Source organism: Pezoporus occidentalis, unplaced genomic scaffold, assembly GCF_034315485.1.
Source record: "Pezoporus occidentalis ecotype Australia unplaced genomic scaffold, CSIRO_AGI_Poc_V1 ctg150, whole genome shotgun sequence".
NCBI classification, from domain to species: Eukaryota; Metazoa; Chordata; class Aves; order Psittaciformes; family Psittacidae; genus Pezoporus; species Pezoporus occidentalis.
The window spans coordinates 85,440-157,528 of NW_026913317.1; positions in this window are offsets into that span (position 1 = coordinate 85,440).

A 72,089-nucleotide genomic window follows, 5' to 3' on the forward strand; every position below is an offset into this window, starting at 1 on the left:
CAAAAGCATCTGTATCTCATTAGACCTTGCTGATGTCTGCCACTATTCTGCTTGCTCTGTGCTTCCCAAGGTAAAGCTGAAAACAAAGCTACTGAGGAATTTTTTTTTATTATTTTTTGTTATTATTATTTTTTTTAATGTTCCAAATTGCATCTACTTCTTTAGCATTTGGATACCTCTGACATGGATTTGCCTGTGATTTAAGATCAAAAATTGTGCAAGCTTGTCCTCATCGTATCACTGCTAAGGTACTAAATACCTGGTGTGAAATGCAGGCACAGTAATCTGAAATGGACGGTAATGTATTTGATGCAGAATATCACAGGTATGTTCTTTGTTTGCTAGTAGCTATATGGAGGAAAACTGGTACTGCTCTATACATTATGTATTGGAGCACACTCTGTTAAGGGTCTGGGATTTTCCTTCATGGTATATTTTGAAAGTAGTATTGACATTACATCCTGGGGTGTTACTAGTTAATGATGTGCCAATGTTCGTCTTTAATTATTCTTAATCTGCCATTGCATTGTGCTGAGATGCACCTCTGCTGGTTTATACACACCATAGATAACATTCCTGTGCTTTGGGAGGAGGTGAAAAGAACAGTCTTGAGCAAGAACTGAGTGGAAGAAAGAGAACCTGGAATAGACAGGAGAGTGTTTATAAATACTGCAATGCCTGTGGACTATGCTTCTGACATAGTCTGTAGGGATTTAACACTGATATTACCATTTGGTTAGAGAAACCGCACAATGTGGTGGTAAAAAGAGCATAGTTCTGACTCATTGCAATGGGAAGTTTGTTCTTCGACATCTTTGCAGTATATTTTGGAAATTTACCTGTGCTTTTCAGGATAAGCAATGCAGGTGGCAATTATCTCACTGAAGAAAATATACCAAAAAATTCATGCAAGCAATGTCTTTGCCAAAGAAACTACTTTTCAATATACAGGATGAAAAGATAATTTTCATGTTGATTGGAGCTCTGCTCCCCTGTGGCAGTAATGAACTTCTGATGGTCCTGTATCATTTTACAAAGTATGGGAATGACAACACAATACAGACAGTTCCAGAAAGTTGGTACACTTTAATCGTAAAGCTTTGTAATAAACATTTCATATTTTCTAGTGCTGCCTATAGAATTACAACTGGGACCTGAAGTGTTTTTGGTAGTCTCAACAGGAAGGCCAAAGAATTACTTTTCTTCTGCACACCTTCAGCCTTTTGGATTGTATTTAAAATGTTATCTTAAAACTGGTTCTCCTTCCTTACTGTCTAAGATGACTTGAATGTAACAGGCCCATTTACTTCCTTTCATGAGGCTGTGAGGCTTTCTTAAGGAGGAAGATGACAGTCTTCAAATTCATCCCAGACATAATTCTGTATTAATATAGGTAGGAAGCCAGCACTGAATACCAAAAGGGGAAAATAGCCCTGCATCTAGGAAAAAAATTTTCCACGTATCACGTGGGATATGATTTGTAACACAAACAACATGCATATACATTTGCTTTTTTTACCCAAATTCAATTGAAATTCATTGGAAAAATATTGTGTTCTGTCTATGACAGTTTGGACTGAAAATTTTAATTAGTTTGTAGGGGTTTTATTATTTTACCTTTTTTTCAGTATTTTTTTTTTTGCTTAGTTTTGTGGATGTGCTGTATTTGCATTGTCAAATAACTTGCTGGATATATTTGTCAAACAAGAACCCTGAAGTCATCACACTGGAGTGCTGAGCCTGTCTTCCCATTCTGTCAACAGGATGAAAGTGAATCTCAAGCTTTTTTAATTACAAGGATAACAAGTTCGCTCATCTAATAATGAAGATGGCTAGCAATTTTAAATTTTAATAATCAATTACTGAAAGTAATTCTCCATTAAACCACAAGAGAGCCATTAAATCTCAAAAGATGGAACATGCTGTATGTAACAGTAGCAAAATTTCTATTTTTAAATATCATTAGGGAATATCTGATTTTCATTTCTCTGCTTTCCTTTTACCTTTTTCCTCATACAGACCATCTCATTTTCCTCAGGAAGACAGCACATGAACTTATAAATAATAAAAGAAAACCCTTGCAAGACTTGATCCAATGTGTGAAATATGTGCTAAAAATCTAATTTGTTTCAATCCAGCATATTTTGACTGAATAATAAGGAAAGTGACTAATTAATATCTTAATACGCTGAGGGCTAGGTGTCATGGTGGGCTTCATACACTTTCCTTTCACCTCAGGAGACTTGAGTTCAGATCTTACTGATATTGTAGGTGCTGAACAAAGTTTAGTGGTTTCTCTCTTGCTGCTGGTATAGCTGCCATCTAAGACCATAAAACTCAGTCCTATTGGCAGCTTCAATTATAAGCGTGTTGGCAGCTGGAAAGCAGGGGTACTGCAGTTCTCAAATGGCTTGAAGTGCTTACATGAGGATGCCTATTCAGTGACAAGCAAGTTGGCAAACATAAATTGATATTTGTTGCTAGCAGAAAGAAAATAATCCCAAAGCATTGAGAAGGAGGGAAACAATAGCTTACTATTGCCTCAGCTGCAAAATAGCTGTTTTTTTCTTTTCAGGGTATTTAAAATTGAAAGTTGCAGAAAGGATTTGGAGTGGTTTGTTGATAATGTTGGACTATTAAAATATATAGTGGTTAAGTTTATAACAGTGAAATATGACAAATGTGTAACTTGAATCACTTTGTGTGGGGAAAGGACCTGAAACATCAGTGCTGCTTTAAAAGAAAAATAAAGCTCCAAAATGAAAAACTGATACAATGATTCACTTCCAAATTATACTTAATCTTCAGACAAGGATACACTGATATTACAGGGCACATGCGTCTTTCCAGCAGATACTGTTGTATATTAGGACTTGCAAAGTTCAGCTTGGTTCTTTGAACCCCATCACTGAATTATCCTGACTCGGGGTTCCTGATGGCCCAACATTAGAACAATATGCAGTTGAGGGACACTTACCATTACTTGGCATCAATTCCCTGTACTCAGAAGGGAAGGTCTGTGTCTCTGATGGCTTGGCTTCAAGAAGAGTCTGATAACATCAACAGAAACCTTATCAGTCTTTTCAAAGGATCTGAGATACCTGAGGAGCCCAAGGCTTGTTGGAAATAAGGTGAAAAAAGGCTTAAGATTCTGCTGTGTACCACTGATACTTTTTTCCCTTGGCATATAGCCTGCTGCTGCAGTCATGATTGGTTTGGAGACTGAGGTGGAGGAAAACACGGGACAGAGTCAATGTGGGACTCTGCATCAATCTTAAGGTTACTATCATTGCATTAGATACATCTGGTTCTTAGCTTTTGTTTTTATTGCTCTAGAAAAAATAACTGAAGAAAATTATGTGGTGCTCTCCTTTCTCTTCTTCCAGAAGTTCAGGTTACAGATATAAATTGACTGTTTAGGTAAAGTTTCCGCATATCTGAAGGCCTAAGAAAGGTAATAACAGCAGGCTTTCAGCTTTTTGGTTAATTTGAACAAGTTTATGCCTTATCTCAAGCTGTTTGAGAAGACTGATATGAAAACAACTGATAGAGCTGCAGGGTTGGAGGGGAGGGACAAACGAGTTTTTGAAAACAAAGCCATTCGTAGGTCTGAAATAGAAGCAAAAAAAAAAAGGCCCCTTCAGAATTAAATATAGGTTGAGAACAATTGCTCTGAGCTTAACTTGATTATGTTCATCAATTAGGCAATTTGAAAGAAAAGGTGACTGGACCTGTGGAGCAAAGGGGAAGTATTAACAAGGAAAGGGGTGACAAGGTCAGTAACCTCTGTGGCACAGAGAAAGAGAAAGATAATTATCATTTGTGGAATATTAAGAAAATATTTGGGTGTAGAAGGTTGGTGAATAAACTCTAATATTCCAAAGCAACATTGTCACTGTGTTGTCACTGCAGTTGTAGCTATGTATGTATAGCTTTGGATTTAGTTCTAGTCCAGTCTCTTAAGTGTTTCTTCAGCTCTCCCTCACTTCAGGGCTGAGAAGTTAGATATTGAATGGTTCTTTGGTGGAAAATATTCTGCAGTAATTATTAGTATATCTGTCCCTTTTATCACTTTTCTATTCACATTTAGGTTCACAGTGGCTGTCAGGAATTATGTTAGCTGAAACCATAGGTGGCTTTAGTAAGAGGCAAAAATTATTTTAGCACTGTGTAGTTATGGCAGTTAACGGTCATCTTCTCTCTTGGCTGCTCTGTGTTTGCCTGCTTGTGTTAGGTAATGGATGGCTCATGAGGTGCTTGATTCCAGTGATGTGTTTTGCATTAGACTTTATGGGGTTTGCAGAGTAGAAGCAGGATCTTCCACTGTCAGTGAACTTCTTGAGATGTGATTTTCTCCTAATATAAATTGTAATGGCTTAATGACGCTTCAAGAAGGGCTGGTAGATGGCAATCTAGAATATGGATGCACTGGGTGCTTCTTTATCTTGAGTATGTACATAATACATCTTTGAAGGAGGCTGATGTTGACTAAAGGAGTTAGGAAAGTCCCAAGAGTCTGAGTTGAAGGAGTATCTGCAAGGTGTTCTGAGACCAAGTGTGGCAGTGTTGAAGAGCCTGTCTTTTCTCTCTGGCAGTTTTTAATGTGTTTGGAGGCTTGAGGCTTTTGTGGAGTAGGTCTGTGGCTGGTTTTGCAGCTTGGGTAGACTGTGCTTTTGATGTTACTGTTTAAAAACCTGTTTTTGAAAAGAAACTGTTAGGGGGATTACATCACCTCTTCTAAATTAATCAAATGAAGCTTGCAGTGACAGCTCTCAATTTCAAACCAAGTTGGAACACCTGAAGAGCTTCTGTGCTTGGCAACTTGTCTGGCTTCTCACCATGTTTAAAAGTCCAATTTTGCATAGTTTCAATAAAGCTAAATTTCCAAGGAAATGTTATCTCTTGTACTTAGACCTGTAGAATACCATGAGTACAACAGCAGAGCTGTTAGTGAGCAGAAATGCATAAGGATATTTGGAAACTCAGATCTTCCCCTGAGTGTTTAGTCTTGTGCATGAACTAGGGGAAATTTTGCATCTGGACATCCTATAATAATAATATAGTAATACTGTCATACTATTAGTGTGCCTGGAGAAATGCTGCGTTCTGTTCTTTATTTGTTCACCACAACCTTTATGGTTTAACTTTTCTTGTTTTCTTCTGAAATACTTGCTCCTCTTCTCTGTGGTATAGTTGTGTGGTGGTGATTTTTTTTTCTCTTTTTCTCCAACTGTACTATTTCTGTCTGATTTTGAATTTTTATAGCAGTTGTCAAAATTTGAAATACATTACATCTAATGTCCTCTATCCTCTGTGCAGCTTCCCTGCTGGCTCTGCTAACCTGGCTGGTGACACAACTGTTCCTCCTTTGATGTCCCCAACCTTGTCCTACTGTGCTTTCAGTGCTTTCAGCTGTTTCCTCCTCATTGTAGAGTGAATATGATTTTTCAGAGTACAGAGAGAGCTTTTAAGTGTAGGCTTACACACAGCAATGGCAAGAACCCTAGAAATACTTTGATATCGCACAGATAAGCAGAAACACCACAAAGTTTAGCAGTTTCACATCAGTAAGTGTTGCCCAGCCCTTGGCAGTACAATCTTAACATCTCCTCAGAGTTATTGGTTGTGAAAGCTATCTTGTGACAGGCTGCAGTAGGGAATGATTAAATGCTTGTTTAATGGTGTCTGAAGGGAGATGTAACTATTGGCCAAACAAATCAGCTGCTCTCCAGGACTGCACATGAACTGTGGTGTAGTGAGGTTTTTCTCATGCCATAGGTAAGCGGTACAAATGCATTTTTATTACAGCTATATGTAGCAGTGTCAAAATGCAGGAAGAAAATCTGAATCTACAAATGCAACAGCATAGCCTGTTTCTATCAGCTAAATTGGGACAATTTTTTGTTTAGATGTGACTAGAAAGTCTTCCATTATGAAGAGATAAACTTTCCTTTCCTGATTTCCTCCTATGATGTTCAGAGATGGGATTATGTTCTGCATAATAAGCCTGCTGGCTGTTAAGAAAAATAATATGATCAGAAATCATCAGAAAGAGAAGTAGTTATCCTCAAGAACCTAGGATTCATCTAATTACTGAGGTGAAAGTAGTGGTATAATCTACTTAAGTGATTTTGGCAATACTATGGACAAGTTTTGAGGGAGAGTGGGGGAGAAGGGCTGCTTTTGAGGTTCTGAGATGGGTGCAGTTGATGGGAGAACAGGTTTCTTCTCTTTGTACCCCCCCAGAATATCTGAATCTATCCCTCATCATGTCCTCAGAATGTGTATTAATTATTTTTCAGCCAGACACCTGCTTACCTCCACTCCTACATTCACTTTTAAACACAAGTTCTGGCACCTTCCTGTACTGCCAAGATGGACAGACAGCACTAGCTTTTCTTACAGGGAGAGGAAGGGTTGATGCCAAAAGGAGCTGTGGGGTAGAAAACTTTCTTGTCCCTGCTGCTGCCAGAGTTTGGGGCAGGAATTGTTTTGGTGTGTGACAACTGCTTCTTGAGGTGAGCACTCCAGGGCATGTTGTCCCCACTCTTTGGGACCAAAAGGACTGTTGCAGAGTGATATGGAATTGCTGACTGTTGTCTCCTCCAGCACAAGAAAGTTGAGGGTGACTTGTGGTGACAGACTTCTTTTATACCTCTAATGCTTTCAAGGGGTTCTGGTGTGACAGATCCCTTGTTAAACTCTGAATGCTAGTTACTGATCTATTGGCCTTTTTGGGCTCAGGACTGTAGTGTATTAGAAAATGTTAAATTTTGCTGAATAGGTCTTCCAGGTGAGTCACGAAAAAAAGACTGAGGATCAGGATTGCTCTTGTTCAAAATCTGGTTTGAAGAGTTTGAGTCCTTTCTAGCTCTGAGGCTGGGTTGGTTTATCATTTAGAGGTTGCCTGGGTATTGCAATGGTGTGTTATGCTCAGTTATACCTTCTGATTTGTTGAATAAAGCAACTGAAAAAAACCCACAGCTTCTTCCTCCCCTTTGCCTTCAGATGAATGGTTCTGAATATAAAAGTTAACTTTTTTGGCATGATCAGCTGTCTTCATTTTTGGCCTGATTAGTATATGCTCAAGTGCTAGTGGTATGTCAACCTCCACACCCCTGGCCTCTCTCCCTGTCATTCCTCCCACCTCCCAAGATAAGGTCCAGTCTGCAGTGAAGGCATGTCAACTTTCTGAGGCAAAAAATTAAAACCTCTAAAATTTGGTTTTGTTTATTCTTTTTACATATGACAAGGGAAAGCGTTTGCTGAGTTTAGGGGCTCAGGGATCAGATTGTGTTAGGTTTTTATTTTAAATCTTTCTTGACATTTGAATTTAACCAGAAAACTGCCCTTCTGCCAGCTCAAGACTTTACTTGCCCATACATGCTTGTACAACACGTTTTGGGTCTTTCAGACGATGCAAATTTGAGGTCCTGACCGCCTGTGGTAATTAAAACTTAATGGAACTTTTTTGTTTTCCCAAGAGGAGGAAATTTAATGCCAATAACTTGGCCAAGCTCCAGCTTTGGTAATTGCATTCTGCCTTCATGAAAGTATCTTTGGTGTTTTCAAATGGGAAAACCTACTCTTCGTTCCCTTCCCCAAAATATTGTCTGGTCATGCTGAGTGCTGTAAAGAACCTTCAGTGTGGATCAGACAGGTTTAAGCATAGACTCAGATCATTTGCTTAACTCTCCATAGAGCTGTGGACCTTGTGCTAAACGCTTGCACACACACAACTAGCTAAAGAGTTCTGTGTAATTCATAGTTGAAGTTTGAATCTCAGCGTGTAATAGATGCTTTCATGATGAAAGCATTTGTACCTCAGAGGGTTTTTACTATTTGTCTCATGTTTCTCTATGAACTGTTCAAAGCACTTTTAAGAATGTTTGCTACTCTTTCTGTAAAGTTTCTTCTCCTTTTATTAATTTATATATTTCTTTTCAGTTCATTCTTATGGCCAGAAAAAAAGAAAAGAATATTCAGGAAATATTTACGATCTAATACTACTACTTGGTCTGTCTTTTCCAGTTCTGTCTTTGTTATGTGAACAACCATCAAAATATAATCACAGAGCACCAAATGCTATTCTTGTATTGACCAACACAAAAATAAAAAATGTTGTTCCTCAGTGTTTCTCACCATTATACTGCCTTCAATCAGCCCGTTGCTATTTAGTATACGTGTATTTCAATAAGGCGTTTTCTGGAGGTTTACTTTTGTGGGTAAGGAAAGGATAAGAATGTAAGGGAGATGATAAAATTAAGTCATTCAGTTCAGCTTTGCATTTAAAGGCAGGCTTAAGTAAACAGCAGATTATATTAATTTAATTAATGTATTGAATATCTTTCGAGCTATGTAGCTAATGATTAGGCACTGAAACTTTTGTACAGGAGTATAGCTGTGCAGTTCTTGTGAGCAGAGGCTTGAGGAGAATTCCACATAGTGTGCTGGGGTGTGCCAGGAAGAGTACAGTTCACCTGAAGAACTTAATAAAATGTTTTAGAACTTCTCTAACCCTCTTGGTCTAGTTAGTTTTTGCATTTTGCTAATGAATTCCCTGTACACAACAGCTTTATAAATAAAGCCAATTTCACCATAAATTAAAAATAACACTCTTCTTAAAACCACAATAAAAATTGAAAGTAATACACTGGGAATAATCTTGGTTTGCACCCTATATATGTAATCAGTGGAACCCACTGAAATGTTTTAAGACTGCATCTGTTTCAATGTAAAAAAAAAAAAAAAAAAAAGAAAAAAAGTCTAAAAATAAGAAAAGAAAAAGCAAATTGTCAAATTCTGCAGTGCTGGTATAATGATTGCTGGATATATGTATTCAAAAATACATTTGCCATTTCTCAGCATGATCCTTGGAAGACATAATTTCTTACTGCCATGACTGCAGTTTTGTTAAGTAAAACTTGCAAAATGCAACACCACAAACTTTGGAAATGCAGCTTTAGCACTGTTCTGTGTTCAATAATTAAATACAAAATGCAAGAAGTTGCCTTCTTGACTTTCAAATCATACTTTTGCCACATCCAAAATAAAACACAACTGTAGGGTACTAATAAAAGTAGGCATGACCAGGCAAGGTAATTTCCTTCTGCATTAATCTTAAATTCTTGAAGAGTCATCAGAGTTTTATTTCACTGGTTCTGGTTTAAATGGTCGAGTTTAACAACACATTAAAACTTGCACTGGGGAGATCAATTTCAAACAAATGCTCCATTTGCAGTCATGCCCATATGGAAAACCAATCTTCTGTTGATCAGAAATTCAGTGTACTTCAAATAGCACTTGAAGGTGCCAAGTGACTCTTGTGTATGTTTTAATAAGGCTGGATGCTTGATGTCTCCTTGTTTTGTTATGAGCAGTTTAATTTTAACAGCAAGTGCTCAGGACAGTGTTTCCTTCTGCTCTGAGACTTACTGGGCACAGAATGGATGTGTAGCTGTCAGGGAGCAGGTTGCAAGTAACCACAACCAAAGTCCTGCTGTGCAGTAGATCACTCACAAGCAATTTTTTTTCCTACTAAGTGACAGTGTCTAGCTCAGATCCCGAAGAAATCAAACATGCTTTTAATCTGATTTGCAAATTTACTAATCTTCCCTTCTGGGCTCCCTTTTTCTGGAGAGTGGTGGGATAAAGGGCCCCAATTTAATTTCCTGAATTAAGGAGAACTCTCGGACAGGTCTTCTTCCTGTCCAGTCTCTGTGGTACAGAGGAGATAACCTTATCTATGCTACATTTGAAAAAATAAGGCAAAGTAATATTGTCATGCAACCCTTGTTCATTTCTGTTATCTTGGTATGGGTAAACATATTCTAGTCAATGGAAAGGAGGGCAAGACAGCCCTGTTGTATGACTGTGTAGGTGTTGTCTTGTGCCTTGGTACTTGGCAATTATTTAGATAATGAAAGAAATAGATAAGAATAAATTACTGTCATAGCAAACACACTTCTGTTTAAATAGACTTAGTAAAATCTTTGCAACTATTTACATGGGGTAAATATCACAATCCAAACCTCCTGATTTCTGAATTATGTTATCTGATGTTTGAAAGCAATATTTGAACCAAGCAGCCAAACATAATTAAAACTTGACTTCTGTTGTTTAGTAACATGTGTATAATTTCACATTTATGTTTAATTTCTCAGTGTTACTTTAGCTGACACCAGTGCAGAAGTATTCTGTGGGGAGACTAATTTAAGTCTTGCTAGTTTTTATGTTGCCTTTTGGCCTTGACCACGTGAATTTGGTGGCTGATGGTGCCTATGTGGCAGATACCTCTCTGTGACAGCAATGTAGATACACCATCATTAGAGCCATTTTTCATCAAAAGGCATGGGATAAAATTTATACAGCTTTCCTCCCAGTCTGGTCTGTGAGGCTTCCCCCCACTTCAGGGGAAGTTTGGGTTAGATATAAGGAACAAGTTCTTTACTGTGAGGGTGGCGAGGCACTCAAACAGGTTGCCCAATGCAGTAGTAAATGCTACATCTCTCACAGTGTTCAAGGCAGGTTGGACAGAGCCTTGGGTGACATGGTCTAGTGTAAAGAGCCCCTGAACATGGCAGAGAGGTTGGAAGTAGATGATCTTAAGGTCCTGTCCAGCCCTAACTATTCTATGACTGTTTGTCCACTATCTGCGCTAGACACCTTAGTGATAATGAATACTACCTTACCAAATGTGTTTACATTCCCACCAGCTTCTCCCTTTGTTCTGACAGCAGCAAGCGCTGTGTCTGTCAGCCTCTAGCGTCATCATCAGTTGGAGCTGGTAATTTTTCAGTAACTACAATAAGTGGTCAGTGGTTATTTTCAGACAGCTTTCAAATATGCATATTAGGTAATTAAATTTGCAGTAAGTGTCACTCTGTTATGCTAATGTTAAACACGCAGCCCTTTCCCTGTCCTTCTGTATTAAGCCTTTTCTAAAGTGATGTCAATAACTAATTTTTCCAGCTGTTCTAGATCAACACTTTTTACATCACAACTCAGGAAGTAAAAAGCACTTGCCTCATTTATACTCTATACAAAAGAAATGTAGCACCTTCAGAAGTCAATTATATTCAGGTGTAGGAGTCTAGTTTCTAAATCACTTTTCTCCTTTAGTAGCACATGACACTTATATGTTTGTATTGCTTCTACTTTAGGCCTTTTGAATCCATCAAGGTGTAAGACCAACAAACCTTTAATGTAGAAAAGAGTCTCAAATTATTAAGAGACTATCTTGTACTCAGAAAACTTTACTAATTACAAGCAATAAAGTTTCAAAAACATAGAACTCTCTTCCCTTTAACTGCTACATTTTTTCTTCTTCAAATAGTTTCCTAAGAAGGAAATTGTTCTTATTGGGGTTGGGGTGGATCAAAATATAATCCTTTCAGAAAGCTGTTTATGAGATGTTTTGCTCTTCAGATTTCCTGGTATAGGCCTCTGAGATTATTTAGTCTTACTTTTACTTAATTCTTGGGTCTTTAAGTCATCCAGTACTTTAAGTCATCCATGCAGAGAATCAGGCTCTTCAAATATCACCATGTTTAATGGTGGACTTGGTAGCATTACGTTAACAGTTGAACTCAATTATCTCAAGGGTCTTTTCCAACCTGGGTGAGTCTTTGATTCACCAAGATTCTGGCAAGCTGCCTGCCAGATTTGTGCCTACTTCTGCTATTCCCCTAGTAGAAGCAGTAACAACACTGTCATTTTAAGAACTTGTTCCTTCAGCCTTCCTTATTACAGGTACTTACAGAATAGATAAAATACTGAGTTGTCATAATTAGAACTGAAGATGGTTTCCTTGATGAGAATAGAAGGTGGGGATAAATTCCATACTGGGGAGTCAAGCTGGACCTCTTCTAAGTAATCTTCTAAGAATTTTTCTATGTATTGTGCACTCTTGTCCCAACAAAAGAAAGAAAAATAATAACAGTTATCCCTCTTGACTGTCACCATTTGAAAAGCAAACTTAATCTGACCTCATAGTTCTTAAAACAGTGCCTACTGACACATGCTTGGTAAAACCTGGGATGATCCTAGTAACATATTATTAGCAGTGGCAGTGGTATGCCCTGAAGATATGTCTTTCTCTCCTGTGGAAAACTTAGGGACTTAAGCAGCAGCTGTGGTACAAATTTCTTTTCAGCTGTCACTGAGGACTCTCTTAGGCACAACAAAAAAGGTAGGAGCAGGTAACCAGGCATTTGGCAGAATGTGAACATAAACCAGTTTTTTCTGCTTGGTTTGCTATATTCTAGCATGATATTCCTTATTGTATGTGTACATTGTGGATGTTCTAGGAGACTTTCCCTGCCTGGAATATGTAACATATGATGCTACATGTGTTTACCTATAGAAAGTATATATTATGACAGAAACCAGAAGTGACCATATATTTCAAGACTAATGTAGTGCATGTGCATCAGAGAGCAAAGTTTGTGTGGTGTGTGCAGTCTCAAGCCTTGTCACTTCCTGATTGTAAGGTCTTTCCAGCACAGCCTGAATGGAAGGCATCCCTGCATCCCTGCTGGACTTCAACTTGCTCACCCAAATGGGCTCAGGCTTCTTTCATGTGGCCCTTTTGATGTAATCACACATAAGGTGATCCCTATGTTTAAAACAAAACAACTTCGAAAAGAACACTGCAGCAGAGCCAATTTCTTTCAACAAATCAACAAACCTGACTTGGGGAGTGAAATATCTGCCCTCAAATGACTAAGCCCCACTTCTGGGAGTTCTGACCCAGACAAGTTCTGACCACACTTAAACTGGAACAGTGACAAGGTGATTACATGCAGGCTTGGTGTCTTCCTCAGGATGGGAAAGAAAACATAGATTTTTGTGCAGAAAAGTGATGAATGCCCTAGTTTTTCCATGTTAATATAATTTAAAGATAGGTATGTGCATGCAACTGTCCCAAAGGAAAAATTCTTTATGAAGATAGTTTGCTTTGTTGTACATGTTTATTATGCAGAGCAAGAAAGTCCTTTTTCTCTTCTTTACCTACCAGTAAAAATACAAGAATACAAAACTCTAGAGTGACTTCTTAATACTTCTGTTATTAGGTTTACCCAACCTTACAAGATAAGCTTATAAAGAAAGCACAGTTACCAGTGCCATGTAACTTTATGAGAAAACCGCAACCACCCCCCACCACTCGCAACTTTTCTCCTTGTTCTGTCTGGTTTGTGATTGTGCTGCTTCGACAAATTATGAAGATTCCCATGATGACATAAGCCCCCTTTTCCAAAGGAAGCTCTATGTTGTAACAGAATTAATATTGAGATAGCCAGCCATGAGATTCAAGGTGAGGTTTAAAGTGCTTCCAAGTCCTCTGTAGAGCCTACAGATTTAGTTGTGTTTTTGAGCCTGCAGGTATAAATGCCCTTAAGAGTCACAGTACAGCTGTTACGCCACTGAATGCAGCAGTGCCTGACATATAGGGGCCTCATTTGCAATATGAAGCCTCTATTTTGACTTCTCTGACTGATAGAGAGTTACAGATAGCATAAACCATCAGATTTACTGATCTCTTCTATACAAAGACACTTACAAGGTAACCATCTAAATTAGTCAATAAGAAATTATGATTACAAGTGGTACTGAAGCACTGCATTAATTTTTCAGAGCTTGGACATCTACCTTTATGTGATATTTATAACCTTAAGTTGCCTCCTGGTGTTTGATCCTTGAAGCTGTTTCTTTACAGAAAAGCAAACCAGGATATTCCTTTCCTGAACAGGATTTCTGTCCACTGTTATGAAGTGTTCAGCCGAAGGACCTTTGTTCAGACTGGGAGACTTAAACCTTCATCAGGTTTAAACCCATCTTCTTTTCTGTGTGAGGCCTTGCTATCTTATATCTAGATTGCTCTCCCCTTCCGTTTCAGGAAAGATGTGTTGGCCTGAAGGGAACAAGAAGGATTCTTGGCTGGGAAGTAGTCTGCTAGGAATGGAAAATCTGTGCTCTGCTGTTTGTTCCAGTGACTGTGTTTTACCAGTTAACTATTTCATACAATATACAGCCTACCAGTGGGCTATATGAATAAATGTTTTTTCAGTGTTCAAGAATAAGATGATTCTTATTCTAGGTATATTTAGAGTCAGAACAAAAAAGTAAGTTTCCATAGTAAAATGAGTGTTGTGAACAGGTGCCTGAACTACAGGCTAAAAAAAACCCCACCAAAACCCAAACTGTATTAGCTGTGGCTACCCCAGTTATGCTAATCCTCACATCTCAAGACAGCTAATATGGTTAGACTGCTCCTGGTATCTGAGATGCCCTGGGAAACTTATAGGCTATTGCTGTGTCAAAATGTAGATACTTTGTGTGCTGCTTCAGACAGTCTTAGAGCAGTCAATGTACCTGTGCGTGGCCAGAAGATACAATATGGGAAACCTGCATGTTTCTGAAGTAGCAGCTGGAGAACAGACAAACTATTCTAGGGTTCCTGCAAGTGTAATGGGATGTAACTGAATCCCATTCTTGGGCAGAACTTTGGACATCTATGGAATTAAGCAAGCATCTAGAGGCTAGTGCTGTTATATTTCTGAATATGAATCTGCCCAGTACCACACTAGTCTGTCAACTATGTACCTGTGGTTCCACAAAGGTGGAAGAAAAAGCATAGTCTGGGGTTCCTGGCAGATGGCTGAGCTGCCCCCTGGGGAAGTAGGAGGTAGGGATTTGAACCTTGTCAGACAGCAGAGGAAATTGATACCTTACCATAATTTAATAAAACACTTGAGTGTCCGCTCAAAAGCACCTACTGGGAGTGTCTAAGTTGCAGAACAGATGCTATCATAGTGCAACTTGCAGTCTTACTCCCTGGCAGTCTAAACTGAATCCTTCTAGTTTGACTGTGAACTTAAGGCTCTCTCTGACAGCGCACTGCTCCAAGGGGACCCTACTGAAGACCTCACTCAAATCTGCAGTCTGAACACAGCCACACGTGTCCTTGTGCCAGCAGGCACAGGGGAGCTTTGTCTTGAATTATGATACCTGTGCAGTCCTGATGTGCTGAACCCTAATATTTTTCTTGTCTGTAAATACGCATACCTAGGTTGCGTATAGATAGATCAGATACTTTTTGCCTAGTCTATCCTCAACTTACACTGCAGTGTCTTCATGTGCAGAGCATGCAGGTTCTTCAGTACTTTAGTATAACAGGATCATAATGTATTTTGAAGTTTGGCTCATTGAGCAAAAAAGTTACTTTCAACATACTATGTGTTTTGCTCCAAGCTACTCAGCTTTGAGCTCTTTGGAGCCCAGTTGAATCTTTGCTAGATATATAGAAAGAGCTTCCCATGACAAAGACTCCTATATCCCTGGCATATGGGTACTATTTTAAAACAGAAAGTATTGCCATTGTAGTTACAGTTCTTCAATGAAAACAGGAGGGAATAAAAAAACTTAAAAATTTAACTACAAAAGATGTAAACTTTTATTGTTTACAAAATTGTGCTTTCGCAATGATGCATAAAAATGCAGTTTTCTCAAGCTGAAGACATATAATTTATATATATTCTTAGGATGACCCCTTTTCTTACTTTTTGTTAAATCAAAGGTGGAAATTAGGAAGAAGTAAGCTTCAAATGTCTTATTTGGTGTTGTTTTTCTTTAAAGCTCCCTAGTACTGTATGAACTACTTGTTCAGGCAACAGCTATAAATACATAGTGACAGACAAACTGTGCAAATGAACTGTGAGCTATATATATAAAAGAGAAAGAAAGGTTTTTGCACTGGTTAAAATGGAAAAAGGAACGTTTTTCTCTGATACCAAAATACAGCTTGATTGAAGGTATGCACAGACGTCCAAGCATGCACAGTTACTGCTTCAGCTTATGAAAATGTGGCTCTTAATATCTGTTCTAACCTCCATTAGGAATATTATAGAGCTGCAGTCTGCATCTATATTGGTTATTTAACAGTGATAGTGCATATTGTAATTGATCTGGATAAAGATGTTAGCATAAAGTATGGCAGATGTTCTTAAACTTGATGTCCCTATGTAGTCATATTGGCTGATGTTGGCTTAATTTTTCTTTGAGATAAAATGTGCAGCTCCACGTTGCAGCTTGGTGTATGTTTTAAAAGCAAAATTCTGGTACATCTTTATTTAAAGTGGTATGGCTTTTATCAAAGAGTGCAGATAATGAAGTGCTGAAACTGAAAACCTTCTCTGTGTGAAGAATTTTGCTGATTTTGTGTGTGTGATTGTTTACAGATTTCATTCTTCATTTGCTCCCAAAGAATACACTTAAACACTCAATCAATGAATAACCTACAGCAGTTTGTTGTAGATTCAATAATGGGGAATGGTGCATTGTACCAGGATAGTCAGATATACCCATAGGGAGTGTCAGTGGTCAAAATGCTTCCATTGCCAGAAGGTAGTCTGAAAATGGTCTAGAAATTCAATACAGCATTGACCCTACATTGTATACATGATCTGCAGTCAGTTTCTCAAGCTCACTTGAAGTTTATAAAACAGCCATTTTAATTCTAGGAATAAAAAAAAAAAAAAAAGTTTTGGATTAAACTATTTTTCCTTCTCTAAAGTTGTAAGTTTAAGAGGTGCTCCTCCCCTCCCACCTTCTATATATGTACCTTCTTGTTTCGTTTTTAGCACAAAAAGATTTTATGACAAGGAGGTTTCTGAAAATACAGTCTTAGAAAATTGACACACAGTTGAGTTGTGTGTGTTGTCCATTCCCCCTCCCCTCCCTATTGTCAGAATATTTCTACCTGGTGAGTCGCTGACACCAAATGTTTTTTGAAATGCATAGAGATACCAAACCACAGACAATAGGTATGTTGCTAGACTTAACAGGAGCTAAAGCTATTCAGGAAGCTGTCCTGAGGTGTGAAGTTCATAAATTTTGTCCTTTAAAATAGAAAGTTATTTAAATATTTCAGATTGAAACAATAACATTTTTTAATATTGGTTGAAGTTTATATTTTTAATTGGTTTAGCACAGCACACAGAATTATAAATATCTTTTATTGTATAAAAGAAAACTTAAACCCAATTACATCTATTCATATTTTGATTCTCTGGTTTTGTTTTTAATTTATTTTATAGACTAGGAGTAATATGTTTCTGCTTACTCCTAATGCCCAAATGGTTCCTATGTTGTGAACTTCTTGGATGGAACAAAACCATCTTCACTTGCTCTAGTCTACTGACTGTTCTAGGTAAGTCAGACACTTTTATTCTGTGTTGTTTCTTAGTTTCTAAATTGCCATTGAAGGTCTTGCCTAAACTAAATCAAAAATGTATATTGCATTGTCCTGTGCTTCAGTGTGATGCATATTAAATTGAGTGTTACTACTAAATACTTAAAAAAATGGTTATTAGACTTAGCGCCTTGAGTCACGCACATATCCATAAAGTGAGATTACACCACTTGCAATTCTTAATGTCAGAATTTGGACAGTGTCACAAGTTGGTTTTCAGAAGAGAGCACACAACTCTAGAGTTTGGTAGTCCAATTGTTCTATTAAAATAGCAGACATCAATTTTTTTGTTTAATTCAGATTTTTAAAGAGACTTTCTTCCTTGAGATTTTTTGTCACGAGATATTTTAATGGATGCAAATGTTTTGTAAAAGCAAGAGAGCAAAATAATCTTTCAGCTTTTTCTAAAGTCTAGAAGTGTTTTGTTTTGCCAGCTGTCTATGAAAGTTCAGTGCATAAAATGTTAGGAGCCTGACTTTTTCTTGTCTTGTATATCTTTGAAAAATTGGTTTATGGCGAGTCATACATCATGTAGCTAAGACGTATGGGAATAGTTAAAGATTAAGGTAAATAGACAAATTGAACTGCTTTAAATCATTTTTCCCTGTTTCACTTTTATGAAGGAGCTTATGAACAAAAGTTGACATTAAGCAATCACAATAGGCTATTCTATATATTTTAGACAGTGGTAAAGACTTTAGTGTCAGAAAGTGTTGCATCACTGATGCTTATATCAATTTGATTGGTGTCCAAGTTTTAAAAATGTTACTTTGTCAAGTCATAACCTTTTCTGAGTCTTTCATTTGTCATAGTTTTGAAGATTATATCTTGAGGGGAAAAAAAAGTGTTCTGTGCTTCAGGAATTGTACTGTGTGTATCTCATAAGGCTTTTCTTATCAATTGTTTGTATAAAATTGCATTTCTGTTATTATGTAATATGATTTGCTTAGAAGTTTTGGTGTAAACGTTTCATTTTAAACACAAAGATTAGCAATTTCACTTGAGATGTAGAAATTAATTTTCATGAAATGTCAGAATACAGTTTGGCTGGCAAAGTCATAAATGAGAAGATTTTAGTACCACATAGTCACCGGACTCTGGTTGTTATTGATAATAGTATTGCCATGAACTGGGGCCTTCCAGACCAAAACCGAAAGTGTCAGCTGACCAAGCAAGGTAACTCAGAGAATGAACTTGACATAGACAGTTATTTCTGTTTTTATCTTAACTGACCAAATAAAATATATCTCTACTGTAAACAATAAATAACTAAGAGGGAATGGATCCGTTTTTACCTATTCATGTTCTTTGGGTCTTTGGCAGAAACTTGGAAAATCAGAAATAATAGGAGTTTGCACTAAAAATATCATCCGTTATTCAAAATGTTGTTTCCTTTACTTTGTGATTTCAGAGCAATTATTTGTATTGTCATTCTGAAGGCCTGGAAGCTGGGGTGGGTGTTCAAGTTGTTGCTAAGATGAATTGACCATGCCTAAATATTTCTGTGTACTATAGGAAACTTCAGGGAGAAAGCAGCCACGCTATCAGTAGGAATTTTTTTCAGATCCTTGAGGGAAGCTTAGCCAAGTGACTTAAAATTAAAACACCAGTTTCTTCCAAAATGGAGGCTAAATATAATGATTGTTGTCATGCTTTTACAGCTGTTGTGGATAATGTGTCTATATAGCTACATGAAGTTTTACTTCTGTACAATATTTTCTTGTTACTTGATTAAAGGGATATTATTGTTTTAAGTATTTTTTGTAGTCTTTGTATTTTTTTGTATTCCTTATATTTTTTGTCTAGTACTAGTCATGTAATGAATAGCTAATACCTTTTATTTTTTTTTTTTTTTGCTGTATGAAGTAATACTAAATACACTAGCAGTTTCTCTGCTCATATTAGAAATTGGTGGTTTATATCAATATGTCTGCATATAGACCCCAGAAGTTCTGAATGTCAGCTCCTTTATAAAAGGTAATTTTATTTCCAACACAGATAAGGGAGAAAAACATAAAAGGAAAATAAGAGGTAATCCTGGGAATATTTTTCTGTATAATAAGATAATACTGCTTTGTAGCTACATTTAATAGGTCACATTATTTTGAATTAGAGGATGTATTTGGACTGTTTCTGTGCACTATGTGAAAAACAGGCACTGATTATTTTCAGTACCTTTGGTATCAGTGCAGCTTTTGGCCTTTCTGGTAACAAAGTGCTTGTTTCCTGAAATCTATTGCCATCTTCCCTGTCACATCAGCTAAAGGGAAGGCAACTGAACCATACTGTGTATTTTATATATATATCTAAAAATACGAGAATATATATATTTATATATTTTTATGTATGTGTATATATATAAAAAATCTTAGGTGAGTAACATTGCTTAAATTACTGGAGAAATTACTCTTTTTTACTTTTCTAGATTAAATTTGGATATGAACCTTGATTATTGAATTGCATAGCAGTTTTTTAAGTTAAAAAGCTATATTAACATGGTCTTCTTGTAAGGCATCTTTCTTCTCCCTCCTTTTCTTAATACAGGTTATGAAAAGAGCGCTGGTAAGCTTAGCATGACATGTAAACGTAGCAGTTCAGGCCTGGGAGCTTTGACATTTCAATCACAAGAGGGAGCTGTTGGAGCTAAAACTACCAGAAAAGCTCACTTACGCATTGCCGTTTTAATCAATACTGCTCAGTTCTAAATATTTAATGAAATACATTAACAATTATTAGTTTCCGCCATCACACCCTATGACTACCACTGACATGCATTTTCTAAGAGAAGAATGAAAACAATAATTAAAGTGAATAAACCTATACATTGGCAGTAATATATTTGGCGTGTGTGTGGGAACAGCCAATCTTTCCTCCTTATGTTGGTGACAAGCTTAAATCTGCTTCAAAGCAAACAGTTTTGTCAAGCAGTGAAACATTACTTTCTTTTTAGAAACCTTTGTTACTCATTTATGTTGTTATGTATGAAAAGTCTGTGGGTCCAACTTTTCTAGTGGCTCTGGTAGGAAATTGAGCACACACATTGAATGTCATATGGTAAAGAATGTCAGTTTATATGAAAATTGAAGAATTATCTGTTTTCCCCCTGCAGTTATGCACAAAGGCATCATTGTCAGTTGCCTTTCTTAGGCCTTCCCTGCAGGCATGATCAGACTCAAGCAGACAGCTATTTTCCTTTAATTTTCCACAGCAAGCCAGTAATGCTTATGATTATTGTTAAGTCAGGAAGTTTAGTTTCATCAAGTGACATGTAGTGTTGCAATTAGTTACTTAAGCACTTCTTATGAAATTTTCTACTGTGGTATCTAGCTTGTCAGATGCAGCTAAATATTAGCATCTTGTATTAAACAAGAGGGTAAAAACTCCTAGCAGAAAGCACAGCTGACAGCTCTCAACATGAGCTGAATGATCACTCACAATTGTAATCGATTCTGTAAGTACTGAACACAAACCCCCAGGCAATTGAGGAAAATAGGATGATGAAGGACTGCAAACTAATACGTTACACATCTTCATTGATTAGTCATTGATTAACCATTATTTTTCTGAATGACAAACAGCTAGTGGTAAAGTAACTGAAGCTGATGATTTATTTACATGTTAGACAGAAGATGACTTCTTTATTCAGCTGATTGTGAGCTAATGCAAAATCAGAAGACAGCAACAGTTTAAAAGTAAAGGCAGGTTTATAATCTTTTCTGACAGCATTCCTCCATTCTGAATGATTTTACTGGAAAGAAATTTAACTAGACTTTCAAGCGACACGTGAAATTCAGATGCGGACCATCTACATGGTACCTGTAGTATAACTACATTTAAAGAGAAGATCATTTTATAGACTTGGTATTTACAAGAATATTGATCAGTGTATATTGAACTTTTAATTTAATTCTCTGTTTTGTTCAGTGCCTTATTGGCAATTAAACACAGCTGCAGAAATGGCAGAATAAGGGTTTGCAATATACCTACTATCTTTATTATTCTGAAAATACCTCCAAACCCTAGCTTTGAACATTCCATGGAATTAAGAAACACATAATTAGGAAGCAGTCTATGCATTTGGTGATCATTTTTTTCTTTAATACATATCAAACATCTAATTATAATCAGCTCCTACCAATACAGTATGAAGTAAAACTGATTGCAGTGTGGATGGGGGGGAGGGGGGATTTGGAATGAGGTTTCTGCCACTCCAGTGTACTTGAGAGTCCAGTTGACCTTTCCCCCTTCTGTTTTGTTTTGTACCCTTCCCCCACCCCGATCCCCCTTCCATAAAAAAAAAAAAAAAAAGAATATGGTGCTTGAATCAGTTCAATTAAGGAAAGAGGCCTCTGGTACTGTGTGAGAGATTCCTTTACAGCCTCCTTCAGCTATGAAAAGTGTTGTGGACAATGCCTCTTATTTGTTAGTGATGAATCATTACAATTCTTCACTTTTCTTTATTGTGGTATTCCAATGAGCTTTTTGCAAGCATGTGGATATGCTTCTTCACAGGAATTCTGTTTTAAATTAACAGTAATGAATGTGTACTTAATATAGAGTGCTAGTGGTCTGTGATGTGCATTAACTAGTTATCAGAGAGAGTTTCAGTGAAAGATGTGTGCTTTCAGGAAATATGAATGTATATATGAATAACTATTTAAGGGGAATTCATCACCATTGCTGGATTTAAAGGTTAATTATCGCATCACATAAATTAAGAAATAGAAAGACGGCAGTATACCGTAGAACTGCAGTTGAAGTCTAAATGTGCTTGACACTACCTCTAATAACTGTTCCGTTGTTAGACATACAATTGTGCAATTCTGTTGTCTTCTGGTTTTCATACTTTTCTAAATCTGTAAATTAACACATTAAAATATCATTATGCAATTGGCCAACTCTATACATCAAATTGCTTCTCTGCATTTTATGGCAATTTATCATACACATTTTCTATTCTGTATGTGCTTCTGAGAGGCCTACTTACAAGTGAATAGCAACTGATACTCAGCTGGTATCTTCTGAACATATTCAGTATGAAACTGCTAAACTGTTAGCTTTAATGTTAAAACATTTGCCAACCAGCACTAAGCATGATCTTATTTCAGGTTTTGAGGATTTTTTACATTAAAAACAATAAAGCCTCATGCTCTTTGCATTCAGATTTGTATTTGCTTGCAAAAGAGCTCTGGGACAGCAGTCAATTTACATGACTTTTATTTTTGCCTTTCTGCCCACAAAGTTGATCTACTTTGTCCCTTGGAACATGTAGCTGTCCTCCCCTAGTTTCAGGAGTGGGTTGGACTGGGCAGTAGAAGCATTTTACCAAGCACCAAGTTGCTGCTTGCTAAGGGATTCCATGTTATGAGACCTGAAATGATGGTACTTATCAGTTTGACAACTCTTAATTAAAAAACTCTACTTCCTCATGGCTAATCAGCCCTGTGCGTTTCTGAGGACCCTGCAGCACTCCTGCCCTCCCAAGTGCTGCCTCATGCTGCATGCCGCGCATTCACAACTGGACAGCACTGATTGTTTTAACAAGTCTGAAAAATAACAAAAGAAAAACTGCTCTTGCAGTAAAACCGCAAGGAAAACCTCTAGGACAAGGCATGAAAATACCCAGTGTCATTCCTGTTACACCTGCAGTTGTAATGTTTATTTCTGATTCTCTGTGTAAAAGCAAATAAGAAACCCTGTGAATCCTTATATAATTTTGTGTCATATTCTGTGTTACCTATTTAAATTGTCAATTAAGGAGACTATTCGCATGAGCAAGATTGCGAGTGGCCTACTATGTAATGCTGGTACATACTTCGTAATTGAAGAAAAGAGAGAATCATTTTGGATTTTCCTTCTCATTCTTTTGAGACCAGATACATTATCACAACTACAGATGGGGTGGAATATGCCGCAGTGTCTTCAAGCATATTTAATATCTTTAAATTTTTAAACAAAAATGTAGCTGTCAATTTTAAACTAATTTGGATGGACAGCAATAAAATGCAAACCTCACTTCAAATTAGAATTTTCAGTGAGGATTTCTAATGGAAAGTAATTGCTGACAATAGGAAATGACAAATTACTAATTACTTAGTTCAATTAGACTTTTGTGCCTTTGGTCCTAAGTGGCAAGCATACAGCAAATCTTGCACTTTTACAACAATTAATGACACTAAAACTATTTAAACTGCCAACAGATGTGAGTAAGAAGACATGAATTGAAACTTACTTAATTTACATACTATCTCAATTTTATTTCAAGTAAATGGTGTTTAATTTTTATGTCACAATTAAATATCACTGGCATAGTGTAATTTCTGCAGAACTCTTCAGAGTAAAATAGTTTTGCTGAACTGCTAGTGCTAATGCTTTTTTTCCTTTTTTTCCTCCCTCTTATCACAGCACTATTTATCTTAAAGTGACTCTAAAATATATAGGGGCAGTGGGTGGAATATAATTTTTTTTAGAGCTTGTACTAACAGTTTTCCTGAAGTGGGATGTAGAATTGCATCAACTAGACTTACTGTAGTGCAAGATTTTGAATTCTGTTTCTAATTTATGGGTGAAGACAAAACTTCATCTGGTGTATAGCATTCACAGTTAGTCAAACATTCTATGTACTTGCTCTCAGTCTTTATTAAAGTCCTTCCAGATTTTGTATGTAAGATATTGTTGCTTTATTAACACTTATGACATCTTTTAGTAAGGCTGGATTCTTCATTCTTTGTCACATTTTGCAGTTTAGGTCTTTTGAATTACTTTTAAATATGTTTCTACTGAATATGAAGATTGGCAGCCCATAAATAGACTATAAATTTTTCTGTCCGTTCTTTAATATATTTATGCACAAGTATGTTTTCCTGGTTATGTTTACCATAATTTCTACATCCCAAACCATCTAATATCAGATGCCTAAAGTTAGATGCCCAAATAAACCTTTTATACTTTTGGAAGTGCTAGCCGCTTTTCAATGTATTCCATGTGATTGTTGAGATTTCTCTAGGTGTTTAATAGACCTAAGAACTGCCACTTGTTTGAATATACGAATACCTATCTTTTGAAATACTGCCATGGTATATTTTTAGTCAAGAAAGAAAAGATCCTAAATTCTGAAGCTATTAATCCAATAAAATTCCATTTGAATTTACAGATTATTTTTCAAAGCCTTTTTTTGACTTTTCCCATTTGGAAAAAAAAAAAAATATCTAAAAGCAACATTTAAAAACATCCATTAATCTAATAGTAATATATGATTATTTAGTTTTCCAGAAGAATCTTTTATTTTGTAGCAAGATACAAGGCAGTAGAAGGTGGTGTAGCAATGAGTGTTCCTGCTGAAAAGATGTATAGATAGAAGATAATACTCTCAATATGGGAGTAGAAATAGGAATGTCTTTGTAAAATATAAGTGAGAAGGCTACAAGAAAATTAAAGTGGAGGACCCAAATCAGGAAAGATTTATAGAAGTGCCTACATTTAATTTAAAGAGTTTTCTTGAAGAGCATGTTTTGTAAGGAGCATTGTGCAGGTGTGTAATTTTGGTTTACAAAAGAATGTAAGTACTGGTAATGTTACAATAGCCTTAATGCAGTATGCTTCAAGACAGGCTAAGTATGAGGCTGAATATACAATTATGGCATTTCTTCCTTCATGTGCTTTTATCTAAGGTCTTGACAAATGTCTGCCAATTGATCATCACTTTCCTCAGTCTTCTTACACTTTATGTACTACCACTAACAAAATAATAAAGTTCTTCTTGATTTGAAATATTAGGTGTCAGAAAAGCTGAACTGAATAGATGTAGAAGGTGTATATTACACAAGGGTTATAACCATACAACTATATACTTTAAGAACTAGCTATTCACCTGGATTATGTTAGTGAAGTTTTGTTGTTAGTAGAGATGCTTCAATCTACATCACTTGAGTCTAGCAATTTCTGTTGTGCTTTACTATGTTATAATCCTCTAAAAAGCAGCCACACACCTTAGGCTGCCTGTGAAAATCCTGGCAAAAGGATTTCTTCAAGTGCATTTCTCAGAGAGGTTTGTCTTGGTGTTGTTTTTATTTATTTAATTTAATTTCTAAATGTAGGCAATAAAAGCTGAACAAATAAAGCTGATAACTGAATTGAATTGCCAGCAGTAGTTTTGGACAAACCTATGTTGTTTCACCTCAGCTGTAGTTTTCTCTTCCCAAAAGCTCAGTGAACTTTAGAGCTAGAAATACGAGAGAGACCTTACCTCATAATAGAGGAGAAAGGAAAAGCTTAGGCAGGGGGTAGGAAGCCTGGGCAAGGACAGAGGAAAGAAAGACTTTCACAAATCCGAAAGAGGTAAAAAATGTGGTATTGGTATTGTGCTTAGAAAGACATAGTGTGGAAAAAAGGTGAGAGCAGGGACAGAAGTATACCTGGAGCAAGGAGGACAGAAAAATAACAGAAGTGGCCTAATTAGAAGAAAAAAAGACAGATGATGGGGGAGAAGCAAAAAAAGGGTCAAAGATAACAAGTAAAAAAAAAAAAAAAATAAGCTAAGAAAAATTAGCAGGACAGACATAAGGCAAAACTATGGTGTCTTCATTCATACCACGATGAATCATGAGACTAGAATGTTTTATCTGATTTTAATCATCCACGGAGTGTGTCACTTCCTTTATAGCTCCATCATAATTATTGAGGTGCTGGAAACAGATGAAACATACAATTCCTTGATTGTTTGGACAACTGAGGAAAGTGAGGATGGAAAGGACAAAAGGCAGGAATACAAGTATTTATGTTTAGTCGTAGTTTGAATGAAATATATGTATATAAGTGTACCTACAACTTATATGAAGAGATACCTGTATCTCTAGTGATAAATTTTTTGAAGCTAGATTTCTAATGACAGTTTCTCGACAACTAAAAAGAGCTGAGAAAATAATAATTTGCCTCAGCGGCAGTATGTTGGTGTTGTGTTTTGTTTTTGTTTTTTTTTTTTTAGTAATAAAACATACTGGGTTATGTTAAATTCCTATAAAACAGAATACTACCATTATTGCTGTAAACTTTTCCTTTAGCAAAATATTGTTTTAATGATAAAAGGGTACTTCCATAGGAATTAGGAAATACAAACATCAACAGTCCTTTAGGATTTAATGAGAAAACAAAGGTTATTCAAAATTGCCATACTTTCTTAGCTTCCGTGGTCCAGAATATTTCAAAATGACCAAAACTTGTTTGTCTGATGTGATTATTCTGATGCACTTTTCTCCAAAGTGAAAAACAATATGAATGAATTTGTACCGTGCCTTCTTGCAGATAATTTCCTGTTATCATAGCAGTGAAAACAGTACAGGATGATGCTGTAAATTTTTTCTAGCATATGGAAGTAACAATGCCACTAATCCAATAGCTGGCTTTTTCAGCATGGAGATTATTTATTTTTTAAGACTAATGATTTTTAACTAGAGTAAGTTTACTGGAGATCTCTAATAAAAACATTTAATTCCTCTCAAAAAAAAAAAAGAAAATCACCAGCAGAGGTTCTGCTATTCCAGTGTTTCTGTATAGTAAACAAGCTTCCTCCCCCTGCCCACCCTTATCTAAAAAAAAGAGAGGAAATCTGAAGTGTGAAAAGAAAAATTGGTTTCATTTAGAACTAAGACCCTGATTCAGCAAAAATCAGCTTGTCTCCTGCACTGAGCAAGGCCACTGAAGTCCTGAAAAATTGTTTTTATGTACCTACATATGCAACGGAAGACAGATGGCTATTTTGTTAAATGAGGTTCAGCTATCTTAAATATGCTTAAATAAAATGTTTGTTTAAAAATTTTCACTTAATAGCATTAAACAGTTGTTCATTATTAGGAAGACTTTTTTTTTCAGATTGACGGTTGTCTTGTACCTGTGTTGATGGGATATATCTGTCAGTTATGTTTGTTAATGAGCTAAAAGTTTGTTAGATTGCATACACTTGTTTAAAAAAACATTCTATGAAGGGTGACACTTTTCAGAAAAAAGAGCAGCTACAAAATAAAAATGTAAAAATAGGGCAAGATGTGGTATATTCTACAGCTATATTAAGGATAAAACACTGTCGTAAGTGTTGGCTTTAAAAATCCATATAAAATGTAGAAGAAAGCAACTGCTCTTTTTAAGGTACAACTGCATAAGAGAAGAATAGTGCAATAAAGAGAACAGCAGTCTGTTGGAAAAAACATGATAAGGAAGAAATGTTTTTGGAATCAATAAATAGGTTTTGTGGGGGGGAACAACACTTTTTTCTTTTCTAACTAAGGTAGAGGAAAAGAAAGAAAGTGGTGAACTCAATTACTGCTAATGGCTGGAAGCTGGTGTACCAATACAATCGGAGAAAATGCAGATTATGGGTATGGATTTTGTTGTCACTTTTGTAGTGGGTCTGCTGCTGGTATAGACAAAGTGAAGCAGAATTTTCAGGAAAAAAAACCCAGTCTGTTTCAAGAGCTTAATGCTAGGAGCACTGGACATAGCAATGCTGAAAGTCTTTGCCTCTTGATGTGGCACATACTGCAATTCATCATGAGGAAGTAAGAGTGAGTAAAGCTTCTTAAGTCTGGGCTGTGCTTTTCTAAAGAGCATTGCCTATTGACATCCCAGAGAGGTGGAATCAGCTGTCAAGACTGTCTCAGACCCTTATGGCTCTACCAGAAAAATGGATTTGTGTGGCATTAAGCTGTTCTTGCCCCCATTAGGTTGCATCAGTACTGCAGCCAAAACCTGCTTTTAAACTTCTGTTGTGTTTGATCCCCTGACTTACATCCCTCTCACTGTTGTAAATTGCTTCTCTGGGGGAACGAGAGGGGCTAGCCATGTCTGTGTTGCAGCTCTTAGTAACAGGTGTGTTCCACTTCCTTCAGTGATGACTTTATTATTTTTTATTTTTTTTTTCTTAAAAAGAAATCTTGTAGATCAACTTTTTTTCTTTGGTTTTTTTTTGGTTGTCTACCAATTGGTAGGTTTGGAAATGGCTGATCACTTAAACTGCAGAGAATAGGTAAGATTTTGTTTTAAACTTGCAAAAATCTAATCTAATATCATCAGCAATGGGAATTAGTTAATCTGTATTTGCTACAGCTAGATGCCAGGTTCTCCTCCCTGTTATGCTAGAGTAAGTCTGATGTGAATTTTCTGACATTCATCATCCCTCGGGATTTACCAGGGAATGACATGTGAGAGCTGAGGAAGAATTAAGCTCTTACCCTGAGATAGTCTGAGCATGGTATCTGGATCCGTCCTGCTACTTGTGAGAAGTCTGATGGGCCTTGGTAGAAAGAAGCAGCTTCTGGCTCCTCGGTTTCCTCTTCTTCCTTCTCTTTCCTCCTTCATCCCCCCTTCCAAAACCACCACATTCTTTCAGTACATATACTTCTAATTTAGAAGTAATCCTTAATTGCTTTTTGTCACATATTATGTTCCCTGGATGTACACAACTGTTTTGTTTTGATGGAAAGGGTTGGCTCATGAAGGGTCTTTTCCAACCTAAGTGATTCTATGAAAATAGAAAGCAGAGAGATAACAAACCTTTTATATTAGCTTGCAAATAGAAGGATCTGTTACATTACCACACTGATAAGTATAAGTTTGTAAAATATTTTTTCCTCTTAAAGATGAGAGGAAAAAACTTTAAGACCTGCAGCTTGTCACTGAAATCTGCCTTTTGTACCAGAGGTGTGTGAGTGCTGAGACACCCTGAACCTGGTGGAGAGTAAGCTCTGTAACCCGGTGTGGTACGAGTAGTCTTTTCAGTTTTTCTAAATTCTTGATTAGTCATGAAAGGTAATTTAACTCTAACCGTAGTAAGATCCACAGGGTTTTGGCAGTAGTCTATTGATTTTTTTTGTGTGTGTGTTTTATTTTTTATTTACCTCTCTGAATTCCATATGGCTTTCGATTTAGTTGTGCTGGAAAAGGACAAAGAAAAATCCCACTCTGGTATGTCAAAAACTACACTTTGACTCAATAGGGAATGATAAGGGGTGAAAGACATTTTTCTGTGGGCTTACAGAATGCTGTAGTTGTTTCAATAATTCACAAAACCAGCAATGTTTATAAACTGTTGTCTTATACCAGGATATGGAGTGTGTACAACTGCAAGGAAAAGACAGATCCTGCCCCCATGAACTTGCTGTCTCTCCATTTACCTCCTACAGTTAGAGAGTTCCTTAACTTTCATTTATTGATTGGTTCGTTCATTCTAGCTTGTATTAATGTTAACACCGGAAAAGAGAGGGTTTTTTGGTTTCTTGGTTTGTTTTTTTTTTTTCCCCCCCCCCCCCCCCCTCTTTCCCGAACAAGCTCATTTTCTTTTAGGACTTGTTGTCCTTCCTCTGTTACTGAAACAGCTTTCAGTTTCCAGGCTAGCTAGCTGAAAGACTGTTTGTGGCTATAAAAGAGCCAACCCAGGGCTCAGTACATGGATCTGAGGAGGATTACTAAGGATTCTAGGGCATTTTGCTTCTGTCCAAAATTACTTTAAGGCATAGGTGTCAGATAGCTTGGCTATGTCTGATGGATCAAGGGGACGGAGTGAGAGTGAGAAAGAGAGGTGAAAGGGATAAGGAATGGATTGAGGACAAAAGGAAGATCAGAAAGCAGTCTGGGTAGTGAAGGGAAAGACAGGAACAATATCTTACTTGTGAACTTCTATTTCTAACTCTTTGAATACCAAAGGTGAACGAGAGAATTTCTTCAGACGTATTGACACAAACTGGAGACAGGTGGCTGACTTTAAAATTCATCACTGATTGTGAATTATCTACATAATTTTAAAATCACCTTATTTGTCAGACTTTAAAAGTAGCAAGGTATATTCTTATTTTGAGTCATAAATAAAAAATCAAGTGTGGTTTTCACTGTGGGTCTATTTTTCATTTAATTCATTTTGATAATTCTGGCAGTAGCTGTTCAAGAAACATTCAAAACCACAATAAGCAATGTTGGAGGTCAGGACTGCGGTGCGTTTGCAGAGCTGTGTGTGAAAAGGAACATCCTGACCGTGCTCTGTGTGGCCATGGGCACTGAACAGGCTGGCTGCCATGAGCCCCAGTACCTGGCATGCTCTCTGCCTGGCACTGGGCACTTGGGTAAGCTCATTTGGGAAACTGCTACCAGGACATCTGCACTGTGATGCTGATGTTTCTGGATCTTCCTAGCTTTGATTACCCGTATCTAGTACCATCTATTTCTCCGGGTTTTCTGCAGAAGTAGTACTTGAGTAATTTTGCAAAAGCACAAGTAGGAAGCATAGGGTTACAAAGTCTCCCCCAGCCCCTCCTTTCTTGAATAAAACTGAGATACGCTTGTTCTAATATAAGTCTACGTGCACTAGTTTACAATTAAATGACCAAATGTGTGAAGTATGACTGGTTTCACTATCTCACTGCCTGTCTAGGGATATACAGCTAGAAGAGAGGGCTAAGTTTTTGCCTGAGCACAAGAATGACCTCCTATGCATCACAGGTGCTCTTAATCTCTGGTTCACCTGGGATAGAGAATGATCTGTTAATCATGGGGGTGGCAATAGAAAATCCATGCCTACATCTATTTTTAGTACTTAGATACCAGGGTGACTTAGAAGTACCTAAAATGTAGAGATAGTGAGTCAACAAGAACAGTATTCTAGGTATGAGTGTTTATGGCACACTGGGGAGAGGAATGTGAACTTTGATATAGTGGGCCGAAATTTGTCCTTGTGTCTTTTAGATTTGGACTGTGTATTTATTATTCTCTGTATTTTACCAGTTGAACTCAGACATGTGCCTTCCCCTTCCACTCCCCTTCTCTCTCCCACCGCAATCCCCCCCTTCAGTCTATAATCATATACCTTTCCTAATCTTCTAACCTAAAAATTATGGCGGAGAAATTGTTATGGTAAAGTTTTTCTGCATCCTGCCACTCCCAGCATTTTGTCTGAAATGTATGACATTATTGCGCAGTCCTGAAGTTTTGCTTGTAGAAGAAAGTGATAAAACATATCAGAAGTTTTGAAGAACAGCTTTTAGTTTTAGCAGGGAAAATAACACTGGGGGAGCCAGCAAACCATTCAAAACAACTGACTGTAAGTATGCTATCTGAATTTATAAGAACGTATAAAGTGATAAAAAGTCCTGGTGGAAAATAATGAAGATACCAGTAAACCTATTTTCAGAAGTAAACGGTCTTTTCCAGTGAAGGCCTGTGTGATTCTGCATGATCCCAATTTTGTCAAGTTTGTCTCACAGCTGCAGAAAATGCATATGAATTTACATCAGAACTAGACATAGAACTGGCTTTTGGGGGACAGGGGGGAAAACTCCAAATCAGTCTGAAACCTGGTAAAACTCTCTGCTGAGATGGTTGTGTATATGTAATTAATATACACATGTAATTATCTCTTCTTGTATTTGGTTCGGTTTTGGGTTTGTCTTTTTTTTTTTTTTCTTTAGTCCCGCGTATTTGGTCAAACTGCAGTTTCATTGCTGGATAATATAGTAAAAACATTCATTGTAAGGATTACCTAACAACACTGGTGGTGTTGATGAATAGTTGCAATTAATACATTCCCTTAATTAGTCTGATACCCAGAAGATGCACCTGGCAGGTCATTTTAATACTACAATTGATTTATTGCTGCTAGAAATGATTTTACCAGCTATCTTCAGAGAGCACAATTAGAGAGGATTTCAAGTTTTTTTAATACATTTTCACCGAGGAATAAACAGAAAAGGTCTGTGTAATTCAGAACAAAGCAGCTATAATGTACTAATGCTTTATGGATTTTATTAATATTCACCTAACATTAGAGGCAATTTTAGAGAATAGCAACCTATTTTCTATATGAAGTATTCCATTTTTAGTATCTGAGTGCTTTATTTAAAAAACAAAATCAAACCATCATATTTTAGATGAGTTGCTATTATCACGTATGGGAAATCTTATAAACGGTGTAACAGTAAGAATATACAGATAAATGTGTGTTTGTCTATGCTTTGTTGCAGTGTGTGATATATGTCAGATGCACAGAGATTCAGGGGAAAAAATGTACATTATGTACAGTTTTTGAATCATGATGAAGTCCCTCTAAACAAAAAAATGTTTTTCTGAGGTTATTGTAACAATGTAACTAAATCAGTGTCAGCTTAGTGTGTCATTAAAGTATCAACTTCTATTTTCATATTTTTAAATCTGTTTTTGAACTTGATCTTGAAATTAGCTTGTTCTACTCTCTTCCCCCCTTACTGTATTTTGCTCCAGTTCTAGTGCTGCAGCAGACAGCATGGCTGCCTTTTGTTAGCTTCTCTGTGCACTAATATCACTGACACTATTGTGGAATCATCCAGCAGACTTCCTTTTCACATCTGAGAACAAAAGGTTGTTTCTTCAGTAGCAACCTCTTAAGTGCTTAAAAATTACTTTTTTCATTTCTTTTTCCAAGTGATGAAATGTTTTCCCTTGGTAGAGAGGGGAAAAACTGTTCAGGGTTTGGTCAAGAAACCTAGCTGCATATTGCTTGCATACTCAAAGTTTTAAATCATGGGGAATTTGCTCATGCAGCAAATGCAAGATTGCTCTTTACATTTTAGGCTTATTTGGATTCACCTAAGTTTTACCTGTCCTCTGAACACCTTTGTCTCTCCCTGGGAACCAAAGGGCCAATATTTGCAGAGGACATCTTCATGATCCTTAATGCAGGGGTATGATGTGTGGACGCACACTGTTCTCTCTGCCTTAACATCTTGAATTGAGGGATTTGGATTTGGAAGTAAGGTTCTGTTTTTTTTTAAGATTAATGCACTAGTTGAATAACTTTTGACCTTGCAATGAACGTGTGAGAAAATAATTATAGTGCAGTATTTATGGGTGGTATTTTACATCTCTCCAGAGTGCATACAAGGTACCACGTAGAACAAGTAAGAAAACATTCCCCTTCATCTTTGAATCTTCTGGTTATTTTAAGTGTGAGCCAAAATATGGTGTAGAGCTCAAAAATGAAGTAGGAAATTGCTGCTAAATAAGGACATGACTTACAATACAGTTAAGATCTATCTTAAGTCTCCCTGAAATCAAGGTCTGAATCTGAGATCTCTGCTCTGAGAAGACGCAGCCCAGTATGCTGGAATTTCTCGTTTCTGACTAAAATGTTCTGGGCATATACCTACATTGTTTTTTACTAGAGTTGCTCGTGAAGAATGCTTGACTGAGAATCTGTTAGCAGCTTTGCAGACAACCTGTCTGAGGACCAGACAAATACAGTGGGTGAAATGAGGAGACTTCTTGGTAGCAATGTGGATTTGAGCATCTCATAGGTGAAGTAAGAAGGCAGTTTGAGGATGGCAATATAAATGCGACAGCAAGAGATTGTCTGCAAGGCGTGATGCAAGTAATGTCAAGACTCAGGTGCTGCATCTTGGGATGGGGGACCTGAGGGCAATTCAAAGTTATACCTGTCATGGCCAGATTACCAGGATTGTCCACAGTCTGTGTTTTTCTTGGCACTCAGGAGAAGGGGAATGCTCTGTACTGATCAGAGTAGATGAAGATGCAGTGATCACTGATTGTGAGTGACTTCAAGGAGTTTCTGCTAAACAGAGTCCCTTCCTGTCTGTTTAGATCATAAAGATGCTGACAGATACTAGAAATACTCTGGAATATTAACTTCAGGATATGGATGCTGCACAGAGGAGGCATAGGTTAAAGTTGAAAGAGAATTAAAAAATGAGTTGGGTTACAAGCTGAAGTAGCAGAGAGATAATACCTCTGGACGGCTTCCCCACTCTCTCTCCCCTCCTTCCCCCCCCCACCTTCCCCACCCCCCAAAAAAAATCTGTTGGGTCTTTGTTTTTGTTTTCTTTATCTTTTTTTTTTTTTTCCTCTTGCTTGAATTCTCATTAGATTTGATACCTAAGGAGTGAAGATTTACAATTATCATAGGACTCTGTGCAGTTTGTTTGCTCCCCACAATAGCAGAGATGATTTTTATTGACCAATCTTTGATCCAAGAGATTAAAGAAAGTACTGTAAGAGCAGTGAAAAGGATAACACCATGGGGGTCAATAGGCTTACTGCTACTTGGAAATGAAAGTGAAGCATTCCATTGGGAGAGGGGGTAATCCAACATTCTTACTGGGAACTTGAGAGTTGGTGTTTTTGCGTTTTTTTTTTCCTTCTTTTTTTCAGGGAAAAAAATATTCATCTTACTTACAGTTTTCTCCATGACTTAATACCATGGCCATAATATGAGGTCATTTAGAGGGCACTAGATTTGCCCAACATAATTCTGCACAATGCTTTTTAGCCCAAATAGCCTGGCTGTCACATACTCGCACTCTTGATTGAAATGTTTCTGGTAGACTTTTGGAATGCAGTCTGAGGGCTTAGTGACTCAATATTTTCAACATGAATACATTTCCTATCTCATACAAAGTTTCTATGAACTACTGTGGAGTTAATGGGTCTTTCTGTTGTTTCTTGAAATGCTGTGAACTTTGCACAAATCCATGGCTGCTGGAAAGCAAAATTTGTCTTCTTGAAATACACACTAATATCCCACTTGTTGTGTGTTGTTTTGCCTTTTTTTCTTTCTTTTTCTTTTTTCCTTTCTTTTGCAGGCAGTATGATTTTTGTCTTCTGTTTCACTGCAGAGAATAACTGCAGGAGGAACAACAGTTGGTGTGACTTTGATTGGGGATGCGCTGAATGCTTTTGTTTACAGAATATTCACAGAGACACATGAGGCCTGGCAGAATACTTGTGTCATGCTTCTTCCTGCCTTGGAAAAGTTGCCAAAGAAATCTGATTGAAATTGGCCAGTTGTATTTATTTTGCTGTTTGCCAGAGACAGGTTCGGAGGCTTAGATTGTTTTTAATATTTTATTTCCTGCAGGTAACAGTAAATTAACTATTTTTGAGAGCGAAGTGGGCTCAAAAAGTTCTCAGGTTTTTGTGTCCTATGAATCTGTGCCAGATATTACTTAAAGAGCGCACCCAATCATTTCACCCAGGAGGCTGATTTCCTTTGTCATAAGGAGAAAAAATCATAGTTGATTTATCTGTTCACAGCTTGTGAAATTTGGCTTTTCTGCTGGTGCAATGAGGGTAAAGGTAAAGGTAAACTTTCCTTTCTTCCAAAATCAGAAGACACATATCTCTGCTTCCAAAAGCCTCTCAGAATACTAATGACAAGGTAATTCTACTGAGAACAATGGCAGAATGCCCATGGGCTTAACAGGAGCTATGATGCTCTTATTTATATCTCTATCTATCTATCTATCTATCTATCTATCTATCTATCTATCTATCTATCTATCTATCTATCTTTTTTTTTCCCTTAAGAATTTTCAGAGGACTAATGACTTTTGGTACTTCGGTTGTAACATGAGAATTAGACTTAAACTGATTATAAAAATTCATCAAGTATCTATCTAAAACAGCTATTCACAGTCAGATGATGTGGTTTGTTTTACGCTAAATTTTCTATTTGCAAGTGGTTGTCATCAACAATGCTAGATACTTTAAACTCTGTGCTCTGTTTTTATGTACGCAGATCATGCTAGCTTTTGTAGAAAATCATCACCAGCCTTGCAGTTATTCACTACTTGGTCATGGGTGTGTTTTCTAGGGTTTTGTTTGTGTCCCTTGCCTAGTCAGGAAATTGTAATTCTTAGTTTTGTTAATAATTGTTTTCAATTAGAGCCCAATGGGAAATTCGACCTTTCTGAAAGTTTGCAAGACATATTTATTCCCTTCTCCATTATTATTTTTTTTTAAGATTTGGTGCTCTAAAATGACACCTTTCTCCTGACCCTTTTGCTTTAGGGTAACTTGCATGTTTTCCATCTCTTAGCTGTAGAAATGGAAATGGGCTGCTATACTGCTGTTCATAGATGATGTGGCTGACTTCCATCCTTTCTTCTGATCTGTTTGTTTCACAGGTCTCACAATATTTGAGTTCTGGTTCTTTGTTTTTTTTTTTTTTTTTGGGAGGTGGGGAAAGACAGAGGAGGACTTTATTTTTTCCTCAATTTCTATAATAATGGGTTTATATGCAAACAATCAGTTTTTTTTTTCTTTTTTTTTTTTTAATTTTAATGATAAGAGATTAAAACCTGAAAATATAGACTTGACTGAATTCTAAAGCTTTGAAAACTAGAAAACAAATAAAATGAATCCTGAATATGCTATGGAAAAACAAAGCCCTTGATACGGAAGGACCTACCTTTTTGAATGCTGCTCCCTTGGGATGATGTTCAGTGAATCCAGCACCCTTGCACGGTAGTATATTCAGGAACAGGATATAGGCAAAATCCCCTAGTGCAGCAACAAAGATTAAGGGGTTTGCTGGTAATGACTTGAAAAAACTTTTGTGCTCAGTGCTGCTTTTGGGTATAGTGGACAAAAACTGATATTAACTTTTGTGTTCCCCTGAAATCATAATATTTTCTCTAAAAGCTATGGATATTTTTAGAAAGCTGTTTGTTGTTTGTTTTTTTTTTGTTGTTGTGCCTTTTCTTTAATTGGAGAAAAAATCTGTATAAAAGTTTGTAAAACATCTAAGCAAAATTTCTGCTGTGTTTACAATTAAATGGCATGTTTTTATAATCCCTTTTTACTTGCAGTGGTTGCTAGCGTTATGCATGTTCCTGAAATTCTATTGTGATCTACAGACATTTAAAAAAGGGGAGGAAGAGAAGGAGAGAGAAGGAAAATAAGCAGCACAGATTTTTGAGTAACATAACTGGGTTTTAATTTTGCATAGAGAAACTTCATTGCTAATCTCAGGCTGGTGCAAAAATAAGCAAGTTTTTTTTGTTGCATTCTGTAATTAAGGCACATAGATTTTTCTTGTCAGCAATGTGTAGGGTTTTGGCTACAATAAACTGAAGGATACACCCCATTTTATCAAAAACTTCATTTCTTGTTTTCCAGTTCAAAACTGAATGACATATTTTAGCAGTACAGAAGAGCAAGAAAAGCGTTAAATTGAGCTAACTGAACATTGTCAGAAATTGTGAAAGGCATAGAAAGTAGGTTAAGGACATCATTGAAAACAAACAAAAAATGATGGCAAGTACTGCATACCGGATTCCTTGTGTGGTGTTATTCCATTGAAACATTTGGGTAGGGAAGTATGGCTGGTTATACATTTTGACAACAGCTGACTTAAACTCTGTCCTGGGAATTTGTAGTACAGTCAGTCTTGGTCTTCATCTTTAGACTTGCATCTTTCCACTCAGAGGTTGGTTGCCATAATCCATTTAATCTTTGTTGTTTATATTGAATCATTAGGCTTTCACCAAAAGTAAATACTCAAGGGAATGATGGATACTATAAAAGGGTCAAACCAAAGTGATTAGGACTTAGCTTTGAAATGTATACTGATTATTTCAGTTGACATGAAACTTCACAGGCTGAAGTGAGATTTTTTTTTGGGTGGGTTGTTTTTCCAGCAAAAGTTTGGGTCTCTTATTTTCAGAGGTATTTCTCTTAAAAACAGACCTTACTGTTAAGTTTTCCTACTGTATTTGGCAGGTGTGGAGTTGTGTGTGTTTGCCAATTTGATATTCACTTCAGCATCCTAGGTTCTCTACAAGGTGGTGAGAAATAAAAGAAATATCCTTGAAGGACCTGCAGGGTTGTGATCTATTAAATTCTGTAAAATTAAATTTATAATCTCGAAAACATTTTTATAGTGAATATATATGTTAGTTACCTCAGTGAAGGAGACATGAGATAAGGTGGAGAAGAGCACTGCTGCTCAGAAACAGTCCTTTAGGGTGTCAACTTCAACCAAATTAAAAAATGTGTGCCAGCCTCAAGTTGGCACGCTTGGGTTCACTTCACTCCAGTCAATGAGGCACCTTAGCTCAGTAAGCACAATAGAGACAAAGAGATGCCTTGCAACTGACAGAGAGAGAAAAGAGTCCTTTGAGATGAAATGTTAACAGAAGAAGTGAAAATGGTTTGTGGTAGTCTCAAGCTGGCTCTTTTGGGTTCACTTTCCTATAGTTACTGAACTATAGTGCTGTACCTTAACAGAGGAGTCTCAATAAAATTAGAAAGATATCCTAAAAAGGACAGAAGACGAGAGAGACTAAAAGAGAAAGAGAGAGGGAGAGTTCTTTTGATAAGAAACTTAACAAAAGTGGAAAAAATGGTTTATGTGAATGTTAGTTTTCATGGCAGTCTCAAGCTGACACTTGGGCTCCCTTTATTACAGTCAGTAAGCTACTTTAGCAAACAAAGGAGAATGGAGAGAAGGATGGCTGGAAACAACAGAGAAAGGGAGAGAAAGAGAGACCTCTTTGACAGCATCTGAAGCAACATGAAATCTCTGCCTCTGTGTTCTCGTTTTTGAAATGTTTTCTATAAGGCAGAGAAACACAAATGGTTGAATCTTTGTGATGATACTTCATAGATAATTAAATGCTGAGATTTTAAGTTTGCTTAAGCAATATAGCAGCTTAATTGTGCTTAATTAAAAGATGGGGTGAGGGTTGCAAATTGCCTTCTTACCTCTAAAAAGATTTTTTTTTTTTCAGCATGCTGTTTTCAGCTATTAATAAATGGCATCAAAACCAGGAAATTGTATTACAGTGTTGCATCCATTTTAAATCCTCTTCATATATGACAAAATGTGATGAAAAATGTCACCAGAAATAAAGTGTGGGTTTTTTAATACTGTACTCAATAGTGTTGAAAACTGAATGGGTGCAGGCTTATACTTACATGATGTGACTGATGATTGAGTCTGCCTTTCTAAACAGGTGAAAGAAAAATTGCTAAACCATCTTTTCTCTGCATTTATTCCACTCCTTTGAGTTTTAGGTATTCAATTCAGTCTAGCATTTCAAGTTTAAGTATTAAAGTTCTGCCTCTGACCTATGGTTCTCAGTCTCATTTGAAAGGAAATAGACTTGATTAGCTTCCTCAAATTTAAGTTTTGCGAGGTGAACATGCGAGTAAAAAAGACTTCAGGCCTTTTGTACCTGTTAGGTAAATATATGAGGTAAACCAAACCATATCCATCAAAGCTGTAATTAAAAGACCCATTAAAATTGGCAGATTTTGAACATCATCTATTCACTGTGAATGGGCCATTAGACATCTAGCAGACAAATGTTTTCGTTCTGAACCTAATGTGCACTGACTATACGTCATCTGCAGATTTTGTAGAGGCACACTTTGGAAAGGAAAGGAAGTCACAGTCACAAATTATTCTTGCCCTCCATTAGGCAAATTGTCAACTTTATGGAATCAATAGAAGATTCTTTATAATATACAAATTGGTATGCATCCATGAGCAAAACAGTCGGACAACCAAGGATGAAGCTTAATCAGAGCATAACTTGCTTTTAACAATATTGGATATAATGAAGGTGTACTTCTAAGCAAGCAGCATTGAAGCTTCCAACTTCATTTTGTAATGCAACATCCATGGCACTACAACTCCATTTGTCTTTTAATAAAATTTCTGTATGGAGGGGAAAAAATGCTTTATATACTTAAATGTTAATCTATTAACCAAGATGATTTAGTTTACAGAAGCATAATCAAAGTATTCTAAAGGTATGCAATGACTAAATTAACAGAGTATTTGCAAATGGACTGGTGAATAGGAAAATAATGACTATGTGAACAAAATTCCGTGCTTTTTTGCAAATTGTTCAAATCAGCCTTATGCTCTTTCTCATATTGCACGATTGTTCATTGAAGTCGTGACACCTCTTCTACTCTGTAATATGCTAGTTTGAAATGTTTGAACATCAATATAACAAATAACAAATGAAATAATTTTAATGGAATAAAGTTTAATACGCAATGTCATGAAACTTCTGCAGTTCAAAGTTTTAATATGCTTCAGTCACCTAAACATTCCAGAACATCCTATAAGATACTAGAAAATCTGATATTGCCAATTCTTTTTTGAAAACTTGCCATTTTCATTAACATTCAATGAAACACTCTTTAGATTGGTCCCTCAGACCTAGATGTCAGTTATTTTGTTCTGATGGCTCTATGAAAGCCTTTGTTAAAGGCTGGAGACAGCTGAGGATTGAGTTCTATGTGTTAGGTCATAGCTAAAGAATTATGAATCAGTTACCTTCCATTTGGATTTTGCAGAAGATATTTTCTGCAGCTTGGCCAGTATTAGTCAGAACAGCACAGAGAGCAGATGAAGAAAAATAGGTGAAGATGATAGAATTTTTTCAACAATGTATTCTTGTGATCCAGATTAATAATGGCTCTTTGGGTTTTAAAGCTGACAGCGATGTTCACAAGGAGCTACCATATAATCACAGGGCTAGGCAGCATAATGCGTGACCAGTCTTCTGTCATTTTCTTTGTTACTAATCCTGTAAACTGTGACAACATCCTCAACTGACTTTGTATCAGCTCATTTAGTTCTGAAAAACCAAACCATTTAACTTGCTCTGGATGAAGAAACAGGAGTAGGAACTACAAAGTGAGAACACACAACTATCCAAAAAAAAAAAAAAAAAAGAACTAGGAAAGAAGAAAGAAGAACTAGGAAAGACAACAGTGAAACAAAAGAACAGGAGATGAAAGTCTGGAGAAGCAAAGCAAAAACTTGCTACCACAAGACAAAGGATTTTTTTTCAGTCAAGCTTAGCAGTACTGGTCCTGCATTTTGTAGTCCCCTGAATTCTTGCTCAGCATCTTATTGATACTCATTTTGACTAAACACCTCAGCCCCTAAGTTTTGATGATTTGAGAGAGTAGATCCAAAGCAACCAAATTATTAACTACCTGTGATGTGAAGACAACCAATTTTAATTGGTAATGGTGAAAACAGGTGGCAAGAGTAAACTTGCAGCACAAAATTAAAATATTCCTTTTTTTTTCCTGCCTTGCTAATGTGGGTGTGTGAGAGAGAGAGAGACAGACTGACATCCATCTGCTTGGACTATAGAGACTAATGTGAACAAACATGCAGCATACTAAGTGCTCCCCACAACCCCTCAAGAACCAGCACTTCTATTTAGCATTATTGTGTGCCATCCAGTTTTGTAAGCTATGGAAATTCTGACTTCCCCCAGATAGTTCATGTAAATTATGTTAATGATTACTCTCCGCTCTCTGCCAAGAAGAGTACTGATGCTGCTACCTTTGCTTTGTGTGATCAATTTTTTACTCTGCTTCTAGTTTGCTTGTAATGAGCCTTAAGGTAAAACTGCATCAGAAAACAGCACCTCCCTCCCCTTCACTTTATATTTTGAGTGATGATTGTTTCTGACGTGAAGGCTCTAGATCTTTAAATTGGATATGCTGTCAATGCATTCTTTTCCAAGAAAGTGATTATGCTTGTCAAAGACACAACTTTTTTGCGACTAGGTGAAGTGAAGGAAACTTCAAGGGTTTAAGGTGCCTCCTCTTGGCTTTGCTTTGATTTACGTTTTACGATCAACTGTATCTCTCAACAAGAAGTCCACCGAGTTACTGTTGACGCATGCATTACACTAGATGTGATGCCTGGAAAACAGCTTTTCTCCTACTTGTAATGAAGTAAAGATAAAAGACTATGGATAACATTCAGGAGTGATAGGATTATAAGACACACTTTTGCGCCACCTAATACTTGCATAATGGAGAGGGAAGGTCTGTCTGGTAACCTAGATCTCCTCCATGATAATTGATTTTTGGCTAGGACATAATCAAGCTGTCTTATGTGTGCAGTTGCTTGTCTATGTCTGTATCATGATACTGTGTAATGTCCAGCCTGAATTAATACAGCTGGAGCAGATGCTAAATGACTGTATCCGAGCCACTTGTGTCCTATTTTACACTTCACTTCATGATCTGTGTGAGGCTGTGTGAACATTCAATATCCATTTTGGAGTCTCACCATATGCCCTCAAATTTATAGGTTATAAATCCATAATCAACTACTCAGTTGATATTGGTATGGCTTCTTCCAACTCCATGTGAGAGAGGAAGCATTTGAAAATAACTTTTTTGATTAAATGAGTTTGCGTGAATGACTACTGGAAAGTCTGAAATATTTCATGTAACACTCTACCAATAGGAAATAAAAAGAAAGTAGGGAGCTGGCTAAAGATACTGCATACTTTATATAAACTTTTGGAGAGTCCTCTATACCCATGAACTATATTCACAGGATTCAAAACAAAGCCTCCAAATGGGTATACAAAAATTTGTTTCATTACTGCATAAATTTCTCTGGGAAAAAAATGATTAGAAACCCCTTTCATCATTGCCTGTCTCTTTTAAAAGAGAGCTCCTTTTGTCTGCTGAAGGTCATAAAGTAAGAAGCTATGTTATTTTCTACTATGGGTTCACCTCCCATAGGGCATTCAAGCACCCCACGCTTTTCCATTCTTTGTCCTGCAGTTCTTGATTTCTAAAGTCAGCTCTTCTTCCCTTCCTGTTCTTCTGTGTCCAAAGTAAAAAGTTTGTTAGAACATTTAGTTCTCTGTTCCCATCCCACCTCCTTAAATATATGAAATATCATTTTAGATGATTGGCAATTCTCCATAAAGGTTTCTTTTTTTTCTTCATTATTAGCAATGATTGTGGTGAAATATGGCAGCCTACACCTCTCTGAGCAGACTTCTGTAAATAATAATTTAGGCAGCAGTCAAAGACCACCCTAATTTTCAGCAGTTTTGAGACTGCAATTTCCTTTTGCATTTTACTGCTATATGTTTTTACAGTGGTCATAGCATAGCTTGGTTGTCCAAAGTGAGCTTTGCGTTGCAGGAGACTAGTAAGGCACGGTATGAACATGAAAAAACTGCTTTGCATTTTTATTCCTCAGTGTGTTCCAGAAAATGAGTTTTAATATTGGTAACCCCTCTGAATCATCAAAAGGTTTGGGTTGGAAGCGACCTTAAAATCATCTAGTTCCAACCCCCCTGCCGTGGGCAGGGACTTCTCACCCTAGACTATGTGGCCCAAGTCTCTGTCCAGCCTGCTCTTGAACACTGACAGTGATAGAGCATTTACTACTTCTTTGGGCAACCTGTTCCAGTGCCTCACCACCCTCACAGTAAATAACTTCTTCCTTATATCTGACCATCTGACCATAGAATCTCCACTGTTTAAGTTTAAGCCTGTTACCTTTTGTCCTACTGCTACAGTCCCTGATGAAAGGTCCCTCCCCAGCACCCTTGTAGGCCCCCTTCAGATACTTGGAAGGCTGCAATGAGGTCTCCATGCAGTCTTCTCCTCTCCAGGCTGAACAGTTCCAACTTTCTTAGAGCTGTCAAGATTAACAGAGTGCTGAAAAATGCTATTTATGTAAATAGAGTAGATTATGTTATGCATAAAAGGCCTCTTCTTGAAGGACTAAATGATTAATCTTTACTTACATGAATAGCTGTGCTAATTCCAGTAGGTTACAGTTTTGTTGCATGGCAATATCTAGTTGCATATAAACAAGTTATTTGTTGACTGTTCCTCACATGAATGCTTTCTTTCTTTTTGTCTCTTTAAGAGATTGAATCTTCATTGGCGTACAGCAGACTGTATTGGACTCATAAAATAGTCTTTCACTTCTCTCTGGGCATATGCTGTATCATGAATTGTCTCCTTAGAGACAGCAGGCCACCTCATTATAGTTACAATAGACAAATTCCTAAGCATGTGGTCTGCTTTTATGGCCTTGACTTGTACATTTTTTACCTCAGAGACTTGCCACTCATGTTGACACAGATTTGTTGTGTGTGATGAAGTGATAAAATCAATGAAGAGGACACGTGTGTTTCTCTAGCTTTCAGAAAGACTTTATTATTTATTGTTTATTGTTGTAACTTGAATCCACTCAACAATTTTCTGCAAAGGTACATTTACTCTTTGGATCTGTTTTATTCTGCCTGCAGCTTAGAAGTTGCTCTTGGTGCATACTGTATGTGTTAGCTTTCCAAAAGTTGCACTGGAAAAGAGAGTGAATATAAATCTGTGTCTTGGCAAGAACTATACCCAAGGGGTGTGGGAGAAGCATTAACTAAACAATTTTAGAAAAACAAGCAACCTGAATGCCAAGCATTTCTGTGTTATTCCTATTATCTTTCTGCCCCCAAAGTACATTGCTATTTGAAAGGATAAAGCTAGCAAAAAAAAAAAATTAAAAAAAAAATCCTTCTATTTTAAGACATACCAGTAACCAGAGCTTTCTGATAAAAATTTTATTATTTTTAACAGTAAAAAAAAAAAATGAAACCCACGTGTTTACATTAAAAGCAAACAAATAAAGTTACTATAGCAGAGGCAGAAGAAGGAGAACATAATTTCTGAGGAAGCTGAAAGTCTACAGCAGCCATAGTTCCAGGTACCTAACAAAAGGACACAGAAGTCAGTTTTATCAATGCAGAAAGCAAATGTCTTGAAAAAGTCTAGAATAGGTTGGATGATAAAAATTATGCTACAGGCATAAACAGTATGGCCATAGAGAATTTTACCAATCATCCTTTAATAGAGCCAAAATTCAGTTATATGGAAGAAAATATTTGAAAATAACTTTTGCAGAATGTAGAATTGTATTGAATATTACAGCCGTATTTGTAAGATGAGAAATCTTGGATAAAGTATCTTAGTCCATAGGCTTTTGTGTTAAATATTCAAGTCGTTTCCCCTGGTTATTCAGCCCTAAGAAACAAGAGGACAAGCTACAGTTTGGATGCATTTAGAATCAACCTATATTGGCAAGTCTCACTGATTTGGTAAAATAAGAGTAACTTAGCATTTTTTTTATTTTTTTTTTTAATTTGCAAACATTTTAAAGATTTTTATGGAACAAGGATATTTTCAGCAGTTGTGGGTTGCTGGAGTATTTTCAAATGTACCACTTTACCTGGAAGAGTGACATTAGAAAAATTACTCATCTTTTTCTTGTTTCTGACATATGGCTCAACTTGGTCCATATGAGCCACAGAGTCCATTCAAATGTAACATAATCGGAGTACTTAAGAGAAATTGAAAATATCTGTTTTTTGAGACTGAATTTGACTGGCAGACCACAGTGTAGATTACTGGCTGGTGTATTTAGAAGGTTTTGTTTGATAGAGATACAACTGATTGCACTGAATACGTTAGTCTGTCAAAATGTAGATTGTCTGGAAGAAATAGGTAAAAGGATGAAAAAAAACTGGCTCAAACCTTAAATCAGGGAGAGAGAAGAAATGAAAAATTGGAGAGACAAGATGAAGAGTCAAACTTGCTGGAAGACTGACTTCTGCCTTGACTGAAGGCATCTGACTACTGTTTTTTAAGACAGTGTGAAACAGCAGTGTCCTGATCGACTTCTCTCTACCCCAGGACACATATTACATCTTGTTTTTTATTATTTTTGATTAACCAGGATTTTTATAGTTGAGGACCTTGCTATTGAGAGCTAAATATAGACCACTGCAATGTATGTATCATTTTGCCAAGGGCTGAATATGGTCGTGTCTCAGAACCAGTAGCTGGGGCAGCATGAGAAGTGTGGTGTGGAACATGACTATTTAAGTAATTTATTTAAGTCAGACTATTTGATGCTCAGTGAACTGCATTTATATTTCCTTGCTTGTACATTTTTTTTTCCTTTGGTTTTATATGTTTAAGATTAATCTTACTCCAAAGGCTCTTCTGCCTACCCAGCACATATAATTTATCAGGAATTCTACAATGAAAAGGTAAAGTATGACAGTCCTTATCAGAGGGATGGATGAGAAATGAGACCCAGGATATAAATGCTTGTTCCAGAAAACAACACTGAATCAGTGTATGTTGTTCTTTGTCTCTGGTGAGCCACTCTGCCATCAGAAGCTCTTCCTCCACGATCACAAATACTCTTCCAGTTTTTGTAAACTTTATGTAAAATAACTGCTCAGAAGATTCATGTGAAGTACATCAGTATGGAAAGATTATGCAGAGCTTTCCAACTCATTTCATTTAAAAATATTCATTATGTAATTTTTTTGCAGATTTGGCAGGTAAATCTTGGCGAAAAAAGGGTCGAAATAAGTTAGATGAAGTAATATTCTAATGAATGAATTATCATTCTTCACTTTCTTTCTTCATTTACATCATCTTAGAAAATAAATAGGTCTTTACAGCACCAAGCCTTAAAAACTTGCTTGCTTTTAACTTGCTGTAGATGGCCTTGCTGAATCCAGTGAGACTATCTGGTAGCATGTGAAGTTAGGCATGTGCATACACCATTTGCGAAGTCATGACATATTTTTAAATTAGTGACTAGAATACGGAGGCCATGGTTCCTGCTGGTGACCCCCTGTGCTGTACTCCAGTAAGAAGAGAAGTTACTTTGCCTATGAATTTCTGATAAGTTCTGAGAATAGAAATCCTGAGGTGCTCAAATCCACCCCACTATGAATTTCAGAGCTTTCAAAATCATGCAAACATTTCTTAAGCAAGCCGCCTCCCCGCCTCTCCCACCCCACGCACCCCAACTGTGTGAAAGGAATATGTGCATGCTGTTTAGCATGCTCTCAGTCCTTAACAGGGATGTGATTATTCTCAACTGATGTATTTAAGTATCTACAGAATTATAAAATACTATAGCACAAACAATTTGGTTTAGGTTTGTCAAGCAAAATGGGGGCTTGGAGGGAAAAAATAAAAACACAACCAAAAAAAATACCCCAACAACCCCAAAACCAGAGTGCTAAAAATTGTACTAACCGTCTTCTCGGCTTTGAGTAACTTGGCTCTTCAGTGTTTCACAATATTGTCCGCTGCTTTTATAATTATTTACTTATCAATGCATTTTGAAACACGGTGGTTTGGTGTTTTTTTTTTTCCCATTGTGTCTAGCAACAGTTTTATTGAATACTCATGTTTACTTACTGAAGTGCATTTCACTTGGAATGGAAATACAAAACATTAGCACAGGCTTTGTGAAATTTACCACTTCTCTGATATGTGGAAAGTACTTGAGATAAGGACATTGTTTCAGTAGTGCTGGGGGTGTATGTGTGTGTGCATGTGTAACCATAAGCTCTTCAAACAAATATAGACTGTTTATTTGTCAGTGTTGTCTATATTTAACAGGCTCCCTGAATCTGTATGCTTTTTGTCAGGTTTAAGTCTACTGATTTTTCATAGATAATCTCTTTCTCCTAGCTGTACTTTTTTTTTTCTCTGCTGCTTTTGTTTGTCAATAACAAGAATTAAAGACTAATATATCAAGGGAGCTAAGCTATGAAGGGATGTGCGAAACTAGAACAGGTGCAAAATTTAAGGTTTTTACTTAATCAAATGTTATTTGGCTAAATAATTTGATGTTTCCTCAGGTGACAGTTTGGTACAATCATACTCTGAATATTCAGTATAAACTTGTGAGGCCTTAAATCTCTGCAGTTTGTTTAAATAGTAAACGGAAATGGCATCTATAATCTACAAAGCATTAAAAATGCTTACAGATTACATACATCAGTGGCTTATAGCCTTTTTTGATTTGTGGCTCCCCAAGTACTTTTCAGTGGAGGCATGTATCTCTGTGCAGCAAAGGTTAACTTACTGCAGTAGGCTTCCTTTTCATAGCAAGGTTGTAATGGTGAGGATTTAGAACTGCAGGTACATTGAGTGGAGGCAGGTACAGAGCCTGGTGCAATTGTGTGCTGCTGGAGAGGTATGTGCACCTCCCAGGGAGTTAGCTTCACAGGTGAGCAGTTATATAGCAGGCAGGTGGGTGCTCTGGGGTCTTTGAGGATTTGCTGATTATTTCAGTAGTCAAGTAAATATTTTTTTTTTTAACATTTCAATATGATTATGGAATACTAGGATGTAAAATGAACACTTTTTCCCCCCCCCAATGTTCCTTTGAACAAGCAGCTAATAGTCTTGGTGTGTTTCAAAGACTGCATTCAGTAATGTCAGAGATGCTGAGTTTCACACAGTAGTGAAGCTGTTGTTTTTCTTGAGTATGTTCTCAAGAGTTTATCGCTTCTTGAGCTATTCTTATGCTCTGTGATTTCTGGGCTTCCCAGAGTGCTGTGTTATGACATTATATTCTTTCAAATGTTAAGGAAACTCTGCTGCGTTTCTTTGGTTCTTTGATCATTTTCTATCAGCTGTTTTTTACTGGTTTCAGAAGATGATAAAAATGGCAAGTTTTAAGGCATAATCACTATTTATGGAGGAAGAATTAAAATGTGAATTTCTTATGTATTTAAAAATATTACTTACACAAAGAAAAGTTATTGTTTGAAGTAATGTGTGCCAGGAAAGTTTATTATTTATCTATAGCATACTTTTGGAGAATTGCTTTTTAAGATGCTGGGTTTTTTTAATGTATCACATAATCTTTTCTAGGGTTCTTATTGCATAAGCTGCCTGTCTGTAGGCCACACTCCAGCAGAAGTGTCTATATAAGCAGTCATTCTGAAGTGCTGATTCTGTTACTTGATTTGGGATTAAACAGTCTGTTGCAAGCCATCTGTTTCCCTATTCATGTGTCCTTGAGATGTTAGATTTCCACAGATATTGCCCCATAACTTTAGCCAGTGTTTGAAAGATCAGAACTAGCTGAGATATATGCCACTGAATTTATCTGTCTTGTCCTGGAGGACTGGCTGTTCTCCGACATCAGTGACCATGTTGGAGAACACTCTCTCATTGCTGCTGACAGAGAACCCTGCTGCTTTTGGCCAAATGCCACGAGACTCAGGAGCACATCCTTTGAGGGCATCTGAGCAGCTGATGCTCAGTGGGTGCATCAAAAGCTCCTTCAGCTCTTTAAGCCACAGGTCTCCTCAAGAACTGATCCTTCCAACGGGTGCTGTGTGACTTGGGACAAACGCAAACTGCTGCTATTACCCAAGTGCTTATCACTGTAAGCATTAGGGCCAGAAGATGATATGTTTTGGTGTAGGTATGGGGTTCAGGGGCTTTTTGGAGACTTTAAGTTATCTTTTATGATTGTACCTTACTCTTACATGTGATATTGTAACAGTGTTTTTTTCAGGGGTGTGTGTTATTGTGTTGGTTTGGTTTTGTTTTTTTTTATCCCCCTGTTCATACAGCAGCACGTGGGCCCTGGATGTATGCGCAGTGCATGTATTGCTACTGAAGGATAAGTGCTGCAATACTGATCTAGCCCTGTTGGTTTGGTTTAGGTTGGAGAGCAAGTGCTTGAAGGTACTGTGAAAGCCAGTGTGTGATAAGCCGTCTCTCAGTACTGTTTTCACAGGTGTAATCAGTGCAGTTTCTTAAGCTTGGGATCCTCAGGTTATAACTGTGCCACAAGTCATAAAGGGCTTCACAGGTCTGTCCCAGCCATTTAAAAGATATCTAAAAAAACACTCACAAAATACTCATTCTGGATTGCAAACCCTCTTTGTTTCAGCTCAGGACTGGAAACAAATTCAGGTTTACTTCTACTTCGGTATTCCACAGGCATAACAATTTCAGGTCTGGTTTCATACCATACATAGTCTGTAAATTTATGTGCAAAACTGATGTGCTTGCAACTTTTGTGGGTTGCATTAAGAGAAGCTTTCTCTAAATGTATCCCCGAAAATTTAGTTTTTGATTAAAAATACTTACTAGGCAATCCTCCTGATAGAGTTTCCCAATTTACATTTCCAGGTGAAAAGGTAGCTTTAAAACCTTTAAAAGCAGCCATGGAAACAGAAGCTGCACAGAGCTAGGCGGTGACATAGGGCATCACATCTAAGAGGCACATTTAAGGGGGAGCTTGTCAAGAGCAGAAAATGATGCTCGTTCTCTCTTACTGTAGAAATAGTACTGGACTGCTGATGTTATCCTTTACTAGAAATATTAGGACACAAGAAAAATGAGGAATTTTCATAAGGAAAATAAAACCCTATTTTTTCTGCTTATCCTCTTGGAAAAGGGTTTTAGGAAGATTTGAGCCACCAGTTCTGCAAACAATGATTTCATCTCCAAATAACCAGTGAGAGTATTTGAAGTGTTATTTAAAATATTTACCTTGGATTTTAGTAATGTGCAACACTTCACACAAATAGTCTACATTTTGAAACATATAGTCTTAGGCCTTAATTCTTGCATATAGACTACCTGTGTGCACGTGATTGAAAACTTTGAATTGTTGACTCTCACAAGGTGCTCATGTCCAGTAGTTTTGTTTATGTCCATCCAGTAAGACTGTTCTTAAAAAAATAGTTTCCATAAAATTCCAGATTTGATATCCAAATATATTGTTAATCCTTTACAGTGTACTAAATCACTTGCATTATGAGGAATAGAGATGGTATGAGTTTTTCTTTTCTGTTGAGGGATCCGCAGTTTTTCCTCTTTTGTGGAAGTCCAGTGCAAGTACTGCTTCTGAGCTGCATGAAGCTGGCTTTCCTGTTGGTTTACATTACTAGAAAGCTTCCTGTTAGTGATTCATATTTTCCCTTGGGCTCTTAAGTGTAGTGCAGTGCTATTCCCTTCATATATAACTACATTGCTATGTAAATAATTTGAAGTTATTTCGTTAATAAATATCTCTAAATGTACTTTATGTGAGCCAGCTAAGTTGCATAGTAAACATGCTTTAAAGAAATCGTGAAATTTAATTTTGGGAAGAGGGTTCTTAAGTTCTTCCTAAAAATTTCCAGTTTTAGGCAAAGGTTGGGAACAAAAGAGACTGTTTTTCTCGACCTTCAAAATTTCCATTGTACTGTTTAGCAACAGTATCCTGAAGATGCATTCCCAGATGAATGGCATAGTTTATATATTCTGCATTCTTGAGGTATTGTGCACCAAGGCTTCAGATGCTTATAGGTAAGGAAAATAACTTGGCAATTCAAAGAAACAAGAGAGGGCTTGGTACAGACATGAGATCTTGTAGCATATCTTGTGTTGTTGCTGATGGGGAACATCAAAAACCTTTTTTTTCACCAATATATTAGTACATTGAAAGCTTAATTTTGAGAGGCTTGATTAATCTAAAGGAAAGGATAAGAAGAAACTTTGAAGAAGAAACTTACAATGCTGAAAAAAAAAAAAAGTCCTTTAAAGAAATCATTTCATCTGTGCATTGCTCCAACAGAAAAATGATTCTACTCATCTTGTCTATCCTCATGATTCTTTTCCTGTCATCCTGGATTTAGTGGAATAAACTGTTTCACCTCTCATGCCTTAGAGCTCATTCTAATTTAGCTGAACTTGATTTCTAAGTTTTCAGCACAATCAGGCTGGAATTTTCCCTTATTGATGTTATTTTATTTTTTTACCTCTTTCTATTTTTTTTTTCCAAAGTAATTTCTTCTAATTTATGGAAGGAAGAAAAATGAAAAAGAGATGATGTTCAGCTGAATGCTAGGTAGACATAGATTCTATAGGGGAAATTTATATCTGTGCAGCAATTCCACATTAAGTTTGTTCTGTATTTATGCCTGTGTTGGTGGACCAAAATGAAGGAGAGAGCTTTTACCAGACCTTTGTGTACAGATTAATATCCTCGTTAAAGAAGATGCAGACTGCTGGGAGATGTTGTACTTAAAAATTTATATATCTATTAAGTAATCTTAAAATCATGATTTACCAGCACCATATCAGCTTTAAGAAAGAGAATAGAAACTCAGTTAATAGTTCCTTGAGTTTCCGTGGAAGAAGGTATATAAAGTGTAATTAAAATAATTAAGTCTTATGTAGATATTTTGTTATTTTTAATATTCTATTATTTTATTCTGGCTTGTTCCACTACAGTTATACATAGCACTGATAAAAATACTCCTAGCCAAGTTTGCTGCTAGCATCCATTTACAGAAATGTAGAGCACTTGCTCCCTCTCCATTTTCTGGAGATATTTTTATCAATAACACTTTCAAGTTTAGTCTTAATATCTTTTGTGTGTTTTTTTCATCTCTGCATTTGATTTATGGAGTGAATGGAAGGAAATGTGACTCACCATTCTATCCTTTTGCACCTTGCTTGTTTCAGTCAGTAGGGAGAATAGAAATGATGTAGAAATTCCCTTTTTTATTCTTAGAGGTCACTGCTTTGTTCCATTAAATGATTGCAAAGAATATTAAGTGACTACCTTTAAAATTAAGCACATTAGAATATGTCAAACAAATTCTTGTATGGCACAAAGAAGCATCAAAAAGACTTTTTCTGAAAAGATTCTCTACCTTGAAATTAACTTGCAATTAATTCCAAGGAAGAAGAAAAAAAAAATCAGTTCCAAGAAAGCAGCAAAAACACCAGTCTGTGACTTTTGAAATGGTTTGAGAAGGGGAGTGTGTTGTTTAGTACCACATGCAGTTGTTGTTACTGTTTCTAGAGTTTTAGTAACCAGTTAGAGAATTTTTACTGCTTTCATTGTATGCTCCCTTGTAGTGATGCTTATGGCTTAGAACTATTTCTCCAATTCTTGCTCATCTTCTCTAAAGGGGAACTACATCAGATGAATATTTGTTATAATTTTTTTATATTTATTTTTTGGGTGTGTTTTAATTTCATCAGCCTTCATGGCCACATGCCTTTTGGCATGTAGCACAAGCACTACTGGATGAACCAATGTTTTAACTGTCAGTCACTGTGAACTGCTCTATGAAACAGGTTTACCAGCTCATAAACTGAAAGCAATCCTATTTACTACCATTTCTAGATTCATAGACTGCTTGCAGCTTGTTACTGTTCTAGCAATGCTTAAGGCCAGACTCTTACGGTACTGTAGGTTTTCCTTGATATTTCTTAGGTAGGGTACATTCTGTATGAATGCTCGTAGTGTTTCATCCAGTATAATGGGATTAGACCTGAGGGTGACTACATCAGAGCTCCTGACAGGTTTCTGCAATATATTGTGCATTATATAGGTCCAATGGAATTTTTGACTTCTGGATCAGTAGTTTTATAAGCATTATTGTTGTTCCTGTTAGGGCAAATTATGAAGGAAAACCCCTTCATTTGCTATAAAAATAAAATAATTATTATAATTTGTTAATTTTGTTCTTTCAGTTGTCTGTATTACTTATAGGTTGCTGTCTCTGTCAGCATTTTTATTCTGTTTGTGCTTTGCAGTTTGCTGAAGGTAGATGTATATTCTGAAAATAAACTTGAATCTATTAAAGTGGCTAACATACAGTGATGTCTCTGTTTTGTAAATTGAGTTCAGGCATAGGCTATCTATCTGTTTGGCAGCAGTGGAGGTGCCTTTTTGCTTGAATTTTACTGTTTAAGCTTTTAGAGTTGCTTTCGAAGGTGGAAGAGGGGTCAGGGTAGCATCAGATTCACACATTACTGTCTTTACTGAATTTATATGAATGACCTCCTTTGAAGATTGAAGAATGTGGCACGAGCATGCATAAAGCCTCTCAGACTTTGAGGAGTGTGATCTTTTGTCTTTTGTGCATGATCTTCTAGTTGGCTATTGATATGTTTTGCTATTCAGGGGTGATGACTTTAGATTCATTTGATTAAAAAAAGAAATTAAAATTCAGTAACCTCCTTAGTGTCAGTGCACCTCTGCTGAAGACTCTATAATATTGCTAGAATTGTTGTGAGGTTAAGTTGGTAGTTTTGTTTTATTGTGTTTTGGCTGTGTCACCTAGCTCTGGAACTGGGCCAGCCTATGCTGATTACTGCCTTTTTCTAATCTGTCTGGGTTTCGTACTTCAGCAGGGAGTACAGATGCTCATTCAGAAAAGCTTATCCAATAGGTGCCAGCATAATTAATAAATATTTTCTGCTTTTTGCTAAGAATTGTAATACATAAAGGCAATCATGAAATTGTAGGCACCAAGGGGGACTTAATCCAAAAAAGAGGCGTATCTCATTATCTCTTTCTCATTCTGCATATTGTAGCTAAAGCTATGAGAAAGTAAATGCTGCAGTTATGGCCCAATGCAGACACTGAAGTCAGTGGTGGGTCTTCTGATCCTTAGTAGGTTCAGAGCAGTGAAAACAAAAAAGACCAGAGTTCTCAATTTTCTCCTTCCTGGAAATCAGTGATGGATATGTGAGTAGGAAACAAAGTTGGGGCAAATGTTGCAAGTTCATTTTTTTCTTTACCTAATTATCCTCTTGACTTTATTTCTAACAAATCTTTTTCGCCTCCCAGTACAACTAAAGCAAAACACCTAGCATACTGCGTTTCCTGCAGTTGGAAGAGTGGTAGCATTCTTTCAGATGAGAAACTGGCATGTAGGAATGATTTTATTTATTTGTTATAAACACTAACTAGCTTTTCTTTTTTCTTTTTTAAAGATAGCTCACAAAATTTATTGTTCTTTCTATCTCAGAGCATTTGACCATACTACTAATGTCCTCTACAAGTGCTTGTTGATTTCTTTCAATTCTATTTAACCTATCCAAATTTGAATAAACAGTTCACATACAAAACTATTACTGAACGTATAGGCTGTTACATAAACCCCAATTTCTTGTCCTGTGCCATGACAATTTATAATAATGGAAAACTTGTGATGTTTTATTTTTGTATCAAAAATGAAATATATTAGTCCCCAGGCAAGTCAAATTTTGAGAAGTAGAAATGATTATTGAATTATTTCTCTCAAGAAGAAATCTGGATGGAAATTGAGAGCTCCTGTTGACTCAAATATGAAATGAATCTAAAGTTTCCATTTAGCTGGGTGGGAAAACCGCTGAATGTGTAAATCCTGTTAGCAGTAACAAGAGTGGTGTCATTTTAAAGCTATGCAAATAGCTGCTTTTGTGCTTTCTTCCTGATACTGTTGTAACAAAAAAAAAAATTACTTTGTGCTGATCTTGGCAGTGAGGAAAAATATGAAAGAGCGAAGCTGAAGAAGAATTGACAGAGACATTTCTCTGGGGTGTGTTTTATGTCTTTTCATTCCTCCTTTTGTGGCTCCCACTGTCCTTGGTTGGCTTCTCCATTCAGCTGGGGAGCTCTCAGAAGGAATCACTTCCTCGGCTGTAGTGCTACCAGCCAGTACCTGCCCAGCTTGAATCAGTTTTGCTTATATTATGGGGGAAGGACTCTTTGCATCAGACCTGTGAGTCTATTTTTTTTTTTTTCTTTTTTCACCCTCCAATGAAAGCATCGGTAATTCTGGTAATGTTCCTTTTGTTAAAAATAAATAAAGTGCAAAATGAAAACAGAATTTGAAGCAAAGATGCCAGAAAATAAGGAGTATTTCTTTCATTACTTTGTAAATTTCAGGGTTCTTAAGAAATACTTGCTCAATTTTTTTGCCTATAAGCAAACATGAACATCACGAGGCAGCTCTGATTCACAGCTGGCAGCTTGCAAAACATATACAATATGGGCAGTAAGATAAGGTGCAGGCTCATTAACTTAAGAAACTAATATCAGATGCCTGGAATTTAAGTAGAAAAGCACAGCAATCACTTTATTTGAACCTATGAAATACACAAAGACTGTGCATATACAGTATACAATTTATATATATCTATATGCATATATGTGAATATTGAAATATATTAAGTGCTATTTTTGTAAGCCTTTGCTATGTCTGTATTGAAAAGCAGTATTTGATGGTTTTCCTACTTGCATCTTCTTTTGTTTTTACGTTAAAATTAATTCTTTTTGTCTTGAGGGATAAAGATAGGACTCTGCTTCTTTTCCTTGGTGTGTTTCTAATAGAAGATAACTTGATACTTATAACAGCTTGTCAGTCTGAGAACTGTTAAAATAAGGCTGAAAGAAAGAAAAGCTCCATTTACTGTGGAAACCCCTAGTGGGATGAAAACTATAGTTCGTTTCTTTGGATAACAAAAGACACTTCCATGTCCTCCTCACTAGCAACTATTTTTTTTTTTTTGGACACAAAAGGCAGAACGAGGGGGCAAGCAATACCCTTAATTATAACTGCCTTTTCCCGAGAATTTTATCCTACTTTGCTTGCTCTGGCTTAGCAGGACGTCCTGCTCTCTTTTACTTAAGTAATAAGAAATATGATTAGGAAGCGCAAGTAAAGGGTTAATTTTTCCTCTTTGGAGGCTGTGTGCAGTGCTTGAGGAAGGACAGCAATATGCAATGCAACTTTGACCTTCTTATTGTTCTATAATGTCATTGGCTGGTTACTCCTGTGTGCTTTCACAGCCTCAGCAACTTGCACTGTGGCAAGGAGGGGTCATCAGTGACCACACAAAACACAGAATTAAAAAAATAACAATTATTGGTTATTTAGGCACCAAAATTGATTGTATTGTTCTTGTACAAAGACAAGAAAATGATGTGGCATTCACCTGTTTTCACAAGTTTATGTTGGGAGGAGAAGCAAACTTAACATGGAGTTTACTGCTTTAGGAGGAAATCTTTCTTTACAAAAATATGAGTACTTTTATGTATGTGTGTGGGTATTGTTATTATTGTTGAAGATGTGTACTTTGTTATCACCTTTAATGTTATAAAATGAAGTTAACATCTTGAGCCTGCTGAAATAATTGTCCTATTTCCTGGAAAAAAAAAATGGTCTGTTTTGTCTCTTTTAACAATCTTTATATCATTAAGTTCTCCAGCGTTCTTGCTGCTACTGCTCCTTTTTTGTTCTCTTTTAATGTTGGTGTCATTGTCATGAAGGGGTAGGATAAAACATACACCAAGATCAAGGTTAGGGGGTGGAGAATTTTGTTCTGACACCTCTGTTCTGAGGACTGAGCAATGATCAGGAAGGGTTTTTCTTAATCCTTTTTTTTTTTTAAAAGGCATTATTTGCCAGGGAATGGGTGAGTGGGAAGCCCCAAATGTGACAGTGGAAACAGAGCAACCCTACAACTTCACTTCAATAACCCGAGCTTGTGCAGATACAGTTTTGCCATCAGATATTTATGTCCAAGTTATGCATTATTTCTAATGGCAGAATCTGCAAACACAGAATTGCTGTAAATTAATCTGTGCAGGCAGAGAGTTAAAGAATACAGTTAAGGGAAATCTTAATGAAAGAGAGTAGGTTTCTCCTGGTCTGACACTGACTGTTTTTTGCTTCCAAAATGTGATTTTGAATCATCTACTTGCTTTATGTATAGTATACTCCACAATGCCACTCAGAGGGTTGTTATCCTGAGCTACGTATCAGTGACTGACTCTAGTGGTGAAGATATGAGATAAGCCCCAAGTTCTGCAGTTACTGGCTATAACTAATATAAAAATTATGCACCATAAAGAAAGAAGCTTGCATAGCAGCAAGCATACCAGAATGGATCGTTAACCTGTTTTTCAGTGAAGTAACACTTACATGCTACAGACTTAGGAATAATGATGTCCTTTTCCTTTACAGAGTTTACTTAGGTGGTTGATTACAATATAAGAATCATTGTAAACACACTAACATAGTGCCAAGTATAGAGAAAAAAGTAATTAAAATTAACTGGAAGAGACCTTTCAGCTGGGGCAAATTTAAGGAGAGCAGCAATAGAGGTTGCATTGGTTACCTTGTCATAGTTTTCCACTCTGAAAACCAACTTATTTTGTGTTGGTATGAAGATAATACAGGGATTTACAACTGTATTTTGGGTACATGTACTTGGTTTTACCTGTTTGATATGCTCCAGCAGTTAATCTGTCATCTTTGTGATTTTCATAAGACCCTTATTCTTTTGGAAGGTTTCAGGTATGGTGTTGTCTGGGTGGTGTAAAAAATGATTGCATCTTCTAAGGGAGATAATAACTAGAGAGAAATTAAGTTTTATGTGCCTTATCTTTTGAAGGTTATTTTCAGAAACTGTTCACGATCCATGTCTAAAAATCTATATTAAGCACCAAGTTAGTTGTTGCGTCATATACAGAGTCCAAATGTATGGGCATTTGAGTTAATTTTGAAGCAATGAGATGGAAAAAGAAATACACCAGATTTCAATGTATTAAAAGAGGAATCTTCAGTCATTCTCTGAATAATGTACCCATGAATTCTTATTTTGGGGCAGCAACGTATTGATGACATGTAGTTTCATTGAACCCTTCTTATAACAAGTTGGTAATTGACATATGTGACAAGTGTCCTGGTTTTCAGTTTATTTGAAGTACTTAGTCGTATGATGCACTGATATGATACTTGCAAAATTTTATCTATTCAGGGGTCCACCCTAACATCCTCCCAGAAATCAGAGATTCCATAAGCATAATCTAAAAAGTGCTTTATTGCTGCCTCTCATACCCAAATTCCAGCAGCTTTGGAGATAGACTTAAAGCCATGGGTGTTCTCTTTGGTAGTTTTTGCTACTTCAATTTGTGAGTTTTATTCTATTTTCAAAAGAGTGAAGGTATTTCTTATCAAGTCAAAGGTGTTGCAACACTATGGTTACTTCTATTTATTTTTGGGCTAATAGTAATTTAAAATAAAAGTGTTTCTCTCAGCCTGGCATTGCTGGCACTTTATTTACAAGAAAGATTGAAGACATTATTCTCTCTGTATGAAGACCTTAAACTAATAGCCATTATGCATGCAGTCAAAATTCAGTTCAGAATGAAAAGTGTGTATTTTTAGTTGAAAAAGCACTAGTGAATTTAATAAGTCATCTAATATTATGGTAAATGACTGTGGTTTCCTGTTTGATTGTGAAATTAGGCAACATGACAGTCAAGAGTAGTGACAGAAATCCAGCCATATATAAAAACTTCCCATGAAAAACTTAACTGAAAAATCCTGTCATGCAGCCATTTCAGTTGGTTGGTGGTGGCTGCTGTATGGTGACCTCTATCATGTGGAATTACAATATTCCACAATATCATCCAGGAAAGCTGTTCCACGTTCTTAAAAATTTTTGATCGTTTTGGAAGGTAGTCATTGATGTACTGTGTTAAATGCAGACTACAGGGCAGCTTTCTCTTGCAGTATAATTTGCCTTGCATGCAGTTTCTCAGCCACACTGTTAAAAATGACTGAAATTATCATGTATTTGTACCTGGAATACCAGGTACTGTATAGTGGCCACATTTATTTTATTTGAGAGAGTTCGAATTATGTGTCTCCAGAGTAAAAGGGGAAAAAAATATTATTTGAAATATTTAACTTTGTATTTTATGCACTTATTACCCTTTTGATTCATGGTGTTATACTTTTGAATGTCAAGATTAATTAGTCACAAATTATACAAGATTTAATACCTATAGGTGCCAGACTTTGAAAAATAAGCTTCAAAGAACATGTGATTATTTTGGTTATTGATGTCTGCCAGTTCTTGTTAAGATACACCAATAGTGTACGCTCGCATGCTGAAATTTTAAAACCAGCTATTCCATGAGCAAGTTGTTCATTTATCACAAGTGCTTCTACAGGTGCAAGAAGACACCTGAAATTTGGACCAATGGGATATAAAAGATTATGTTGCCTGCATTGCTTAAGTCTGACACTTTTATATTGCTTACCAATTAGCAGTTGTAGTTTTTTATCTGAAAACTTGGAGGAGAGTTAAGATAAAACAGGAAAAACACAGGAAAATAGAGTTCTCAGTAATGCAATATATGCAGAAAACATGATGAAAATTTTGCATTACAGGCAAAATCTCTTCATCCCAGAAACATGCAGACATTAATTTTCATATATTCAATGGTAGTTCATCTGCTTGAGAAGCGCATAGCAGAAACCATTGCAAGTTCCTCAAAGTTGCCATGAACAGCCTCCAAGCACATACACGATATGCACGCTATAGTATGCATTCCAGATGACAGCGTACAGATTTTAACACCAAATAAATATCACTGTACATGGGGCATCAAAAATTCCTATATGAATTTCTTTTTGTGTCGTCTGATCATGGTTCCTGTTGGAATACAATGTGTCAGAATTGCAGACAGTGCTATTGCAATCATGGATAGAAATACTTACAGTGTCACTTTAATTTTTTTTTATATCTTTTGCCAGCATGTGCTCTGTAACTATATTTTGGTTCTGCCCTATTACTTATAACTGCATAAACTGTGAAAAGTTTTAGTCAGTAATTGCTAAAGTTCACAATCACAATATTTTCATTCATGGCGAGGAAAGGGGAGGGGGGAAACGAAGGATTTTTCATGTCTCTCAGATCTATTGGCCTATTCTCCAAATGACAGGTTCCTGACTGATCAACTATACCACCTGCTACTAAAGCTCAGTAATATTAGTCTGTGCAATGGTTTCATTCTCATCTCACACCTCAGAGATCTTGAGCTCAACCCCAGGCATCCCCTGTGTGTTTAAATCAGCTTAACGGCTCATACAGTGTGCTGATTTCCTTGTAGGCCTCTGTTTCCTCAAAAAGTGATCACCTTTTGCCAATGCCCTCAGGATTAAACAGGGCAGTCTGGTTTTCCTTTTCTGCATTGGCTATACCTTTGTAGTCAATAAAAGACTAACTAGAAAAGAATCAGCTGATGAGAGAATCAATCTTCTGGAAGCCTCCCCACAGTTTTCTCATCATTTTTGTGCCGTCTGTCATCTCAGATTGTAAAATGGAAACCAAAACTCAGTATGTGGGAAGACTTTTAGTGCTCCTTGTTAACAAAAACAGTAAGACCAGGGGTTTTGATCTTATGAGTATATAGGTAAACAGTAAGCTGTAAGTCTGTACTCTTGAAGTAGCTTTTCCATGTTTCTAATGGAGGTCTGCAAAAAATTATCAAAGAAGTATCACAAAGGTCTCATAACATACTGTAGTGTAGATATCCATTCTGAGTAGGTCAGGTTAAATCTGAAGTTCTCCTATATAACAATACAGGGGTATCTTAGAGAACAGCTGTACCATTTATCATGGTATAAAAGCCATATAAATAGAAAAAGACTGTAAAGTATCAGTGAAGTTTTTTTTCCTTTAGCTACTTGCTAAGTGGAAACAGTGGTCTGTCTTGATAACTAGTATTACACAACAATCTTAAAGTTTTTTGAATAATAGCCTACTTCAAGATGGTTTATAATGACAGATGGACCAACTTAAAAAAGAATTGAAGGTTCATCATAATCATCATTCTTTACAGTTCTACATTTTTCATTCAAATGTATTGCAGTAATTTACCAAATATTAATTCAGTGTTATAATCACCCACCCACGAAGCAGGTCAGCATCCTAGTTTTACAGAAGTTCAAAGCAGGGTACCGAGAAGTTAAGAGCTGTGAGGAATTAAGGGGTCTGTCTGTATGCACCATAAGGCTCATGCTGGATACTCTATTTTTTCCTCATACTTTAAATGTCATTTGAAATCTGATTTCCTTCCCTGGACTTAAAATCCAGGGATGAGTAACACAATGTACAGTGGGGTTGTGTTAGTGATCTGTTGACAGTCATGCAGAAACACTGAGAAGCAGAAGTGTTTAACTGGCATCACGTAAAGTAGCACAGGTGACTCCATCACCATCTTCATCAGGAAATGTCCTCTTTCTCTGTCTGCAGGTGCTCTGAGCATTGACATAATGTTCCCTTTAGAACAGAAGCTCTCAAACGTTGCACTTCCTGGGGAAAAAAAAAACACAACCAGATATCACTTTCTTATGGTGAAGGCCTATAGCAGACCTTGGTCACTTTCTCATATGCCTAGCAGCTGGATAATGTACCTGATGTTGATGAAAAGGTTTAGATACATTACATTAAGGTTCTTTGTTTTACTGGCAATGCAAAAAATAAAATATAGAACTCTGTCCAATGAAGATGGTGAATTGCAAGAACTGAGACACACCCCTCTTGTGGCTTTTAGTTAGCTAAATCACACATAGTAGTTAGGAAACCACTAAGAATAGTAGTATCAAATACAGTTTGTCACCACTGTAAATGCTGCTATGGTTTTATATTAAAAACGAAAATGTGAAGAAGGGCTTTCCCTTGGAAAAAACGATGATGTGGCTTTATAATAGTTTGTGGGTTTTAGAGGAGTCCATTTCACCTTGAATCAACACCTGGGAGATTCAGAAGCATGGTAGAAGTACCTGGCTCTATTTTTTTTTTTTTTTTAGCAGAGATTCAGACTATAAAATATTTAGCAGGTATTTGATCACTTAAAAGCCCAGGAGACGTCATTCCAGAGCAGATGAGCATCCCCATTAAGAATGTCTGAAAGCTGTCAAACTAACATTCGTTTATTTCAAAGCTATAGAAATATTGATGGATTAGACATCAGCAATGTATTCCACAAATATATAAGTATCCCTTTGCTTGGGGCATGATGCTACCAAGATGAGCATAATTGTGATGGTTTTTCATAGCAGTCATGGCTTCCTTCATTCCTTGGCAAGTAGAAAATTTGTTCCAGAAGGCATACCTATTGAAGGATACTCATCTTTAGTCAATCATTTCAGGGCTCTTTTTTTTTGGGGGGGGGGGGGGTGGTGTTGGTGTTTTTTTTTTCACCACCAGTTTGCTTGCAATCAGGATTACTTTTAAAGACAGGAGAAACAAGAACTGTAATCATTGCATGAGTTTCAGGGGCAAGCCCACAACACTATTTGTGCTGCTGTAAATGGTCTCATCTTCTAATCCATCTGCTGGATTGATGATCCCTACTCTAATAACACCATCAAACCCCAGGATGCCTGGCAGATATGTACAATGCAAGTTTTGATTATAAAGGTCCTTTATCTTTTAAATCTTAAAGTATGCTGTCATTCAGCATTAGCAGAAATTTGCTTTGCAGTCATCTCAACTTGCCATCTGCCAGGTGGCTGCTCTCTTTTCTTACCCTGCTGAATCAAAGTTTCTCAAAGGATTGTTACAGATTTAACTGCTGGTCAAAGAATCTCCCTCTTCAGGGCCACTTTGGGTTCATGGCACTACAATTATGCTCTGGAATGCTGCCTAAATTTTGAAGACAATCTGTTTATCTGAGGTTTACATGATTTTTACACACACTATGTTGGGAACTTTTTTGCTGAAGTATTCTAAATTCTATCTATATGCAGAATCTACAACTTACAGGATCCACGCTTTGGGAGAAAAATAGAATCATATATGCTAAATACACCCCCTGCAAAGTTATTCAGCTTGTCGCATTACTTATTTCTAGACGCAGCTAAATATTCTGGTTTGAAGAGGCACTTCAAAACGTATCAAAAGAGGTAATACAATTTCTATAATTTGGTAACCTTTTATCTGGTATACTACCCTAAACCTCAAACGTTGCTTAACTGGTATGCAAGTAGTGTGTTCTTGGATCAAGGAGCAAAATCAGAATCTGCAAAAGAGTGTCACAGAATAACTTGCCAATATTTTTACTGGAAATATTTTCATTCAGAAGCATGTACTTATATTTTTCTTACGCTTTAGTGAGCAAATGAACTTTAGGATTGTAACGTTTAGATTACCAGTGCATAGATGCATCTTCTAATATTGCTGACACTATTTGGCAATCTGCCGTTGATTTCCTTTTGCAATATCTCAGGCGATAGCCTGTGATTCCTTCTGAGCAGTTGAGGACCCACCAAGGTGCAATGTGTTTGTCTTTTGGCCAGTATTCTATAATGATCTGTAGGACAGACAATTGCCATAAAGTATGGTGAAAACATAAATATTTGATTCTTAAAAGTAATTGAAAATCTGGGCTCTCTAAATGCTAGATAAAAAGGACAGATTTTCTTTAGAGTTGCAGTTAAGGTGATTGGACCAGAATACCACAAGAAATGTTTTCATGGCTTTGTTTCCAGTCTGTTGAATTTGTTACTTTCGTCCTTACCTGTAAAACAAAACATAAGAAACCCAAGCTCCAAAGAGTAACAGCAGGAGGTACAAACTGCCCAGGTCCATGACCTGTTGTCAGTCTGGCTCACCTTTTTCAGAGGAGTACCAAAATTTCGAAACAAAGAATGGAAAGGGATTGTCATCTACTCACCACTCTTTTGTCTATTTGACAATGCTTATAATGCATGTCTCTGACTTCTGCATAAAGGTTCTGACAACACTTAGTGTGAGGATTTCTTGTCACTGCTTTTACCTTCTGTAAATTGGTTAGTCTTATGCAACTTGTTAAACTTAGCTTTCTCTGTGTGGTGCGACATGAAACTGACTTGTTCAGGGCAGAACTTAAGATAAAAAATGTTCTTAAATCAAAACCCCTTCCAGAATTGCTTTTGATTGCCCTGAGGTAATTTTCCTGCTGCAAATGCATATCTTGGATAGCTTACTCAGAATAAGCTCTCTTCTTATTTGCTAATCCAACCTTACGTGCCATGGCATCAAAGTCCCCCACAATTCACTCCTTGGAATGCTCAGAAGCCAGCATCCAATTAAACCCCGAAAAAGTTCTTCTATCTCCTGAGCATGCATATTGTAGAGGACCTAATTTAAAACAGGCTAGAGTATAGGTTTATATTGAGGCATCTTTTCTGCATGCAAAGCAGTCTTGATAAAATGAGATACCTACATAAGCACACAAAATCTGTAGGTATAGCTCAATTAATTGAAGCTAGGAGAATTGTTCTTTGGCTCCCCATGAGTCACATATCATGGCTTTTACTAGCAGGCATTTGCTACAATAGCTATCATTGCTGTAGTCTCATCAGAGAATAGTTGTCCAGGTGTGTTCATTGCAATCTGGTGTCTACTGGCACAAAGGCAGAGGATTAGGAGTGCAACAAACAAGCCATTTCTACACTGGAGGGGAAAAAAAATGAATAATGTGAGGAAACAACTGAATGGATAAGTATTAGCATTTACTCTGTGTAACAGTCAGGCCAGATTGCAGAAATAATGGTGTACCTGTCAATCATTGGCTTAGCTAAAGCGTTGCATGCATCAACATCTGCCAGCACTGTCATGTGGAACCTTTCAGAACATTATGTAAAGAATAGAAATCACTGCTAAAATTGTCTTTATTTTTCTCTTGTTTGAATATTTTTCACATATAATAAATATAAAAAGATAAACTGAACGAACGGAATGCAGAAAGGATCAAGGAACAGAATATAAAAGGCTAGAGAATAGAGTCTCCACAGCAGAAAATGAATGATGGATTACGAATTTCTTTAAACTATGTTATGTAGAGTTGAAATATACAGAACTGCTGCTGTGTGTAAGGTAGACACAGTTTAAGTTAATGTCAGGATTGCATTACTGCTGCCTTTGGGAACTAAAGCATATTTTTATGATATGTAAGGAACATGGGTGTTTTGCAGGCACCTAAGTGCAGGAGATAACCTGCAAACAATTTTTCTTAGCAAGCAGGTAAACTGACTTGTTAGCAGGATGAGGTCTTGTGTGCTGAAGTGTGCAGCACTCCTGCTAAAAGCACCTTCATCTAGCCTTTAGTAAATAACTGTTGGACATTTTCATGAGATGAAGTAGCAATCAAGAAAGAGATTTCTTGTTTGAAAACTGTGTTTAAAATTTGTTGGAAATTGCACTACTTTGAATTCAGATTTGTGACAAAACATCAGTTTTAATTTCTGATTCTCATTTTTGTGCAGAGAAAATGTCTTATTTCATCAAGAAAAAAATCATTTTGGATTAAGATATTTTATATTGTTTAAAAAGACAAACTGGTTACAAAAAAAAGATGAGCCAAGTTTAATATTTCAGGTTGTTAAAACAATGAACTCTTCAAGTAAGTAAATTTTGTTTTGTTACTTTTTATGAAAAAAAGTGATTTGTGAATCAGAAACTGTCTGATATAGGGAAAAAAAGATCTTGAAAGCACTAGCAGGGTAAGAAAACAGCTTTCTATAAACTTCTGGTTACTTTCTATTCTGTTTTGCGGGTAGGTTGCTTTCTCATTTTATGTCACCATTTCCACTGATAAGTGGAGAGACAGACTGTTGCTTCCCCTTTCCTCTCAGGTTTTATACCAAGTATTAATTAAAATATGGTTAACCATTAAAACAAAATTAAGTATTAAATTTCAGAGCTAGAAAAAGCTGCTTAATGCCAGCCCAAATTTTGTTTTCCAGTTGTTCCTGAAAAGTATTTGTCAAGAAACGATGTGCTAATTTGATGCAGCAGTGATGCCTAAAATTTTTCAGAATGAGAAAGAAAAAAAGTCCTTATCACAATATTCAAAGTCTTGTCTTTCTAATCCATCTGTGCTCCTCAACGATTGCCCACATAATGACCATATGGGTCTTTAACAGAGGAAAAAGTCTTTGCTGCAAGGGTCGTGGTCACAGATGTGAGAGAATACCGTTCAAGAGTCTCTTTCCAGGTTCCTTGTTGCATTTTTTCTTTTCTCCTCCTTTGGCTTTCAAGATGAAAAAAATAATGAGGAGATAAATGTGTGCCTCAACAGTTTTTGCGAAAATATTGTTTATTGTTTTTATTTACTATCGTTCATTTGTTCAATAATGGTTTTTTTTTCCCACAGTATTCTGTATCATCTCTTTATTTCATTATGTAGGGTTGTTTGGGGGTTTTGTGTGGGTTTTTTGGTTTGTGAGGTTTTTTTGTGTCTGTGTGTTTTGCTCTTTTTCCTACTAGAATGAGAGTATTTTTTCTGGTTTAGTCTCCTTTTCTTTCAATTCCTATGCATTTTCCTCTGACATGAATGTCAATGTGAGTAAGGGGGATGCCACCCTTCTCCTCTTCTCTTCCTCTTTTCTCTTTCTCTGTAGTCACTCTGGATTTTTTTTTTCCCACTTCTCTTCCAAATATTCTTTTTCTACATTCTCCTCACCTTACTTGACCATCCCTTTTTGTTTTTTTCTGCAGTCCTTTTAGGACACTTAACCCATAACATTTTTACTTTCTCTTCTCTGCTCTTTCATGGTCCCTTTCCATGTAAGCTGAAGCTGCTGCACAGTTGTTTGGTGAGACTACTTTTTTCTCTCCTATGCAAGAAGCACTCACAGCAATAAAAGGGAAGAAGTCAAGGGAAGAAAAAGGGAGTGCATATACAAGGACAGCTGCGAGGAATGAAACTGATATGTGAAGGCTGGAGGGAAACAAGAGAAGGTAGAGCTGTTGAAGAGGAAGTTAGGCCAAGCCGAAGGGATTTAGAAAAAAATATTTGCTTTTTTAATTCTTTCTCCTTTTTTTTTTTTTGTAATGGCTCCTTATTAATTAATTTATTTATTTATTTATTTATTTTTCCCTGGAGCTGCAGTTGTTTCATGCTAGTGGATATACGTTCTGCAAGGTAATTTGTGTTCTCAGAATTGCTGAATGGTGCATCGATCTCATAATTATTCACTGACTGTGGTTACTTCTGATGTTTTGTCGCTTTGTATCAATTTATTTAAATGTTATAAAGAGCATGATGGAAATATCTGAGAGTGTGGAGAAGCACTGAAATAACAGAAAATGCAACAGTATTGTACAGGTGTCTTTACAGTTGTTTTCTTCAGCCATGATTTCTCTCTTCAAAACTAGGTACAGACATTTTTGAGACACAAGAGATGCACACTAGTCTTTCACTGACAGTCAAAGGAAACCTTTGAAATCGTTCCTTAAATGTATAAAATATACTCTGCATTTGTTTTGTGACAGAAATTAAAATTTAGTTATGCAGTGGAGTAAATCTTATTTATTGCATTAAGATATAAAATTTACTTGGGCACAAAACATTTCAAGACTCTTAGACAATAATAAAAAGATAATAAGAAATGTAACTTTTTTTTGTGTAGTTCACGGTATTATTTTGTATTACTTTTAGTTCTATTTCGGAGTCTCTGTGAAGACACTGAAATGTCACTGCGCTAGGTTCTGCAGAGATATTCAAGAAAAGGCAATCTTTGTCATGGAGAATTTATTGTCTAAACAGGTGAGGTGAACAAGAGAAGGAAATAAGCACACATAAGAATGGACTGTTTTTCCTAATTGACAGTCAACAAGTCAATGGTAGAGGAAAAGGCATGTGATGGTAGAGGAAAAGGCACGTGATTGGTGTCCTTAAATGTCTAATATCCAGCCCCTGGACCACAAGTATTCTTCCCATGCAGTAACAAAGTATTATTCCAACTGTCAGTTGTTTTCCCATTTTCTGAAACCTTGTAATTTTTACACTTGATCCATAACATTCTCCTCTTTGTGCCTGCATGTTGTGGTTCAGTCCCAGTAAGGCAACTAAGTACTCTGCAGCTGCTCACTCACCTCCCCCCAGTGCTGCTGGTGGGATGGGGAGAACTGGGAAAAAGATAAAACCAGCAGGTTGAGAGAGATAAGAATAGTTTAATAATTGAAATAAAATAATACATTAATAGTATATTTATAATAATTGTAATGAAAGACAACAAAAAGGGAGGGAAGAATAAACCCCAAGAAACCCAAGTGGTGCACAATACAATTTGCTCATCACCTGCCTGACCCAAGCAGCGATCAATCCCTTCTGGCTGACTCTCCCTATTTATATAGCAAGCATGACGTGCTGTGTTATGGAATATCAGTTTGGGGAGTTCAAGTCAGATGTTCTGGCTGTGCTCCCTCCTGGCTTCTCGTGCCCCTCCTCAGTGGCAGAGCATGAGAGACCGAAAAGTCCTTGACTTCAGAGCAAACACTACTTAACACACCAATATTTTAGTTTTTGCTATCAATGTTATTCTCATTCTAAATCCAAAACCACAGCACTGTACCAGATACTATGAAGAAAGCTAACTCTATCACAGCTGTAATCAGGACACTGCAAAATTGGTTATTGTATTTCTAGTTTCTTAAAGCTTTTTTAGAGCTCCCTACCCCTATCACTTCTTGGTGATGCTCCTTCTAGACTCTCTGCCATCTTATGTGTAGACAGTGCTTGTGGTTTTGCTCTTCACATGGATTCTGCTACTCTTAGCAGCAATACTGATTTCAGATTTGTGGTGGCAGAAGCAGCAAAACCTTCTTAGGCTAAAATTGTGCATTAAATCTGTGAACCAGATTCGCTGTGGTGAGCTTTCTCTGTTGGCAGTGGGTAGAAATGGTAGAAGAAAAGAAACATTTTATCTTAATGTAAAAGTTTGCTTCAATTCAATAATCTTTTTTTTTTTTTTTTGTGGTTAGTAGCAATGAAAGAACTGGAGTAGATTTATAAGGAAAGCAAGAAGGATATGTCAGAAACTGGAGGGAATGCCCTAATTTTATTTTTAAATTAGCAAAAATAGCCAACCAAAACAGAAAACAAATACTCCCTGCTCTTAAAGAAGAAATGAACAGTTGTGCAGTAGACTTTGCATGCTAAGATTTTAAAGAGTAACATATTAATCCACATCAAAATTTCAAGAACTGCTTCTCGCTATTTCTTAGGAATTTATATATATGGCACAAATAGGAATAAAAACATATTGCTCAGTACGTGTGCAAATATCATTCTGGTATTACCACTTGGCAAATGTCTGAATGCTGCATATACACAAAGTGTTTGAGCACATAATGTGATATTTTGTGTGTCTGCTTCTGCCCAGTGGTCCCTTGTGGACAGGATGTCAGATCTATTTATGTATTTCATTAGGTATTGCCCTGTTAGCCTAGTGCTAGCTTGGAAAGAGGATATACCCCTATGCTGTTGTTATAGAAGGAATATTTCTACCATGTAAGCAAAAAAAATGCCCTGTGCTTTTGGAAATGAAGGTTGTTAGCCCTGTTCTCTGAGTCACATGTATATAACTAGATACTGACTATGTATGTATGTATTCAGTCACCAGCCTGTATGCACTGGAAAGCTTTTTCTCCCACAGAATTTCTTTGTTCTGTTTTTATTTCAATAAAATTACTAATGTTCCCAGAAACTCATAAGCATACACAAACCTGAACCACTTCACCTACTGTCGGAGATATGACAAGCTTATTTTCAAGTGTACAGTTCTCCTACAGCTGCTGTACAAAAGATCATATTTATAAAGCTGATCTCTTATCTGAAGGAGTAGCTTCATTATTCTACTTCATTGCCTGATAGCCTGACTCCGAGAGCTGTGTGAATGGTAACCACAAAGCTGTTCCATTATTTAACTCTAAGCTGCTCTCCATGACTCTCTCTGGGTGGATTTCATCATTTTTCTCCATGTAGGATTTTTTAGTTTGCTCATATTTGAAGAAAAAAATAAATAAAGACATATAGAGAATAAAAAACTTGGTAAGGCCAATTTTACCAGTCTTGGAGCCCCTGCAAAGCCATTCATTTGGTGCCCTTGATTATGGTAAAGGTGAAAGTTACCACTTTCATTCTTTTTTCCTTAAAGGTGCTTTGTTTTGAGTGAGACCAATGATAAAAGTCAACACTGGCTTTCAGGTTTGAGCTGTATGGACTGAAATTTTGAACATTTATGTTTATGTGAAAATATTTGAAGTTCTTGCTTTTCATGGCTGGGCAGACTATAAAATGTTTACAGGATATTTATAAGCAATGGCTGTTATTTTTTTCAGACACATGAATAGCACACATTTTTGGGTTTCTTGTAGGGAAAGGGCAGTTTAAGCCTGGCTATTTTTTTCTGAGTTAAAAATAATACTCAAATTTAAGGTTAAAGTAAAGTCTCAAAATATGAAACTGATTTTAACCAAACATATATTTAAGTGCCTTTTTATTTTTTAATAATCTGATCTATACAACTGCTGCTATTTTACGGTTTTCACAAAGTAATAGAATTTGTAAATTTAGATTTGGCATTTGCAAATTTAAACATTATAAATATTTTTTCTCATTCTGACATTTGTGAAAGGAATGCATACTTTGGGTTTGGGGGATTTTCTTTGGTTGGGTGGTTTTGGTTTTGTTTTTTGGGTTTTTTTGTGGGTTGTTTTTTTTTTAATCAGAAATAAGTTTATTCTGTTTCAAGTTCTAGTCAACCTTCATGAAATTGTTTGTATAATCTGATTTATGATACATATTAGTTGTGGATTCAAATCTGTATTTACTGCGGGGAGAAAGAGTTGATAACCTTCAATATTAGCAATTCATGATAGGCAGCGATATGCCTTTCTCACCAGCACTGCCTGAGGCAGAGTGGTGACTTGATCACATATTGTCGCAGTGGCGACAGGCCTCCCTCTTTGCCGGTTTACGTTGTGGCTGCTTCCATGTTTAATGGTGCAGTCCTTTCCACATGCCTCTAAGCCAGTGACTAGGCTCAGAACCTCAAAAGATGTTAAAAAACCCTTTCTAGAGAGATGGCAAAACTTCATTAGTCAGTTATTATTGTCAAATAATTGCTATGTGCATATTACTTGAGTTGTAATTCAGGCTTTTTTCCTATGAACTTAACGCAGGAGGTTGAAGATACCGCTGTAACTCTTCAGCCCATGGCAGCATTGCTTCCCAGGCTTGGAAACCAGGCTTGTGGAGGGTGGTAGAAGTATCTATAATGAAAAAGATATTTGCTTAATTTGCAGAATTTCAACAGCCTTCCTGATGCTGTAGCCTAGTGGGGAGGCGCTGTGTTGCAAGGCAAAGCTCCTTGGTCTGCTGGCTCAAATCTCACAGGAGCTACTGAGGTGATGAAAAATAAAAGATGGTTTTTACCCATGATGGGACTAGTGTAGAGGACTGTCATGGAGTTTTTTACATCCATTCAATCAGAAGATGACAGGTAGAGCAATAAGGAGCTGGGTGGCACAACTGCTGCAGAGATTTTCCAGGCCAGAGTACCATAGGGTAGAGTCAGGGAACTGTAAACACAGACCTGTCATGATAATTCCCTTACATTTGTCAGCCCCTAGGCATTATTGAAATAGTAATATGAAAGAATAATATTGATTGTGGACTGTTTTTTCCATACAGTTCCTGCTGAAAACATCTGCCTTTGGTTCCCCATTCATCTGTGAGGTTTAAATTACAGTCTTGTCAGTGAATAATTATTTTGTGTGTTGTGAATCTCTTGGGATATAAACAGATTTCCTTTGCATGTGTGCTAAGTGAACAGAGTGGAGGTGAAAACTGCCTCTCTAAAAGTTGTCTTAAAAGCGTTTGAAAAATGCTACTGAGACTTCAAAAGACTTTAGTTTTAGTATAGCAAAAATTCATACACTCTTTAAGCAAGTGATAGTCCTGGACTGCATATATGCTCAAAATTAGGTAAGTGCTTAGGTTTTTACAGGAGTGGCAGTGTGAGATAACAGGAGCGAAGTTTTTACCTATTGC